Source organism: Vicia villosa, unplaced genomic scaffold, assembly GCF_029867415.1.
Source record: "Vicia villosa cultivar HV-30 ecotype Madison, WI unplaced genomic scaffold, Vvil1.0 ctg.001530F_1_1, whole genome shotgun sequence".
Lineage (NCBI taxonomy): Eukaryota > Viridiplantae > Streptophyta > Magnoliopsida > Fabales > Fabaceae > Vicia > Vicia villosa.
Genome location: NW_026705653.1, coordinates 285,938 through 358,026, shown reverse-complemented (window position 1 = coordinate 358,026; position 72,089 = coordinate 285,938). Strand labels below are relative to the sequence as shown.

At 34.3% G+C, this 72,089-nt stretch overlaps 3 protein-coding genes across 3 annotated transcripts; 1 reads left to right on the top strand and 2 right to left on the bottom strand.

Moving 5' to 3' along the window:
- Nucleotides 1-15,644: 15,644 nt before the first annotated feature.
- LOC131635645 (NAC domain-containing protein 62-like) lies at nt 15,645-19,384 on the bottom strand. Its single transcript, XM_058906282.1, has 5 exons — nt 19,000-19,384; nt 18,011-18,288; nt 17,543-17,887; nt 17,132-17,401; nt 15,645-16,883 (listed from the first exon to the last, which is right to left on the bottom strand). The coding sequence occupies exons 1-5, from the start codon at nt 19,208-19,210 to the stop codon at nt 15,969-15,971; spliced, it is 2,019 nt and encodes a 672-aa protein (XP_058762265.1). The 5' UTR covers nt 19,211-19,384; the 3' UTR covers nt 15,645-15,968.
- An 18,000-nt stretch (nt 19,385-37,384) lies between these two features.
- On the bottom strand, nt 37,385-38,134 carry LOC131635668 (uncharacterized). The gene has a single exon (XM_058906308.1). It carries the CDS (start codon nt 38,132-38,134, stop codon nt 37,385-37,387), a length of 750 nt encoding a protein of 249 aa, XP_058762291.1.
- LOC131635667 (pyrophosphate--fructose 6-phosphate 1-phosphotransferase subunit beta-like) lies at nt 38,133-41,485 on the top strand. Its single transcript, XM_058906307.1, has 7 exons — nt 38,133-38,342; nt 40,186-40,356; nt 40,454-40,565; nt 40,776-40,840; nt 41,038-41,122; nt 41,359-41,403; nt 41,445-41,485. The coding sequence occupies exons 1-7, from the start codon at nt 38,133-38,135 to the stop codon at nt 41,483-41,485; spliced, it is 729 nt and encodes a 242-aa protein (XP_058762290.1).
- The last annotated feature ends 30,604 nt before the right edge of the window (nt 41,486-72,089 follow it).

Here is a 72,089-nt window from a genome sequence, read left to right as displayed (position 1 = left end):
TGGGCCTGGCCTACGATAAACTTACAAGGCCTGAGCCTGGCCTATGGCCTACTATAGGCTTGTTTTTTCAGTCTGGCCTGGCCTTTTTAAAAGCCTGGCCTGGCCTGGCCTGAAAGCCTATTTAAAAGCCTCTTTCTTATTAATATTTTCAATTAATTCATATTACTTAAGAAGCCTAATAGGTCGCATATATATGAACATTTAGATCGACCTACTTATCATTTTTTCTAATATATATATATATATATATATATATATATATATATATATATATATATATATATATATATATATATATATATATATATATATATATATATATATATATATATATATATATATAGGGGACGACTCAAGTGAGAACACTTGGTTATTATGAGAAATGAGAACAATGAATCACGACCATTAAATTTGATTTTAATGGACTGGATTGATTTCTCTTTCTATGTTAATTTAAAATAAATATTAAGGATCATAGAAAGAGAAACCAATCCAGTCCATTAAAATCAAACTTAATGGTCGTGATTCATTGTTCTCATTTCTCATAATAACCAAGTGTTCTCACTTGAGTCGTCCCCTATATATATATATATATATATATATATATATATATATATATATATATATATATATATATATATATATATATATATATATATATATATATATATATATATATATTAAAACAAATCTATTTAACACTTTTTCTAATATATATGCATATATAGGCCAAACTATTTAGACTAATTTTAACATATATGAAAATATAGGCCGACCTACAAGGCTTTATAGGCTTTTTTAATAGCCTAGGCCTGACCTATTTTATTAAATAGGCTTTTAAAAAAGCCCAAGTCTGGTCTTTTTATCAAATAGACCTGGCCTGGCCTGGCCTTAAGTAGGCTAGGCCATAGGCCCCTGTAGGCCGGCCTGGCCTATTCCCACCCCTAATACTTCCTCCGTCCCAAAATAAGTGCCACATTTACTTTTTAGGTTCATTGAATATTTAATGTATCTAGTCTGTATACAGACTAGATACATTAAATATTCAATGAACCTAAAAAGTAAATGTGACACTTATTTTGGGACAGAGGGAGTAAGGCGAATCCCAAAAACAATCATGTAAAAAAAATAAAACAGATTTCATCCCTGTAATTTATAGATTCTCCTGTTTTGTCTCTCGTTGGATTTGACCCACAAAATTGATGTGACACTACTGTGTTACTCCATCCATCTTATAAAAAATGTCCTATTTGAACAATTCATGGTTCTTAAAAAAATGATCAGATCTCTTGGTTTTATTGACAAAACTAATATTATTTACTAGAATACATTTATTAATTGCTTTGAATGAAATGAAAGTTAATAAATAGGGTATAGTAGTGGAAAAATGATATTAAATGTTGCATTGATATTTTAAAGAGACAACTATTTTTTGACAAAGAAAAAATGTAAATGAGACACTTTTTATGAGATGAAGGGAGTAGTTTTATTTATTTATTTTAAGATTACGTGGAAATGACACGTGGACTTTTTTTTTTCTTCTTTTGTGGTTTTTTTATTTTATTTTCTTAAGGTTTAAAATTTTTAAAATTTAGTGAATAATGATAGTTGTACCCATGACTATTTGGTTGGAAGTAGAAGTCCTTACCACTAGCCCATTTGTTTTTCTTTTTTAATAACTTATCAAAACGAATCTTTTACAAAACTACTATTTATTTCCCAAATTGAATTAAAATAAGAATTATTCAACCATATTTCATATATTCCTTATATTTTTTAATATTAATTTATTATTTAAACTGAAATATATTACTAAAATTATTTTAAATAATATAATATTTTAATATACTATTAATTCATATTAATATATATTTTAAAACATCAAAAATTATATTTTGATATTGAACATAAATATAATATTTTAATATATTATTTAAGTTATTAAATAATATAATATTTTAATATATTATTTCAGTTTATTAAATAATATAATATCTTTTTTTTTGGAAATAAAATATTATATATAACAAAAAAACCGTTAATACAAACGACCCTGAGGGTCCAGCATATGGGAATAAACCCCCTCAGCTTACATTAATAAGAAAGCTAGTTTTTCTCTAAGTTTGGAAATAGCCCACACTCTATTCACTATATTCTCTATAATTTGACTCACTATATTACTATCCACATTATGTTTTACGTGCACTTTGCAATTTCTACTATACCAAACAGTATAAACTGTTTTAGCCAAGGCCACCTGAAAAAATTTCCTCCTCCAACTTTTGCTTTTACATAATTTGGTAGCCTATTCCTTTATCTGTGTCCAACCATAATCATGGTGCTCAATGTGTAACCTGTAACACCCCACTTTCCCACACGAATATAATTATAAATACGTAAATAATCAGAGTAATACAAGTAGGATGTCACATCTTCTGAAACAATTCACAAAACATCTCTTTATTCAATAAATTTCATCAAAAAAAATTTAATAACACAGCGGAATTTAAAACAGTTTTTTAGAACTCATGGCACTAAGCCCTCAACAAATAATTCGTCTCCACTAAACAGGAGGTCCGACAGTAAAGTCAAAATCAAGATACGTAACAATTTGACAATTAATTGAAAGGAAAACAAAATATAGCGCATCCCAACGTTCCCGTGTTACGTATCAGAGCGACTCCTAAGACTCGATCAGGTAACACTCGAAATTCCAAACACTACTCTGGTACCTGGTTATCTGTACTCCCGAAGAAGCACAGACACAACAACATAAAAGGGGTGAGAATTACATTCAATAAATATACGGTGAAATATCACATGTTTAAGGAGTAGTATCTACACCACAACACAAACCACAATCACAAACGGATTCTCACACCGTCAACCACACAACAACATCAATACATGACATTACAATCAATTAAATGAAATGAAATGCAACTATCGACACTACATGCATGTGGTACCAACAGAGCATAAGCTCCCAACAGTTGCCATTTTATTAGAGGCAATAACAAGGCATAAGCCTTCAACAACGCCAATTCAGGCCAACAATAGGGCATAAGCCCTCAACGACATATGTATGCAATATGGACATCCAATCAACACAAAACAACAACACAAGGCATCAGCCCTCAACCCATTGCCATTAGGCTATCAACTTGTTCAACAACACGCAACTATAATTTCATCTCTTATAGTTAATATTCACAATAGTCAACATAATCTTATCACAGCATTTTATGTACAAATTATAAATTTTATAATCTTCCTATATCGACTTAAGTTCTACTAATCAAGAGAACTCAGAAAGGTGTTCCTGATACTCAAGAATCGGAAGAAACGTCGCAAAACGGGAAATTCTGCGCACTAACGTAACCATACGCGTACAGCTAGGCCATACGCGTATACCCCCTTGCTCATACGCGTATCATACGCATATCACCAAAATCAGATTTGCACTAAAACTCTCCCATACGCGTATCACATCCTCATACGCGTATGACCCGTCTTCCATACGCGTATCATACGCATTCCACCAGAAGGTTGCACTATGCTGGGACAGGGCCGCGTAACATACGCGTACAACCCCCTGGGTTTGTCCCTCATACGCGTATGGCCCCAACCCATACGCGTATCATACGCAAACTGACAGAAAAACTGTCTTTCCAAGTCTGCACTCGCACCAGTTCGTTCTCACTCGTTTTCATCACTTCCAGTCTGCGGTTTCAGATCCAAAACATCATATTTTCACCTATTAACTCACACCTTTCATCTAGATTCATTAACCTGTTATGCTACATCAATTTTACATGATACTCCCTCCGTCTCATAATAAATGTCTTATTTAAGCAATGCGCGGTTTTTAAGAAAATGATTGGATATGTTGGTTTTAGTAAAAAAGTTAATGTCATTTACTAGAATACCCCTATTAATAGTAGTTGAATAACGTGAAAGTTAATAAATAGGGGTATAATAGTGGAAAAATAATAATGATTGATGCATTGAAATTGTAAATGGACAATTAATTTAAGACAAGAAAAAAATGCAAATGAGACACTTATTATGAGACGGAGGGAGTAATAACTCAATTCCTACTCATCAAATTGGACAATTATACATTCAGATTCAGTTCCTCTTATGAACATAACCGCAACTCATCCAACATCCAAATCTATATAATAATTCATCAATTCAAACCAGAATTTTCGTCCAAAAATCACACAACATTATCAGTCAAGAAGAATTACATACAATGCAAGCCAATTCATACATCAAGGAAGAAATCAAACTCATCAATCATAAAACCTAAAGAGGGGAAGGAACCCTCACTACCCTCTCATGTTGTAATCACCATTTAAAGAACTCATTCTCTCCCCTTACCTTAGAATTGAGCTTTGACCCTTTAACAATAGTGGAAGTCTTCCTTCTCTCTTGCTCTAGCCTCTTTCTCTGTTTCTACGTTCTTCCCAACTTTGCCAAAAGAATTATTCCTTCTAATTTTTCTTTATTTTATTAATCTCTTACTAATCCTTAATTCTGCTAATGGGCTTACTACACACCCTCCCAATTACTAATCACCTACTTGGCCCAAATAATTAATTAACCATTTTACTACACTATAGTTAATTACTAAACTAATATAATAATAATTAAAATAACAGTTTAAGCACCAAATACACCAAATAACTGCGTAATAAAAATAAATATTGAAAACGGGGCGTTACAACTCTCCCCCACTTATGATATTTTCGTCCTCGAAAATCTTACCTCGCTCAAACAACTCGGGATAGGGTTCCCTCATCTTGCTCTCCATTTCCCACGTCATGCTTTCTCCGCTAGTTTCCGTCCAGACTACTTTCACCAACGGAATATCTTTACCCCTCAGGGACTTTACCTCACGATCTATGATCTGAATCGGCATCGTCTCTACCGTAAGATTCTCTCTCACTTGCACATCATCCATATGAATTATGTGAGATGGGTCTGGAACATACTTCCGAAGTTGTGACACATGAAATACATCGTGCAAATTTGACAGGTTAGGCGGTAATGCCACCCTATAAGCAACGGTCCCAACTCTCCGTAATTTGATAAGGACCAATAAATCGTGGAGTCAACTTCTTAGACTTCAGGGCACGACCAACACCAGTCACAGGCGTGACTCTTAGAAACACATGGTCACCCGATTCAAATTCTAACTCCTTCCTTCACTTATCATGATAGCTTTTCTGTCTACTCTGTGAAACCCTCATCTTTTCCCGGATTAACTTTACCTTATCAGTAGTTTCTCGTACAATTTCCGGTCCAAGTACTACGCCTTCGCCAGATTCGTGCCAACATAGCGAAGTTCTACACCTCCGGCCGTACAACGCTTCAAAAGGTGCCATTCCGATACTAGAATGATGACTGTTATTATAAGTAAACTCGATCAACGGAAGATGAGTGCTCCACGAACCTTCTTGTTCGAGAACACATGCTCTCAACAAGTCCTCTAGAGACTGAATAGTTCTTTCAGTTTGACCATCCGTCTGAGGATGATACACCGAGCTCAACCTCAACTTAGAACCTAAACTTTCTTGCAAGCTCTTCCAAAAATCAGAAGTGAATCTCGGATATCTATCCGACACAATGCACAACGGAATACCATGCAACTTCACAATCACCCTGACGTAGATCTCGGCTAACTTTGCTACTGGATACGTGATGTTAATAGGTATGAAATGAGCTGATTTTGTAAGCCTATCAACAATCACCCAAATCGAATCGTGTCCACTCGCGGTATTAGGCAATCCCGTTACGAAATCCATCGAAATGCTATCCCACTTCCATTCTGGAATCTCTAACGGTTGCATCAACCCCGCAGTCTTCTGGTGTTCAATCTTCGATTTTTGACAAGTTAAACAAGCATACACAAACCGTGCCACGTCTTCTTTCATTCTTGGCCACCAAAATATCTTTTTCAAGTCTTGATACATTTTAGTAGCCCCAGGATGAATACTCAAGTTACTCTGATGACCCTCTTCTAAAATCATCCTCTTCATGTTATCGTCATCAGGGATACAGATTCGATCCTGTAATCTCAACACTCCTTGCGCGTCCACCTTAAAATCACTCCTTTCGGATTTGCCACAACCAACGATAATGTCTACTAGTTTCACATCCAATTTCTGAGCCTCTTTGATACTGTTCAGGAAGTCGTTATCAATTTTAAGCATTCCCAACTTAACACTCTGCGGTGTCACTTCACAAATTAAGCTCATATCTCGGAACTGCTCGATCAATTCTAACTCTTTAACCATCATAGCTGACATGTGCAAGGTCTTTCGGCTTAAAGCATCAGCCACGACATTTGCCTTACCGGGATGATAGTTCAACCCGAAATCATAATCCTTCAGCAATTCTAACCATCTCCGTTGTCTCATGTTCATCTCCTTCTGGTCAAACAGGTACTTCAAACTCTTATGGTCACTATAGACTTCAAATCTAGAACCATAGAGGTGATGCCTCCAAATCTTTAGTACGAAAACAACAGCAGCGAGTTCCAAATCATGTGTAGGGTAGTTCTTTTCATGAATTCTCAGTTGCCTCGACGCATAAGCAATCACCTTACCGTTCTGCATAAGTACACCACCTAAGCCCATCAGAGAAGCATCGCAATAAACCACAAAAGGTTCTCCTGGGTTTGGTAGTATCAAAACCGGAGCTGTTGTCAATCTCTTCTTCAATTCTACAAAAATTTCTTCACATTGTGCATCCCATATGAACACTTTACCCTTACATGTCAACTTAGTTAACGGAAGTGCCAACTTAGAAAACCCTTCAATAAATCGCCTGTAGTAACCGGCTAAACCCAAGAAACTTCTGATCTCAGTAGCTGACTTTGGAGTATCCCATTGTAATACAGCATCTACCTTGGATGGATCTACAGCAATGCCACTACCAGATATGACATGTCCCAAAAAACTGACTTCTCGCAACCAAAATTCACACTTGGACAACTTCACATACAACTTCCTTTCTTTCAACACTTGCAATACCGTCCTCAAATGATCGGAATGCTCTTGCTCTGATTTAGAATATATTAAGATGTCGTCTATGAACACCACGACAAACTGATCTAAATACTCATGGAAGATATGGTTCATATACTCCATGAATACTCCTGGCGCGTTCGTAACACCAAAGGGCATCACCGAATATTCATAATGTCCATATCTTGTTCTGAACGTTGTCTTCTGAACATCTTCATCTCTAACTTTAGTCTGATGGTAACCCGACCTCAGATCAATCTTGCTAAAAACACCCGCACCCACCAATTGGTCCATCAAATCATCTATTCTCGGTAGCGGGTATTTATTCTTAATGGTTACTTTATTCAGCTGTCTATAATCTACACAAAGTCTCATGCTTCCATCCTTTTTCTTTACTAACAGCACTGGAGCTCCCCACGGTGATACACTTGGTCTGACAAACTTCTTCTCAAGTAAGTCTTCTAATTGCTTCTTCAGTTCCGTCAATTCAGATGCAGACATCATGTACGGTGCCATAGAGACAGGTCTGGTACCCGGTACAAGATCAATCGTAAACTCAATTCCTCTTTCGGGAGGCACGTCAGGAATTTCATCAGGAAAAACCTCAGGAAATTCACGTACTACCGGTAACTCATCAATGATATTCTAATTTTTGATTGACAATGTTGCCATTAACGAGAACATCTCTACTTCTTCTTTCAACAACTATCGTACCTGCTTAGACGACACTAAACCAGCTTCTTCCTCTTCGGCAGTTGAAAATCTCACTGTCTTGTTATAACAATTTATGTGAGCATAGTTATATTCTAACCAGTTCATTCCCAAAATTACGTCTAGCCCAGCTAATGGTAGACACACTAAATCAACAGCAAAGTCCCTGTCGAAGATCGACAACGGACACTTTAAACAAACAAGAGATGTAGTCACAGACCCTTTAGCTGGAACCTCAACTATCATCTCGCCATTCATCAAAGATAGCACAGGACCCAATCTTTCAACACATTCAGCAGCAATAAAACAATGAGTAGCACCAATATCGATAATAGTAATTAAAGGCACACTATTGATGAAACAAGTACCTCTAATGAGTCTGTCTTTGGTGCTTGTATGAGTACCAGCCAACGCTAACACCTTACCACCAGCTTGTGCTTTCTTTGGTTTCTGACATTGACTTCCAATGTGCCCTTCTTCGCTGCAATTAAAACAAACCACTTCTTTATGTCTACATTCAGACATCATATGACCAGTCTTGCCGCAACGGAAACACTTCTTAACTTCATCAGTGCAGTAAGTACTCTTGTGACCAGCCTTTCCACACTTAAAACACACAATCGGAGCAGGAGCACCTCCCCCACTTGCTCTATGGCCCGGGGCAGCTCTCTGTTTGCCCTTGCCAGCTGGAGCGTCATAAGGCTTGCCACGTTGCTGATTCTGCCTGCCTCTTCTATCACTGACAATCTTATAGTGAGCAGCATTATCTTCCTCAAAAATTCTACAGCTGTCTACCAAGTTAAGAAAAATGCGAATCTGCTGATACCCTATAGCCTTCTTGATCTCAGAGCGTAACCCATTTTCAAACTTAACGCACTTTGAAAACTCTGCACCTTCTCCATCATAGTATGGGTAAATTTTGGCCAATTCAGTGAACTTCGCAGCATAATCGGTCACTGACATGTTCCCTTGTTTCAGTTCGTGGAACTCAATTTCCTTCTTACCACGGACACTCTCAGGGTAGTACTTCCTCAGAAATTCCCTTCGGAACACATCCCAAGTGATCTCTTCACCTGCAGCTTCTAGTCTCTGACGTGTGCTAGCCACCAGTCATCAGCTTCGACTGCTAGCATATGTGTCCCATAGCAAACTTTCTGTGCCTGAGTACAATCCATTACATGGAAGATCCTCTAGATCTCCTTCAACCAGTCTAATGCTCCATCGGGGTCATGCTTTCCCTTAAAGACCGGCGGGTTCTCCCTCTGGAAGGTAGCCAAACTGCGAGACCCAGCATTCTCACAAGCATTAGGTTGATGTTCCAGAGCTTGAGCCATAGCCTCCAAAGCAGCAGCAATCGCAGCATCGTTCCTTCCAGCCATTTCAAATAAACACTGCAACAGAAACACAGTTAGATAACGAGATTAACAATACTCGATTTGTTAGCGATTCAACTACTTGGTCGGACGGACCGACCTGCTCTGATACCAATTGTAACACCCCACTTTCCCATACGAATATATATAATTATAAATACGTAAATAATCAGAGTAATACAAGTAGGATGTCACATCTTCTGAAACAATTCACAAAACATCTCTTTATTCAATAAATTTCATCAAAATAAAATTTAATAACACAGCGGAATTTAAAACAGTTTTTTAGAACTCATGGCACTAAGCCCTCAACAAATAATTTGTCTCCACTAAACAGGAGGTCCGACAGTAAAGTCAAAATCAAGATACGTAACAATTTGACAATTAATTGAAAGGAAAACAAAACATAGCGCATCCCAACGTTCCCGTGTTACGTATCAGAGCGACTCCTAAGACTCAATTAGGTAACACTCGAAATTCCAAGCACTACTCTGGTACCTGGTTATCTGTACTCCCGAAGAAGCACAGACACAACAACAGAAAAGGGGTGAGAATTACATTCAATAAATATACGGTGAAATATCACATGTTTAAGGAGTAGTATCTACACCACAACACAAACCACAATCACAAACGGATTCTCACACCGTCAACCACACAACAACATCAATACATGACATTACAATCAATTAAATGAAATGAAATGCAACTATAGACACTACATGCACGTGGTACCAACAGAGCATAAGCTCCCAACAGTTGCCATTTTATTAGAGGCAATAATAAGGCATAAGCCTTCAACAACGCCAATTCAGGCCAACAACAGGGCATAAGCCCTCAACGACATATGTATGTAATATGGACATCCAATCAACACAAAACAACAACACAAGGCATCAGCCCTCAGCCCATTGCCATTAGGCTATCAACTTGTTCAACAACACGCAACTATAATTTCATCTCTTATAGTTAATATTCACAATAGTTAACATAATCTTATCACAGCATTTTATGTCCAAATTATAAATTTTATAATCTTCCTATATCGACTTAAGTTCTACTAATCAAGAGAACTCAGAAAGGTGTTCCTGATACTCAAGAATCGGAAGAAACGTCGCAAAACGGGAAATTCTGCCCACTAACGTAACCATACGCGTACAACTAGGCCATACGCGTATACCCCCTTGCTCATACGCGTATCATACGTGTATCACCAGAATCAGATTTGCACTAAAACTCTCCCATACGCGTATCACATCCTCATACGCGTATGACCCCTCCTCCATACGCGTATCATACGCATTCCACCAGAAGGTTGCACTATGCTGGGACAGGGCTGCGTATCATACGCGTACAGCCCCCTGGGTTTGTCCCTCATACGCGTATGGCCCCAACCCATACGCGTATCATACGCAAACTGACAGAAAAACTGTCTTTCCAAGTCTGCACTCGCACCAGTTCATTCTCACTCGTTTTCATCACTTCCAGTCTGCGATTTCAGATCCATAACATCATATTTTCACCTATTAACTCACACCTTTCATCTAGATTCATTAACCTGTTATGCTACATCAATTTTACAAGATAATAACTCAATTCCTACTCATCAAATTGGACAGTTATACATTCAGATTCAGTTCCTCTTATGAACATAACCACAACTCATCCAACATCCAAATCTATATCATAATTCATCAATTCAAACCAGAATTTTCGTCCAAAAATCACACAACATTATCAGTCAAAAAGAATTACATAAAATGCAAGCCAATTCATACATCAAGGAAGAAATCAAACTCATCAATCATAAAACCTAAAGAGGGGAAGGAACCCTCACTACCCTCTCATGTTGTAATCACCATTTAAAGAACCCATTCTCCCCCTTACCTTAGAATTGAGCTTTGACCCTTTAACAATGGTGGAAGTCTTCCTTCTCTCTTGCCCTAGCCTCTTTCTCTGTTTTTACGTTCTTCCCAACTTTGTCAAAAGAATTATTCCTTCTAATTTTTCTTTATTTTATTAATCTCTTACTAATCCTTAATTCTGCTAATGGGCTTACTACACACCCTCCCAATTACTAATCACCTACTTGGCCCAAATAATTAATTAACCATTTTACTACACTATAGTTAATTACTAAACTAATATAATAATAATAATTAAAATAACAGTTTAAGCACCAAATACACCAAATAACTGCGTAATAAAAATAAATATCGAAAACGGGGCGTTACATAACCAATCCAGAATTTCCCTCCATATACCTTTAGTACCATTGCATTCAAAAAATAAATGTTGTATATATTCATTCTCATCACAGAATTCGCATTTGACATCCTTAATCATTCCAAATCTTACTAACCTATCCTTGCGGCAAGTCTGCCATGACAGGCCAACCATAGAATAATATTCGCACGAGGTCTTGCATAGTTCCCCATGAGCAATCCCTTCCATTCAACATCAATCGGCTGTGCCAGGAAGTGCGAGTAAAACACCTTCAGCTTACACTCTTTTCTCTGTCCCATAGATTTCCAGTGATCCAACCCTCTCACTTGTTCCCTTACCTGCAAAATTTCTTTAAAAATCTAGGAGAATGAATCTTTGATTTGGATGTCCATGACACTTACCTCTTTGATATAATAAGTGTGGATCCACCTCACCCACATACTATCCTCTTTCTTACAGAGGTTCCAAAGAAGACTCACCATGCATTCCTTGTTCCAAGCTTCCATCTTAATAATGTTTAAGCCTCCTTTTTGCTGAGGAGCACAGACTCTACTCCAAGCAATTGGATATTTTCTAGTTTTTACTTCTTTACATATCCAAAAGAAAGTATGACACATAGCTTCAACCTTTTTTATAACACATTTAGGTAGTGGTATACACTACATCCAGTAATTAGCAATCCCAAATAGATTACTTTGGGTAAGCTGTAATCTGCCAGCATAACTAAGTAGATGGGAGCTCCAATGTCTCATTCTACCTCCAATTTTCTCGCTTAGCTCAAGGCAATGTTGATTGCTAAGCTTCCTACTCATCAAAGGTATTCCCAGGTATCTAAAAGGCAACTGTCCTCTGCTATATCCAGTCATATCCTCAATAATTTTCTGCTCATCATTAGTCATACCACCATAGAATGCTTTACACTTTGCTGGATTTATAGTCAACCCTGTGGCCTTAGAGAAGTTGTTGAATTTATTCATCATCTGCTGAACAAAATTAGCATCTCCCATAGAAAATAATAACAAGTCATCAGCAAAGCTTAAGTGAATTAGCTCAACTTTCTCACACTTACTATGGAACTTAAAATCAGGGCATGTTCTTAATTCATCCATTTTCCTGTGCAAATACTCCATAACAATCACAAAAAGTAAGGGGGATGTTGGATCCCCTTGCCTTAGCCCTTTAACAACCTTCATTTTTCTAGTTCTATGGCCATTTATACTGAACTGATAAGTAACAGTTGTGACAGCCTTCATGATCCATCCTATAAATCTTCTAGGGAATCCAATTTCAGCCATAATTTGTTTGAGAGTCATCCAGTCAACAGAATCATAGGCTTTCTTAATATCCATCAGCAACATGCATCTAGGCACCCCACCTTTCCTACTATAACCTCTGATGAGTTCATATGCTACCAAAACATGATCATGAATCTTATGCCTTCGTATGAATGCAGCCTGGTTCCTGCTAATTACTTTGGTCAACACTTTGCTAATTCTCTCAGCCAATAATATAATATCTTAATATACTATTATTTAATAAAATATTGAATAAAAATATATTTTTTTATAAATTAAAATATTTAATATATATAATATTTAGTATTATATTGTATAAATATTAAAATATAATAAACTAAAAGTAAATAAAATATATTTAATAAACTAAAAGAATAAAACTAATATTAATAAACTAAAAATAAATTAAACGTAAATACATATTAAAATATATAAATATGTATTAGCTATTTTTAAATAACTTTTTTTATGTAAATATGTTTAAACTTATTTTATTTAATAATTTTATCCAATAATTTGATATTTAATTATTTTATTAAAAATAATTAATTTTTAATAAATATTTAATTATTTTATTAAAAATAATTAAATTTTAATAAATATTTAATAATTTCAATAATTTTTTTAGAAATAATAAATATTAAGAGTAAGAGATTCATGATTTTTTTTATAAATACAAAGCTTAATTTTTCTATGTTTAAATTTAAAACATGTTTATTTTATTTTAAATAATAATAATAATGAATTATTTAAAAATATTTAATTAAAATAATGCGAATAAAAATGATAGAAAAGAATCACAAGCTAAAACCTACTTAACATTTGAATAAAAAATTGACAAATTAATAATTAAAAAATATAAGCTCCTGCTAAACTATAGTTATAATTTTTTTTAGGATAATGCTAACGAGTGCCCCAGGGGTATTGGTTAAAAATTTAAAATGGTATATTTTGTTTATTAAATACTTTTATTAATTATAATGAAAATTAAAATAGTTGACTATTGTAAGAAGTATATGTTTTTCTTGAAAACACTTGTATTCAATGCATTGCAAGTTTAAATGATTGGTTTATTTAAAGAATATTTTCTATAATTGGAATCCTTAACCAGTGTCTCTGGGGCACTCGTTAACCTGACTTTATTAATTTTGATTAATTTAACAAATAAAATAAAATAATTTTAAAAAATAAAAATTATCAGTTGTGGATTTTTTTTGCGTTTAGTGGATTTTTCTGTGCGGTTCTTATATTTACTACGTTTTAACCTGCAATTTTTTTTTAAATGTGTCCAAAAGGTTATTTTATAAGAAAGAAAAAAAACAACCAATTTTTATGAAAAGCTTGAAAAATACATGACTTTATTGAGAATCCCATTCTACTATAAAAATCTAAAAATACTTTTTAAATTTCCGAAAATATTTTTTCAAACGCAACTAAGTCTCACCAAAACATTTTTTAATGAAACACTTCAAAAAAAAATTAAAATTGAATTCGAAAATATACATAAATAAATCACACATTTATTTTCTATAAAAAAAATCAAAAATATAATTCCAAAAACATACTCCCGAAATCAGAAACAATAGCAAGAGAAGGTGTATCACATATGTATGGCAAAAGTAATTATTTAAAAGAATTACTACATTAATTTTAAAATTACTCTGAGACTCAAATTCTAAAACATTTTGATCATTTCACAATAATTAAGAAATATTATTTTATAAAAAAATGAAATGATGTATGACTTTACAATAATGTCCTTCAATAATTAATATATTGAAATATAAAATTAAAACAATTAAAAGAAAAAAGAGAAATAAATAATAGATGATAATATATTAGGTAAATACTCATTAATGATGTATTAAAATTGTAAAATGACTTATAATTTGAAACAAATATCTTTAACAAAGTGATTTATAATTTGAGACACAAAACACATGTATTTTCTAAACTTCATTATTCAAATACAGATTTTGAGGAGACATGTACCAGTAAACTCAATGAAAATTCAAAGATAACTATTGAATCAGAATTCAGAATTTAGTAGAATTATTAATTTTAAAAAGTAGTATTTTCTAAACTAATCCAGATTTTGAGGGGACATGTACAAGTAAATTCAAAGATAACTATTCTACAGTAAATCCTCAATTCAAAAATGACTCTACATTTTCTGATAGAATATAAAAATAATAAGTGCATGTTTGAATTGGCTTCTACAAGCCCCAAAAGTACTTCTAGTGCACTTCAACTTGAAAATTGATTTTTTTTCTTGTTTGAATACTTTTTCAAAATCAATTCTCCTACTCCAAAAGCAATTCTAGTAGAAGCTACAATTCCTAGCTTTTGAGGTTAGTAGAATCAATTCTACATATATTATATATTATTTATTACAACTCTTTCAAATTTTTCTTTTTTACCCTCTTTAATTTTTATCAATTACTTCTTTTCTTTTTTATTTGTATTAGAATTTATTACCATTTTGGTAATTATCCAATTCAAAATCACTTTTGTTAAAACTATCCAAACAACATTAATTGATGACAATCACTTCTATATCATTGTATCCAAACATAAATCAATTATTCTAAACTCAATTCTGTTGAAATCAATTCTACTAAACTCAATTATTCCAGAATCAATTCTGTCCACCGCCAATCCAAACACACCCTAAATGTAATAATAGTAGGAGAAAGTAGAAAGGGAGAATCAATTCTGTCCACCGCAAATCCAAACACACCCTAAATGTAATAATAGTAGGAGAAAGTAGAAAGGGGGAGGAATGGGTGGAATTCAAAATTACACCTCCGGAAGTGTATTTTATATCCGGATTAATTTTGAAAATGTCTTTTTGAAAATTTTTAATTTATTTTAATTTTAATTTCTTTTTTAATTGGACTTATGAAATGATTGTGATTACGAAAAAAAATATTAAATTTATTTTTTAATTAATTAAAATTTTATGGTTGATTGTGTACAAAGAATTTTTTATGTTTGTGTCCACCTAAAAATTTTCACTCGATTAGTCGCGAATTTAGTGTCCTTGTTGCTATGAACCTTGTTGTCGGTTCTGAAAGCATGAATAACGAAAGAATATTAAAATAATGCAAATTTTCATATCCAAAATAGCAAGTAGAATGAGTCAAAGGACAAGAGCATCAATAATTGCATTAGTTTTGCTACTACTACTGCGATGACAAGTGCACACTGTTATATTATATGACTGTTTTTATAGACAAATACAGGAAAAGCCAACCCTACACAATGCCCTTCACTGGCACAAAAAAACAATGGAGGCAAATTCTACACAAGGGAATTATCAGCTATTAAGCAGTTTCAAATCTAAGATATCCCCAAATATTCATATACATTACTGACGAGATCAGTACACCTGCAGATACAGCAAGAACAGCAAACCACTTGGACCGATTCGAGGATGGCTTTGATGTGTTATGGGCCCTTTTGCCCATTAAAAAGTCTTTCCACCCCAAGGTGGATTCTGTCGGAGATGTCTTCTCTGGTTCATCCACATAGTTAATGTCGGAAATACTCGCAACAGTAGCAAGGTTTTCTGATGCTTCCCTCTCCTGCAAAATAGATGACTCGCTGGCAATGATGGTTTCTGAGTTATGGTTTTCGGGTGCACAACTCTCATCTTTTCTCGTCTCTTCGGAACCTAGGGAACGCGTCACAAATCCTCCCAATCGTATTCTCCTCGGTGCACTACCTTGTGCTTGCATCACTGGAATCATGTTTGGCTGTTCATTTCTTCCTTGTCGAGACCTTATCCTGATACTAGTGTCCTCATTGACAACAGGATCCAAATTCCTTGATTGCTCATATTCTGATGTACAACTCTCACCTTTTGTCGTCTCTTCAGAACAAGGGGAATGTGTCGTCTCCTCAGAACGAAAGGAATGTGTCGTCTCATCGGAACCAAGGGAATGATTCACAAACCCTCCCAATCGTATTCTCCTTGGGGCACTACCTTGTGCTTGCATCACTGGGTTCATGTTTGGCTGTTCATTTTGTCCTTGTCGACTCCTTATTCGGATTCCAGTGTTGTCGCCATGGACAACGGCATCCAAATTCCCTGATTGCTGATAATCATTGGTCACAGTGGGTGTTTGGCCCATACTAAAATCGGTTGAAAATGTCATCTGGGAATTGTTTTGAAACAATCCTACATCGCTATTGTGCAGAAAAGCCCCCTCGGGATAAGCATGTGATGCTTGCAGATGCTGCAGCATACAATCAGATTAACATTATATATATGGCATTTGCAAACCGAGCTTAATATACTTGTACATATATACATAAACGTTTGAGTTTTCAGGTGTCATTTAGAGAGGGCAATCAGCTTAAGAACATTAACAGGAAACGGGTTAGAATTAGAACTGTCACTAGGTGTTTCGAAAGTAACAAATGTTATTCTGATGACAAAAAACAAAAAACCAAAAATAAAGGGATCAGAGCTGCTGCTACTAACCGTCATATTGGCCATTTCCGCATCTGAAACACTGCATGGCCCACTGTTCTCATCATCAAGATAGATTGAATCACAGAGATCGTCCCAATTAATAGCCGAGTTCAAAAAGTCTGAATCATCTGTCTTATTTGTATCATATTGAAATAATTCATTGTTGTCTTGAAGGTAAAATTCAGGTGGAAAATGTGCATGGGGTGGGGAGAATAATTTATCATCCAATGGCTCCAATAATGGGTCATCAAATATGCCAAAGTTCCACAACGGGTCCTCCTGAAGTAGTTAACATCAAGTATGGTTAGGAAATCAACAAATTCAGTGAATTTAAATCAATAGAGGGGTCATACAAATAAAACATAAAAGAAAAGGAACAAAATAATAGATTAAAACTCAATTACAGTTATCCCATCTAACCTCTGCAGCCGGTACTTCTCCAATTTGATACTGTGCATCAGCAGGATTACATGCTTCGCTATAGCAATCAGATGGGGTTATAACATTAGATATTGCTTCCCCGGAGTTTTCAGGGATATCTGGTAGGTGCTTATCATCCTCTGTGGCCGGTGAGGAAGTTACAGGAACCATATTTGGATCAGACTGTATTTCTTCTGGAGAGTAATGGGCGGTCGCAGGAGTTGAGGTGATCATTGGAGTTGACGTAGTCATAGGAGTTGAGGCAGTCTGCTCGATTTCACCACAGTTTGAATTATTGAGACTCTCATCCTGCTTCTTAAACAAGCGACATAGGACATATGGGTTCTGGCATAAGTCAAATCAACCAAGTTGAAAAGTTAACAACATATGATTGTTTAATTGTTCATAAATTGAGATAGCTCTACATTAACTAGAACACGATAAAGGTTCGTTAGGGTGAAAGTATACCTGTCCAGGGTTAGTACCATCAAGCTCCTTCAAGGTAGGCCTATACTCATGCATAACCCAATGGGTCCTCTGCCCCTTGGGAGCACGACCGGCATAAAAAACAAGAGTCTTCTTCATTCCAATCAATACCGGTCCAGACTTAATCATCCTATCCTTACCCGTCGCCTTCCAATACCCATGCTCCGTCGCTCTGTTCAACCTATTCCCATTCGGATACTTCCGATCCTGCGGACAGAAGAAGAACCACTCCAGATCCTTGTTCCTCACTACAGATAAATCTACAATAAAGGAAAATCCATAAACCCATCCATCAATAAAATCACAAAATTTTCAACCAACAAAATCAAAATCACCCTATCAAATACCATAACATAAACATAACCGCGTGATCTAACTATTCAGAATTAATTTCCCCCAATTTTCACAAAAGTTAAATCTACAACAAAACCTCACCCTATCAAATACCATAACATAAACATAACCGCGTGATCTAACTATTCAGAATTAATTTCCCCCAATTTTCACAAAAGTTAAATCTACAACAAAACCCCCCACAAACTCCATCGCCAACAAAACCATCAAAACCTAGCACGGACAATCCGAACACGACCCCGACACTGTCCCAGCTACACCGGTAATAATACGAAAAAAAATAAATAAGTTAAACAAAATCACAAGTGTCTGGTGTCCGACACCGATCCAGACACGTCTTTTTCAGAGGTGTCAGTGCTACATGCATCAAAACAAACATCACAACTACATCTTAACATTCAAATTAATTTCCCCCAATCTTTCCATACAAAAACTCATTCAGCATGCTCAATTACACAAAAAGAGTAAAAGAAAAACAAAATTAAACTAAAACACTTCTTAATTTACACATCAAACACAAGTAATCACACAATCAAAATGCCGTTGACTAAAATTAGAACTACTCCAAATCTTGAAAACAAGAAACCTAAAATTCAACAAACAGAAATCAATTTTACCAGGCAAATCCCAAGGCTCCCATTTACAAACATCAATCTCCCGGATAACCCAAACTTCATCACCGTTTCCGTTGATCTTAAGCCTGAGATAGTAATCAACTAGCTCCTCGTCGGTGGGACGGAACCGGAAACCTAACGGCAGCTTGTTGAGAGACAGTACGGCCAACTCCTCCTCGCGCGGTGGCGGTAAGTACTCGACGACAGCACCCATTGTACGGAACGTGACGATGAAAAGTGAAAGGGAAAGTGAAAGAGAGAAAAAGGGAAATTGAGGTTTGTATAGTGAAAAAGATTTTAGGGATTTTAAAATGGTGTTGTTAAATTTTTTCTTGTTTTGGGTTTATATATAGATTAAAAAATGAGTAGAAGTTGCTGAGAAAAAGGGAGTACGGTGAAAAAGTAGAAGTTGCTGAGAAATAGTGATTGTGTTAAAATCGAGGGAGAGGATATACTGGCTGACTGACGTGTTATATAGAAAAAATTTAATTATATGCACTTTATTGTATTATTATAAATAAAAAATTTAATACTATATATCATTACAGATTAATTATTATGCACTCTTATGCACTATTAAATTGACAAAATATCTTCGTGTTTTAGTATATGCTTCGTCGGAAAGCATTCTTTTTGTTTAACATGTACACAGAATTTTTCGTAGATATATCTGTAAATAAGTTCATGAAATCTTCCATCAATATATACGGGCTCTAAACTGAAATTATGATGTCAATAATAAAATGTACGCACTAATGAGTTGCCATACTGTATGCCTCAAAGAGGCTCTAAACTACATGTATATACGGTATCTAAATTAAAATAAATTTTTAATTTATAATTTAAAAAACATTAAACGTATGTTTTATGTAGTAATAAACTTAAACAACTTAATAAAATGTATTAAATTGAATACACATTATTCACACGGTATGAAATATTAATTTTTTTTAATATATATACTTTATATTATTAGTAAAATATATAATAATATACTTAATAAATAATTCAACAAAATTTACTAAATTAAATACATTTAATTTACGCAATGTAAAGTATTTAAATTTCTATAACTATTATATATATCAACTTTTTATTTTATATTATTACTATATGGCAATATATTTAATAAAAACTTTAACAAAATATATAAGACTGAATACGCGGGATTCACACGGTGTGAATGTGAAGTATTTAAATTTCCTTAACAAAATATAGTTTTCTAGAATAGTTGTTTTTATAAATCACTGAATTTAGTGTTTTAGTGGTCCCACGTAAAGTTAAAAGTAATTTTTAATTTTAATATTTAAAAATAAAGAGTTTAATTGATAATTAATTAATAATTTCTAAAGTATCTTTTATAAATCAATGATTTAAAAATGAAGAGCCTCTATAGCAAAATTTTATATTTTAATAAGTTAAGTGATTTTTTCAAATTTTAATATTCAATTTTTTTTAATGTTTTAAAAATCGGACCGGACCAGCTGGTCGGACTGATTGAACCCGCCCAGGTAATCGGTCAGGTCCGATTGTTGGATCGGATATGCCATAAAAACGGTGTGAACCGGTCAAAGCCGGTGTAAACTAGTAAAACTAAAAAAACCGGAGGTTTTTCAGAATCGGTGGTTTAAATGCATTTTTAATTTTTTTATTTTAAAAACTTAAAATAACATCATTTTAATAATTTTAATTAAAAACTAAAATTAAAATAAAATAAAAAAATAAAAAATAAAAAATAGAAAACAAAAAAAGAAAATAAAAATAAAAATAAATATTTTCGGATGCGGTTAATTTTGTTGCAGATGATTTTGATATTGAAGAAGAAGATACCAACATTGAAATAATTTTTTCTTCTTTGAAATTAAATTTAGTAGATAATAAAGTTACTTTAATATAATTTATTCAATTAAATTTTTTAGCGATTAAATTTTGTTTGCAAATATATACTTTGTAATTTTGTACTATTTTATTATGTGTGATACTTATGTTTAAAATTTGAATTTAAATTATGAAGTTGTGGATTTATTTAGGATATGATATTTTTAAAAAATTTAAGTGCCGGTTATATTTTGTACAGACTGAATCATCATGTTCGACATGTTTTATACCTATATAATTTTGTTATAATGACCGGTCTGTTCAACCGAGTTATCCGGTTTAATCCGGTTTAGTTATGCGGTTCGACCAGTGACCCAGTGGTTCGACCAATAAACCAGTGACTCAATACCTTCACCAATTTGATGACCGGCCCGATTTTTAAAACATTATTTTTTCAATAAAATATCTAAAATGATATTTTTAAAATAATTATTAAAATTAAATTTTTCGTTTGAAAAATTTATGAAAAGTTCTTTAAATATTGTTTTACACAAACTTTTGTCCTGTTTGTTTTGTATATTTTTTTAAAATATTTTTTTTTTTTAAAAAAATATTTAGAAATATTTTTTTATAAAATTTTTAATTGAAAATTTGACTTGAATAGTTATTTTAGATATTTCATCATTTTATTAAAATTCTTTTTTTATATCAAAATTTAAATAAATCACTTATTTTAAAGTTATTTCAAATAATTTTTCATAAAAATTATTTTTGAGATAAAACTTTTTGAAAAATTTGTGATTTTGACTATCTTTTAATCTTTAATAATGTATGTTTATGTTATAAGATGTCAAAATTAATCTTTCAATTTAGAAAAATTGAATATAAAAAGACTTGTAATATTTTAAAAGACATTTTTGTAAAATCAATTTTTTAAAGTTGAAATAAAAAGGCCCTTTATAACACTATAAAAACTATTTTCTTTCAAAATCAAAACAAACGGGCCCTCACTCGATCTTAGAAAGAAAATCTCAACGCCTAGTCACCTACATAATTTCATAAGTTCAATCTTTAAAGTAAAATTTTAAACATATTTATCATACATAATGAAATAATATAAATTATAAATATAAATAAATTTGAAAAAAATTTAATTACAATATAAACTAGATAACAAACTAAATGTAGGGATGACAAGCAGATCTGCACTGGAGCCCACCCGAATCCGAACCCGAGTCAATGGGTTAAAATTCGAGTTGATTGAGTTTGAGTTCGGGTGTCACCCGATATTTCGGGTGCGAGTTTGGATAGTGTGAAACCCGCACCCAAAACCTGAAATTATATCCGCTTATATATATATATATATATATATATATATATATATATATATATATATATATATATATATATATATATTGTTGTGAAAAACGATACCAATAACAAAGTATAATAGGGAATTATGGAAGAGAATAAGAACACAAGAATTGGTTATAACTGCTATTCTTTTACTTTCTCTTAAAACAAGATTACAAGTTTACAAGAATAACAAATAACCTCTCTCACCCTAAATTAGGATTTGCAGCTTAGCAATGATGAGAGACTAGTATGCTATTTATAATAAAACCTAACATACTAACTAATGGGCTTTTTCAGCAAGGCCCATTACACAAGCCAACTTAATAAACAAGCTAACTTAACAAATTAGGGTTTAAACACTAAAACCTAATTTAACATGCTAACAACCCTAGCATCTTCGACACAAGCATGTGAACAACCTTCGACTTCATGCTTAACCCTGTCGAACCAAGAAGCTACCCTTCGGTCATACTAGAGTTCGATCCAATATCTCACAAATCTCCACCTTGGACCTAACTCTACAACGTCAAGGGAACAAACTAGCTTTCTTCATGCAGCTTTATCAACTGCATACAGTGGAAAAACTTGCAACTCGGCAATGTCTTGGTGATCATATCAGCAGCATTGTCTTCAGTCGAAACCTTCAGCACTTGGACTTCTCCACGCTCGATTACTCCTCTGACGAAATGCAGCCTCACATCAATGTGCTTAGTTCGCTCATGATAGGCTGAATTCTTCGACAGGTGTATTGCACTCTGACTATCACATTTAACAGTGATACTTCGACCTTGAAGTTTCAGCTCCTTTGCAAAACCTTCAAGCCACAATGCTTCTTTCACAGCTTCAGTTAAGGCAATATACTCCGCTTCAGTGGTTGATAGAGCAACAACCTTCTGAAGTGTTGCTTTCCAACTAATTGCTGTGCCAAACATAGTGAAAACATATCCAGAAATAGATTTTCTGGAATCCATACAACCTGCATAATCAGAGTCGACATATCCTTCTATTACTGCTTTACTATCTTCACCCAAGGCTACACCATAAATTAGGACTCTATTCAGAGACCCATTTATGTACCTTAAAATCCACTTCAATGCTTGCCAGTGAGCCTTTCCAGGATTCGCCATGTACCTGCTTACAAGACTTACTGCGTATGCTATGTCGGGTCTAGTACAAACCATAGCATACATCAAAGAACCAACTATATTAGCATACGGAATGCTATTCATATAGGCTCTTTCGACATCAGTACTGGGACACTGATCAATACTCAGCTTGAATTGAGGGTTTGTTGGAGTCACAACTGGCTTCGAATTCGACATACCAAACTTTTCAAGAATCTTCCGTAGATATGCCTCTTGAGATAGACATAACTTCGACTTCTTTCTATCTCTTCGAATGTCAATTCCAAGAATCCTGGAAGCAGCTCCCAGATCCTTCATATCGAACTCCTTATTGAGTTCAGCCTTCACCCTCATCACATCTTCGACACTGTTGCTTGCTATGAGAATATCATCCACATAAAGCAACAAAATAACAAATGAATTACCAGGTCGAAATCTGAAGTAAACGCAGTGGTCGAACTGACTTCTAATGAAACTTATGCGTGCCATGAACTTGTCGAATCTCCTATTCCACTGTCGAGGAGATTGTTTCAGCCCATACAAAGATCTCTTTAACTCGCACACATAATCTTCCTTCCCCTTTTCGACATACCCTTCAGGTTGCCTCATCAGGATCGTTTCATCTAAATCACCATACAAGAACGCAGTCTTCACATCCATTTGTTCCAGTTCAAGATCGAACTGTGCCACCATGGCAAGCAACATTCGAATGGACCTATGCTTCACAACAGGAGAAAACACATCATTGAAGTCGACACCTTCTTTCTGAGTGAAACCCCTTGCAACTAACCTTGCCTTGTATCTTTTCGACGTCACTCCTTCAATTCCTTCCTTAACTTTGAAAATCCATTTACAGCTGACTAACCTTGCCCCAGCAGGTTTCTTGATCAGTTCCCAGGTATGATTATCATGAAGAGATTTTATCTCATCATCCATGGCCTTCAGCCATTCAGTCTTATTTCGACTCTTCATAACTTCCTTATAGTCTCTAGGTTCTTCGTCTAGAACCTCACTTGCAGAGATTAAGGCATAAGCTATAAGATCTGCATATCCAAGTCTCTGAGGTGGCTTGATGACTCTTCTCGACCTATCTCTCGACAATAGGTAGTCATCGTCAGTTTCCTCAACTTCAGCATCTTCTGCTTCTTCTTCGACTTCATCTGGGATATGCAATTCAGCATCAACATGCTCCACCTCAACAGGAATCTCTACCTGTTCCAGCTCTTCGTCAGATGTTTCTGTACTTCGACCAACATCATCAGTTTTCTTAAAAGCCATTTCAGCTTCATTGAAAACTACATCTCGACTGGTGATACACCTCCTGTGACCTGGCTCTAGGCACCATAGCCTATAAGCTTTGACTCCTTCAGGGTATCCCATGAACATGCATTTCAGAGCTCTAGGTTCGACCTTGTCTTGCCTAATGTGAGCATAGGCTACGCAGCCAAATACTCTCAGTTTGTCGAGATCTGGTGGATGTCCCGACCAAACTTCTTCAGGTGTCTTCATATCTAACGCTGTCGAAGGACATCTGTTTATCAGATATGTTGCTGTCGAAACAGCCTCAGCCCAGAACACCTTTGTTAACCCCGCACTAGTCAACATGCATCTGACTCTCTCCAAAATAGTTCGATTAAACCTTTCAGCCAAACCATTTTGCTGTGGAGTACCTGCAGTAGTTCTATGCCTTGCAATACCAGAGGCAGCACAGAAACTGTCGAATGCCTCATTGCAAAATTCAAGGCCATTGTCGGTTCTCAACCTCTTGACCTTTCTGCCAGTCTGATTTTCAACCAGAGTCTTCCAACTTTTGAAATTCTCAAAAGTTTCATCCTTAGTCTTCTGGATGAATACCCATAATTTTCTGGAATAATCATCTACTATGGATAGAAAATACCTTGCTCCTGAATGTGATGGACACCTTGCAGGCCCCCAAAGATCAGCATGGATGTAATCAAGGGATCCATGTGTTCTTTGTTTGCCTTTGTTGAACTTCACTCTGCAAGATTTTCCAAGTACACAGGGTTCACAAAACTTCAGCTTTTCGACTTTGTCTCCACCAAGCAGATTTTGTTTCCCTAATTCGACCAGACCCCTTTCACTGACATGGCCCAATCTCATGTGCCAGATTTCTGTTTTCGACAAAGGTTTCGTGGATGCAACATTTGTCGAACCACTTACAACTTCAGCCTCAAGGGTATACAAGCCTTGTTTCTTCACGCCTCTCAAGACTTCCTTCGAACCCTTCATGACTCTTAGGATACTTTTCTCTCCTTGGAAAACATATCCTTTCTTGTCGAATTCACCAAGAGAAAGCAGATTTCTCTTCAAATCAGGAACATACCTGACTTCAGTCAACAACCTTATTGACTCATCATGGAGCTTGAATCTCACAGATCCAACACCTGCAATCTTGCAAGCCTTGTTGTTTCCCAGCAATACTGATCCACCATCTTGATCACATAATTCCTCGAACAAGTCTTTGTTTGGAGTCATGTGCCAAGTGCAACCTGAATCCATAATCCACTCCTTCTTAGAGTCACTGCTTGAAACCACAAGAACATCAGATGATTCGAAATCATCTTGAACAATGGCAGCGTTGCCATTATCCTTCCCTCCATGATATTTCAGGCGTTCAGGGCACACCTTTCTTGTGTGACCCTCCTTCTTACAATGGTAGCATCGAATGCCAGATGCTTCGCCACTGTAAGACTTCGACTGGCTTTTGCCTTTCTTCTTGTCGAACTTACCATCCTTTCGTAAGAGTTTTCCTTTAGCGGCCAAACCTTCGCCAACAGTCGAAGGTTTATGCTCCTTTCGTTCATTCAAGTCCTTAGAGTACAAGGCTGATTGAACTTCTTCAAACGTCAGGGACTCCCTTCCATACAAGAGAGTTTCTTTGAAGTGAGCATGTGATCGAGGCAAAGAACACAATAGTAACAGCGCTTGATCTTCATCATCGATCTTCACATCAATATTTTCAAGATCAAGAATCAGCTTGTTGAACATATCCAACTGCTCAGCCAATACTTTGTCTTCAATCATCTTGAACGAATACAAAGCTTGCTTCAGGTAGAGTCGATTTACCAGCGATTTGGTCATATACAAACTTTCAAGTTTCACCCATAACCCTGATGCCGTCGTCTCCTTTGATACCTGCCGGAGAACCTTATCACCAAGGCTCAACAAAATTGCGCTGTGTGCTTTCTCGATCATATTTGTTTTCTCCGCTGCCGTCAATTCTGCATTCATGGCTGCCTCTCCCTTCAACGCTTCCAAACAACCCTGCTGAACCAGTAGGGCTTTCATCTTCAAGCGCCACAGACCGAAATCATTCACTCCGGTGAACTTTTCAATCTCATACTTTGTTGAAGGCATCTTCTCCACGCTCACCGCACCAATTTGTTGTGAAAAACGATACCAATAACAAAGTATAATAGGGAATTATGGAAGAGAATAAGAACACAAGAATTGGTTATAACTGCTATTCTTTTACTTTCTCTTAAAACAAGATTACAAGTTTACAAGAATAACAAATAACCTCTCTCACCCTAAATTAGGATTTGCAGCTTAGCAATGATGAGAGACTAGTATGCTATTTATAATAAAACCTAACATACTAACTAATGGGCTTTTTCAGCAAGGCCCATTACACAAGCCAACTTAATAAACAAGCTAACTTAACAAATTAGGGTTTAAACACTAAAACCTAATTTAACATGCTAACAACCCTAGCATCTTCGACACAAGCATGTGAACAACCTTCGACTTCATGCTTAACCCTGTCGAACCAAGAAGCTACCCTTCGGCCATACTAGAGTTCGATCCAATATCTCACATATATATATATATATATAACATATATATATATATATATATATATATATATATATATATATATATATATATATATATATATATATATATATAACATATCATATGAGAATGTGAGAATGTAATAACAACCATTGGATTTATATTTAATGGTTGAAATTAAAAGATATTTTTTAAAATTTGATTAGTAATTTCTCTTTCCTCTTAATGCACATGATTTAGTGAAGATCACAATTTAATCTCAACCATTCCTTTTTAAATCTGATGGTTTTTATTCATTCTCAATATATATATATATATATATATATATATATATATATATATATATATATATATATATATATATATATATATATATATATATATATATATATATATATATATATACATATATATATATATATATATACATATATATATATATACATATATATATATATATATATATATACATATATATATATATATATATATATATATATATATATATATATATATATATATATATATATATATACATATATATATATATATATATATTAAACATTAGTGCATTTATCCATTACATCCTTTTTATAAAACTAAAACAATAATATTGAATTACGGGCCGAGCTGGCCCATCGGGTTGCACGGCCGTTTGAAAAATGAGTTGTGTCATACCCCAAAATTTGCCCGATCAAATCTACGTCCGTTAACCCATCAAGGTTCAAAATTAAGAGTCATGGGGTTTGACATTTCTATTGTCAAACCTGCTCTCTTATAAATCAGGATGAGTTAACACAATGGCATAATTAACAGATGTTTAGGACCCGAACGTTGGGCCCAATTATTACAAGGGTTTTATCATTTGTAGGGGTATTTTGGAGTTTTACTAACATTTATTTCGATTATTATTATTATTTTCATGACTAACTATTAACATCTAACATTATTAATTTTTTATTTCTATTAATATTAGGATTAGTATTAGGTTTTAACTAATTAGATTTATTATTTTTAATTAGATTTTATTAAATACATACTATTAGGATTGTTAGTATTGATTTTAATTTTAATATTATTAGGATTTTATTATTATTATCCTTTTATTATTCTTATTAAATCAATTAGTTGGGCAATAGGCCCATTAGGTATAAAAAAAACCTAACTAGACTAATATAAAAAGGAGAAAGACTTTGTAGACAGAAGAGGGGGGGGGGGGGGAGAGGGATTGGCCGAAAGAAAAAACTCAAGAACCACCAAAATCGGATTCAAAGCTTCGAGAGGATAGAGGCCAAATAAAAAATACCAGTAGGTTCCTTGGAGTTTCCTGGAGCGGTATCGACCATCACCATTAATCAAAACAGTCAGAATTGACTCTCAAAATTCACGGTTTATACTTGTTGCTTTCCAACCCCGATTTCATATATACATACACTTTTAACATGATTCAACTGAATATCTGTGTTTAGAATAATGTTTTGAAGTTATTTGAACGACACAATTGGAGTTTAATCGCAGGAATTGCGACTTGCCATAGTTGGGGTTTTGTAGCTCTTAATTGGGATTATTTGATACAGGTTAAATTGAATGAAATTGAGGCTATTATCTTGCTCAGGGGATCAAACCGAGTGGGTCCATGCCCTTCAATTTAATTTATAATCCGTATTTGACATTTTATGATGTTCAGGTGATATGGCCATACGAGAAATCGTTACTGTGTTTGCTGGAAAAATTCCACGAAGAAGAAGAGCAAGTGCACGCAGCACGCGGTTTTTTAAATTTGTTTTCATCGCGTTTAAATCGTTTATTCACGTTCACGGTGATGCGTATGACAACAAATGTGTATTGGCCTGGTGGAAGCGCATACGCATGTGGTTCATTGCCTCTTAATACGTCAGTTCGATCCCTGGCGAAGGATTCTTTTATTTTATTTGATATTTCTAGTTCTCATAGGATCTGGTGTGCGCGCCTCAGTTTGGTCCACCATACAATCTCGTTCAGCAACCGCTGGATCGTGCACAGGCTAGATCTAACGCGTATAAAGCCTGCAACCTACCATGCTCACTCAAGGATACCTCCGCACAAGATTGGAGCCGGGTTGTTTTTATATTTCTCTATGTATTTATTTATTTACTTAATTGTTATTAGTAAATTGTTATTTTAACTTAATGAATTTATTTTAATTTAGATTAGCATAATAAAATTAGGTTTTAAGATCTATATCCCGATTATTTCGATTATTTTCGATTTAATTTTATTTAATTAATTTAATTAATTTTAACTATAAAAATCACAAAAAACCTAGAAAGGCATAAGTATTAGGGTTTGCCCGGTCCCATTGCTTTTGGCTAAAACATCCATCCTTCATTAATTCTCTCCTCGACCCGACTAAATCTATTAGTCGCATTAGATGAGAGATAAAAATACTAATTCTTGAATAATTCTCTCCTCGACCCGACTAAAGCTATTGGTCGCATTAGACGAGAGATAAAAGAATAAAAATATAAAACTCAAAACATATTTAATTTGCTGCCCGCGACGATCGAATCTATCGATCTGAGTAACCGGCAATGCCCCGTTAATCCGTTAGCTATACTGATCAAACCTATTGATCATCGCATCTAACGGTGACATATCAAATCAGGGTTGTGCGCCCAAACATTCAAAACACACTCCTCCAAAACTACGGATTTTCATCCTCTTCGATCAGGCAATTCAAAATGCCTTGCCAAACACAAATTCAAAACTACGATAGGCCACTCAAAAAGCCTTCAAACCATAGCAAATCAAAATCAATTCTAAGGCGTACAATCCTGTGCCCCGAACTACGTTGACTCTGATCCTCCATAAGGAGGTACGTAGGCACTTGGCAACAAGGCGAGTCTCCCCCCTTCAAATCTCAATTCGGTTCTAAATCTCAATTTTCACCCTATTCACTTCCTTAGCTATTAAACCTCTATAATTTTGCTATAAACCTTTACCTTAGATTCAAAGCCAATAGAAAAGGGTTGAGGGTGCCTAACACCTTCCCTCGGCCTGATTATAATAGCTTACCCCGAATCTCGTATCTATGTAGGGTTTCCTATTCGCCCTTCAGAATAGGTGGCGACTCTAAATTTAATTTTTAGGGCAGGTTGCTACAAGTTGGACTCATTTTTATGTAGTCCATTAAGCAATTAGGCCAAGTCGAGCTAGCCCATTTAAATATATTGGTCCACCGTACTGAAGCGGCCTGGACCGGACCAACCCATTTGACAGCCCGTAGTCATTTTAGAATTTCTAAATTAAAATAAATTAATAATCATATTTATTTTTTAATTAAGATTTTATATAATAATGCATTAAAATAACTTAATAAAATGTATTAAATTGAATACACGTGATTTACAAGTATAAAATATTTAACGTCTTTATATATATATATATATATATATATATATATATATATATATATATATATATATATATATATATATATATATATATATATATTCAATTAATATTTATTATTCAATTAATATTTTAGTTTTATATTTTTCATTTAATTAAGTTACATTAAAAAAAAAAGACTAAAACCACCTCATAAAAAAATTTAAATAAAGGTATGTCTAACCATTTTTTTGCAAAATCACTCTGAATTTCGATACGGATTGAGTCAAAAACTATCTTATAATTGACACTGAGACCTATATTTGTAAAAAAAAAAGTCTGCGCATGAATTTCCTTCTCTATAAATATGCGTAATGAACAAGTTATATATATTATATGGATGTGTGCTAGAGATTCACCTATTTCTAAGATCCCTTGGGCCAAAATCAGGGTTGGAGAAAACTTTAAAAACTAGAGCACAGTCTGTCTCAATCCAAAACTTACACCAACCACGCTCGAGAGCCATACAAATAGTCACAATAACCGTTGAAAATTCTGCAACCAGTGAACAAGCAGAGGATAGCTTTTCTGCAAAAGCTAAAAGGAAATTACCTTGCTCATTTATGAAAATACCACCGCAACCACTTGCATTCATGTCTATATTATACGCGCCGTCACAATTGCATTTTTTCCAACCCAATGACGGAGGGGACCAGAGAACTTCTTTTAAAATGGGCGCTCTCGGAGGAAAGATAAACACGCCAAAATCCTTTAAGGTCACAAAGTCAGAAACATAGACATGGAAGAAAGATTAATAATGTTATTTCCAACCAATCTAATTTGAGTAGAGATCCAATTGATAGCATTTCTAAAAGTTAGGTTAAGATTCTCATGCTTCAGCTTATTTCTAGCAAACCATTATGTGATTGAGGATGAAAATGAGAGAAAATTTCAGAATCATACCAGCTTGTGTTGAGCTACCTATATTGTATAAAGAAATCCAGTCTGATATTGATCGAGAGATGGACGAAAAACCAAGCTTTCTTTTGATCCACTGCCAAAGAGAGGTAGCAAAACTACAATGAAAGAACATTTGGAAAGTTGTCTCAATGTTAGAGTTACACATGACACACTTCAAAGCTAAGTTAATGTCTCTAGATAGGAGCAGGTGATTCGTGGGAATTTTATCGTGAATTAATCTTCACAGCAATATGGATTTATTAGGCGGGATATCACCATTCCAGATAAGGCCCGCCCAAGGAAGTTTAGGGAGAATACCTTAATTGAAGACATAAGTATCTTAGGTAGAAAGATCTCTAGAAATATTATGCTTTCAAATAAGAGTGTCATGAATATTAGCTTGCAGAATAGTGTTCATAGGAATCCTGATAACCATAAACAAAAACCACAAATTCCAACAAGGAGAAAAATACCAATGACCCTTAAAGAAAAATTCAGAGACAATAGAATTACTACTGATACTTAAGATCGAAGGAACTCCAAAGAAGTGAATTGAATTAGAGGATCACCTGCCCAAGCATCAGTAATGTATTGACAAAAATATATGTTTGAATGTTAAAAGAAATAATAAAAATATATAATTTATCAAAAAATAATTTAATCGAGTAGTTTAGTGGCTGAAAATTTCACCCCTTAAAAGAGAATAAGTAAAATGTCGCAAGTTCAAACTTACGTCTCTGCAGTCGGATATCCTTGGTAACCAATCAAATTGGTTTTAGGGATATATCAGTTAAATAAAAAAAATCACGATAGTATCTACTATTAGAACTTTTGTATCATTAAATCAATTTAGTTGATAATTACATAGAGACATTATATAGATATATAAGTGATTTCCAACCTGGTGTATTTCATTTATTTTAAAAGTGAAATATCTACCACTATACTACTTTAAAAAAATTGGGTATAATCTCACATGAGTGTGCTTCTTTTTCTATTGGCGGCTTCTACTAAACAAAAATGCTAAAAAATCATTTTGACAACTATGATGTTGGTTTAGAAACTTAATAGACCTATCTTATTTATGGTAAAAGTGTGATAAAGCACATGGATATGAACGGATGCGCAATAATCACTATAAACATCTTAATCTAATATGTACAAGTACACTGCTTTTTAATCAAAACTCAAATACAAGCTATAAAAAGAAATATGAACTATTTTGGCACTAATACGTATAGTTAATTACTTCCAATATGACAATGATAAATAATGCAAAGTGGTAAACTGCTAAACTAAGATATGAACATGAAATGATGTCGTGCAATATTTGTTAACAACTTTTGAGTCTCGTTTTTATAATTAATGCTTTAACCAACTATCTTAAAAGTTTTGGTAGAATGAGAGCATTATTAAAAGTGATGTAGCATATATAGAAAAATCAAAGCATTTTTATAAAAACAAAACGCTTTTGATTGGTTTAAAAATGAGAGCACTTTTGAAGAAAAATGCTCTAGTTGATTTTTTAGTTTATCATGTTTATATTTAAATAAAAATAATTGTTAAACATTCAAATTTTAGTTAATCTTTTTTAAATAATGCTTCAGAGTATTCTAAACATATATGAAAAAATTATTTAAAAATTTAAAAATTAAAAGATAAATAAACAATTTTTTGAAATTTTACAAAATAAAATAGATTAAAACTGAAAACATAAAATTCTATAAAAACTAAAATGTTGTTTTTCTAATAAAAATTAAAAATTAAAATTTAACATATTTATAATGTAAAAGCATATTTAACCAATTAAAAAAGATAAATTCTTTGGTACCTATGAGTTTTAGTTGAGTATTGGTACTTTTAGTATAAATTGATTTTAATATTTTTTAAAGATAAAATAAAACAAAAAAATGTTGTGATATTAAATACTATTATTTAATTGAATAAAAGTACCGGTACTCAACTAACCTCAAAGATACTGGTACCTTAAAAAAATAACATTCTCCAAACATCATTTTCCAATTGAAAAATGAGGTTAAAATAACATTCTCCAAACATCAACATCATTTTCCAATTGAAAAATGGGGTTGTTACAAAATAGAGTCCAAAGAATTTCAGACACGTGGCAAGATCAAATTTCTCATTTTTAGCTTTATTTGAGAGAAAAATCACTAGTTATCTTAGATGTGTGAACGTAAGAGCAAGTGGTATTAAAATATTCCTTTTTATTTACTAAAATTGAAATATAATTAAAAGGCAGTTTAACTGTACCATGTCCGACTGCTTTTTATAATTATAATTAATTATCAACTATGATAGAATCCATACAACTGACTAACAGAAAGTTGTTATGGTGTAGAGAAGAAGAGAATGAACGATAGTGGTGAAGTTTGTTATTCATTCAATGTGATAGAATAATACAAGATAGTGTTATATATACATAGATGAAGTAAGCCAGTGGTATATTGCCACCTGTGTATGTAATCTAAACTAATTACATAAAAGGAAGAAATTAATCAAATACTACAATACTACAATATACTCCAATATGCCCCCTCAAGTTGGACTGTGCAAACTGCATAGGCCTAACTTGGACATGATAGAGGAGAAAGCTAGATAGTGTAGAGGCTTGGTAAAGGCATCTGCCAGCTGAGCTGTAGTAGAAATGGGAAGCAAGTGAATGAGGTTGGATTTTATCTTCTCTCTTACCACATGACAATCCAATTCAATATGTTTGCTCCTTTCATGAAAAGTCGGGTTATGAGCTAGGTAAATAGCAGACTTGCTATCACAGTACACAGAAGCAGGTTGAGGAAAAATAATATTGAGATCTTTAAACAAGTAGTGCAACCACTGGACTTCACTAGTGAGAGAGGCTAAAGCTCTATATTCAGCCTCAGTGGAGGATCTAGATACTGTGTTTTGTTTCTTGGACTTCCAGCAAATGAGAGAGGAACCAAGAATCACACAGAAACCTCTGACAGATCTTCTAGTAGTAGGGCATCTGGCCCAGTCAGAATCAGCAAAAGCAAACAATTTTAAAGGGCTAGAGGCTGAGAACATGATACCTTTAGCAGGGCAAGTCTTGAGAAACTTCAACACCCTAGTTGCAGCCTGATAGTGAGACTCAAGAGGATTGGCAACAAATTGACTCAAATGCTGAACAACAAATGAAATATTAGGGCGTGTGTTAGTCAAGTAAAGTAATCTCCCAATCAGCCTTCTAAACAAGGTTGTGTCTGCCAGAGGAATCCCATCAGTAGGGGACAATTTAAGATTAGGATCAATAGGAGTAGAGGATGGTTTACAAGCAAGAAAACCTGTATCCTCGAGCAACTCAAGAGTGTATTTCCTCTGATTCATGAAGATGCCTGTAGAAGATCTGGAAATTTCAAATCCCAAGAAAAACCTGAGGGTGCCTAAATCTTTGATTCTAAATTGCTGATCCAAAGTAAGTTTGACTTGATGAATCTCAGTTAGAGAACTACCAGCAATAACTATGTCATCTACATAAACAAGGATAGCAGTGAAACAGTCTTTTTGAGATTTCACATACAAGGATTGATCAGCTTGGGATTGGGAGTAGCCTAAAGATATATGGAAAGAGGAGAGTTTAGAGTACCACTGCCTGCTAGCCTGTTTAAGACCATACAGGGATTTTTGTAGCTTGCATACCTTAGATGGAGAAGCAGAGGAAATGCCAGGAGGTAGAGTCATATATACCTCTTCATGAAGATCACCATGAAGAAATGCATTGTTGACATCCAACTGTTCAATGTGCCATCCCTTAATTGCAACAACAGATAAGAGGACTCTAACAGTTGTAATCTTGGCTACAGGTGAAAAAGTGTCAAAAAAATTAATACCCCCCATTTGTGTGTAACCTTTTGCTACTAGCCTAGCCTTATATCTCTCAATAGAGCCATCAGCCTTGTATTTCACCTTATACACCCATCTACATCAAATGGGAACCTTTCCTGCAGGAAGATCAACCACACTCCATGTATGGTTTTCTTCAAGAGCAAGTATTTCAGCAGCCATAAGTGAGGAAAGAAGAAAGAGGATAAAGGACCTTAGGGGATGAGGGATATGTAGTGGAATAACAATGATAGTCCTTTAAGTATTGGGGAGGTTGAGAAGCTCTAGAAGATTGTCTAGTGGGAACAATAGGATGCTCTACAGATTGAGAGGAAATTTGTTGAGTAGGAACAGGTAGAGAGGTAGAGGTAGGCTGAGTATTAGCATAAGGAACATAACTGAGGGAGATAACAGACTGGATAAGAGGAGAGCTAAGAGTCTGGTTAATAGGAGAGCTAGGAGACTGTGTCACTGACTCAGACTGGATAATAGGAGGAGGAGAGAGAGTCATGTCACTGTCACTAGAGGAATTGGAAATAGGAGAAAGAGTCATATCAGTTGCACTCTGCTGCTGATTAGGAAAGAGGTTGGTTGTACCAGCAGTAGGAGAGATGTCATCCAAGTTTTGGAGACTTTGAGAAGTGACAACAGGATCAGAGGAGGGAGCTAGAGGTTTCTTAAAAGGAAAAGTTGTTTCATAAAAAATGACATTTCTTGAAATGAAGATGTCATGTGTGTCTAGGTCATAAAGGATGAAACCCTTTGTACCTTCCTTGTAGCCAAGGAACACAGCTTTTCTAGCTCTAGGTTTGAACTTTGTCCTATGAGCTTGAAGAGAAGTAGCATAAGACAGACAACCAAAGACTTTTAGGTGGATCATGGATGGAGGTTGGTTGAATAGAAGTTCATAAGGACACTTATTGTGTAGAAGAGGACTAGGGAGTCTATTAATAATATGAACAACCTGCTGTATGCAAAATGTCCAAAGGTTTAAAGGCACATTAGAATGAAAAAAATTGATCTGGCTGTGTTAAGAATATGCTGATGCTTTCTCTCTACTACCCCATTCTGTTGAGGGGTTTCAACACAAGTTCTTTGATGGAGGATGCCATTTGACTGGAGGAAATCAGATACGGCAATGAATTCTGTGCCATTATCTGATCTTAAACACATAAGGGTGGTGTGGAATTGATTTTCTATAAAGGCAATAAAATTGATAAGGGATTGTTTTGTGTGATCTTTGGTTTTCAAAAAAATAACCCAAGTGAGTCTTGTGTAATCATCCACAAGAGTTAGAAAATATTTATGGCCAAGAATAGAAATGGTGGAAAAAGGACCCCATAGGTCAGTATGTAAGATATTAAAAGGAATCAAAGACTGAGATGTACTATTAGGAAATGTAAGCCTTCTTTGTTTAGCAAAGTGACAAGAGTCACAAGGTACATTATCAGTATTACATGTAATGAAAGGAAAGAACTTAGAAATAGTATGTAAACCTATCTTGAAAATGTGGCCTAACCTAAGATGCCACAGATTACAATTGTTTAGGGAAGTGAAATTACAAGAGGTATTAACAGAGGTATCACAAGACTTATTAGAAGAGGAAATACAAGTTGATGTGTCAAGAATATAGAGCCCCCTGTGCAGATTAGCTATACCAATCACAGTCTTTGAGTGACTCTGCACAATGTGACAAGTATTAGCATTGAATTGAACTGAGCAATGGTTGTGACTAACAAGTTTAGCAACAGAAATTAGGTTAACATGAAAAGTAGGAACATAGAGGACATTGTATAGAGTGAGGGATGAGGAAATCACAATAGTGCCAGAGATAGATGTTATAACTTGTGTGCCATCAGGGAGACTAACAAGAATGGGAACAATGGTATGATGAGTAGTAAAAGAAGATAAATCAAAATTAAAGTGACCAGTGGCTCCTGTGTCAAGGATCCAGAGATGAGAATGATTACCATTAACATTGGTTGAATGAGAATTCATAACCAACGGAGTGGTGGAAACAGAGTTAGTTGTGGAGGTAGGTTTGGATTGTTGGAGCAGGTAAAGCCAAATGAAGGTGTGCTTGAACCCTAAGGAGAGGCATCAGATGCATTGTTGGCACTAGCTTGAGATGATGAATTCCCTTGAGACTTAGCCTTGTTTCTATAACTAGGGGGATATCCATGCTTGATGAAGCATGTATCAACTGTGTGATTGGTGCGGCCACAGTGTGTACAAACACGATTTCCCCCTCTTGCAGCACTAGAACCTTGATTCCTACCACGAGAAGGATGTGTACCCGGTTTGGCAGCATAGTTTCCCTCATGTGATTGAACCTGTAGTGCAGAAACAGTCTCAGACGAACCTGCAGAAGGAATAACACTAGCTACCACACTATCCATCTCACGTTCTTGCTGAATCACAAGGGAGAAAGCCTTATCAATGTTAGGTAATGGATTCATCATCATAATCTGAGATTTAGAATGGGCAAATTTCTCTGTAAGGCCTTTGAGAAATCTAATAACGTAATCTTGTTCCCTATACATCTTAATGGAAGCAATAGCACCACACAAGCAAGGTATGGCACAAGAACAGAACGGAATCGGTCGATAATTCTCTAACTCATCCCACATTACTTTCAACTGAGTAAAATAGTTAGAGACATCGAGATTACCTTGACGAAACTTGTATAAATCCTCTTGAATGTCAGATATGCGGAAGATGTCGCTGTGAGAAAACCTAATCTGCAAGTTCTTCCAAGCATTGGATGCATTCTCAATCCACATAATCGATTTGGCAATAGATTCGGAAGTTGAGTGTTGTATCCAAGCAAGAACCATGTTATTGCAGCAAATCCATGGAGCATACATAGGATCCGAGACTGGTGGCTTGACAAAGGGTTCCATCGATGAATCTTTCATTGTTCTTGGAGATGAGTGCAATGTGCATCGAACGCGCTCAAGTATGGTAGTTTTTATCGGTGAGAGGTGGAGTAACAAGAATGAGTGCCGGATTCTCGTTGGGATGAAGATAAAACAGATTTGCAGAGTTTGTGGTGAAATCGGCGTAGCTCTGTGTCGCCATTGAAGAGAGCACAATCGGAAGAGGAAGCGATCAAGAAGGAGAAAGAAAACAAGAGAGGATCGCAGCAAAAAAATCAATGGCTACCAGAGCTAATGTAGCTCTGATACCATATCAACTATGATAGAATCCATACAACTGAATAACAAAAAGTTGTTATGGTGTAGAGAAGAAGAGAATGAACGATAGTGGTGAAGTTTGTTATTCATTCAATGTGATAGAATAATACAAGATAGTGTTATATATACATAGATGAAGTAAGCCAGTGGTATATTGCCACCTGTGTATGTAATCTAAACTAATTACATAAAAGGAAGAAATTAATCAACTACTACAATACTACAATATACTCCAATATTAATTTATTCATATATTAAAAAAATATATATGGTAGTCATTTAACTCATTTTAGAATTACTTAATTAAAATAATATTTTATTTTATTTTTTTAAATTTAAACATATATTTTATGAATTTAATTGATATATATTAAAAGTGTAAAACAGTTTTACACCATGGTATACCATAACAATCAAATTTTTATAATTATTTAAATTTTGTCTTAATCAACTACCTAATCAACTACCTAACTAAGAATATAACATGCCTATTAACACCCTTAATTACCCTTTTGTGGATTTTAATTTTGCACTAAGATATGCCCATTTTGGTAACTTGCTAAATCAAAGTTCACTTACACCAATCATATTTCACCATTAGTCCAAGTGGCACCCTTTCTTCATTTTTCCTATTGATTCTTTCCATACACCAAATTAATCATTGTGTAATAATATTATTTGAAATTTGGCCTGACCCGATAGACATTACCATGCACACTTTCAATATACGATTTCATTCCTATTTCCATCTCATTCTCACTTTTACATTCATTCTGCTTCCTCCCTTCTCTCTCCACACAAAGCCTGCGACTGATTATTCGAGCTCCTCTGCGTTCCACTGGTAACACAAAAACGTTTCTCCCTTCTCTCTTCTTCATCATGTTTTCTTTTCATTTTGATTTTTATAACAACTCATGTTTCTTCATGTTGCGATTCTTGGGTTTTTCGTCATTCTGTTTTTCATTTTTATTGCGATTTGGGGGTTCTTCACACCATTTTAGGGTTCTTCATGGGTTATTCGTTGATGTTTCAAATCTGGTTATATTGAGTTTCTTCATGAGATTTGGTTATTCGTTGATGATTTTAATCTGTAATGTTGTAAAGTTGTGGTTTTTAGAGTGATATCTTTAGTGATTTTGATAAAGTTTCATAAAGTTCTTTTTTTATATAGTTGTGAAGTTGTGATTTTTATACTGATTTGAATATTTACTTTTCATGGATACTGATTTTGTAAAGCACATTTATGAATATGTTTATAAATATTCATAAACTTGTCATTTTTATAAAGTAGTTATTTGGAAAAAGTTGTGATTATCATCTGTAAAGTTGTGATTTTTATAGTGATATCTTTAGTGATTTTGATAAAGTTTCATAAAGCTGTGACTTTTATAAAGTTGTGAAGTTGTGATTTTTATACTGATTTTAATATTTACTTTTCAGGGATACTAATTTTTAAAGCACATTTATACATATGATTGAACCAGAGCTTGCATTTGCTGATCTAAATGATGACATAGCTTGTGCAAATGCCCATCTCCAATGTATTGTATTTGAACCGAGGTGCCTATCTCTCTGCATCACAATTTTCACTCATAAGGACTTGCAATCATGTATTGTTGGTTCCCTATTGTACAATCATTATGAAAATTTATTTATAAACTCATTTGTACATGCTATTGTTCTATTTGCAGGTCCAGCATCTGATTGCAGCACTCAATGAAATTCTTGCTAATGATACAGTAGATGAGGCTGGTTTGTGGAAGAAGAAACTCACTTATCAGTCATTGGAGCTTTTTGACTTTTTACCTCAAGCAATCCAAGAACAATTGTTGCTTGAAAGAGATCCACATGGAAATGTTCAGGTACCTAAAATTGCATAGCACTATATTTTGTGCTTATTTGTCTCCTTTATGCAATCTGAATCAGTATCATTGTTAACGTCGGTATGTTCACATTTAGGTTGCCAAAATTGAAACAAAGAAAATGGTTATCGAAATGGCTGAAACTGAGTTGGGAAAGAGAAAGCAAGAAGGAAAGTATACAGGAGAATTCAAAGGCCAGACTCTTTTGGGTAATTTATCTAATTTAATATTATTCCATGTTGTAAATTGTATTAAACCTTTATATGATTTAAACAGAGGTTATAAATACCTAACTTTTTATAACACCATTAACTTGTATTACATTTTCTTCTGCTCTCATGCATGGTATGTATGTTCTTTGCCCGTTTAACTTCATTTGTTAGAACTTGCAGTTACCCGGATTTGTTAAAAATGTGCAGTTATGAAGGTAGATGTGGGTTGCCAACAAATTTTGATGCTAATTATTGCTATGCTCTTGGTTATGGTGCTGGAACCCTCCTTCATAATAGTGGCAAGACTGGACTAATATCATAAGTTTGTGCTCTTATTTATGCCTTTATCTTTTCTTTATCAACTTAAAAATTTCTTATAGATATTTATAATTAATTGCAATTTCAAATTGTTATTTTCATGTATAATGAACTCATAATTTGATTGGTTTTTCTATGATACTTTGATTAGGTTGGAAATTTATGTGCTCCAGTAAAAGACTTGACAGTTGGTGGAACTGCACTCACCTCACTCATGGATGTAGAGAGGAGACATGGTACACATTTTTATCTACATGAACTTTGTTTTGCATCACTTCTTTTTCATTAAATTAGAAACCATGCAATAGTATTTTGTTACAAAATTACAATGTTGTTGCAACTTCGATCCGCTATTATAAAACTCGGATTGTTAAGAAAAAATTGTAGAAAGTTTTAGCATGTCGCAGTATAATTTTGTATGAATGCATTTTTCATTGTTTTGTTGTAAAAGAATATGTAATTTTCTTTGCAGGTAAATTTAAGCCTGTTATTAAGAAGGCGGTGGTGGAGCTTGAAGGTATATATATTCCATAAACCCTTATGGTGTGTTTGTTTTAGATGATTTTGTGAAGAGAGAGTTTAGTGAGAGAGAAGTATAAGAGAAATGGTCTATTTCTCTTGCTTGGTTGTAGGGATGGCAAAGAGACCCAAACCCGTGGGGCCCATCCGCACCCGAACCCGAGTCAACGGGTGAAAACCCGAGTTGACTGGGTTTGGGTTCGGGTTCGGGTGCCACCCGATATTTCGGGTGTGGGTTTGGGTAGTGTGAAACCCACGCCCGAAACCCGAAATCACACCCGATTATATATATATATAATATATTATATATAATATATATAATATATATATATTATATATAATATATATAATATATATAATTTATATATTATATATAATATTATATATATATATATATATATATATATATATATATATATATATATATATATATATATATATATTTGTGGAAAGTTGTAAGAAAATTGTAGGAAAAATATATTATGTATTTTGTTGCGGGTATGGGTTTGGGTGAAAAAATCCAAACCCAACGGGTATGGGTGTGAGTGTTATTTTATCACCCGAATAGTTTTTGGGTTTGGGTTCGGGTTCAGGTGGTAATTTCGGGTTTGGGTAGTATGAAACCCGGACCCGCGGGCACCCGTTGCCATCCCTACTTGGTTGAGAGATGAAATAGAGAAGAGAGATCAATTTTTGTGGGCCCATGCACTTTTTCATTTCTCTCCTGAGATGAGAAGAAAACAACTTTTAACTACTGAGTTCTTGTTTTTCCCCAATTACCCTTAACCTTATGTTCTTAGTTAAACTAGTACTATTTAATTTCATTAACATTTCATTCACAAATATTGCCTACAAGATACTACTTTACGTTGTATTATTATCAAAATGTTATTATCATAAATTATTTTAAGATAAAAATTAACAATTTTTATTTTAATTAAATTAAAAATGAATTAATTAATTAACTCATTGAGTTTAACTGCAAAATTAAATTAATTTTGAAAAAAGTATTATTTAGTTTAGGGACATTATTGTACTTTTAAAAAAATTTACACTTCTCTCTTCTCTATTTCTCCTTTCATTCTCTTATACCAATCACTATTTCAAATCTACTTCATTTCTTATTCTTTTCTCTCTTCTCACACCCTCTCTTATCTATTTCTCTCTTCACAACTTCTCTTCTAAACCAAACACACCCTTAATGTTTCAGGCTTGACGCCCCGCTGAAGCAGTGACTTGTAACTTTCTCCCATACTGGCTGACTATATTCCATGTTGGATTGTTCAGGAGAACCTTTCAATCTATTTCATGTTGTAATGCTGGCATTTAATTAATAATTTAGAGGATTTCCCCAAGAATTTTGTATGTACTCTCTATGTAGTAGGATGAAAGTTGGGCACACAACTCGGTGACAAGCTGTAGTTTGTGTAATTTTTGTATTTTGTTGCACTTGCTTTTCTATTTTATAAGAAGATAGTACAATTTTTAAACTACACAATAGGAACTGTACACGCTAGATATTAGGTAAAAGATATCACATTATCCTGAAAATAAACTGTATGACTGGTTGACAAAGAACTTGTATTTTTCTGCTCCAACTTTTTTATGGTCATGCTCATTAAATCATAGAAAATTTATCTGCTATAACTATTCTGGCTGTATAGCCTGCACTTAAATATTCTTTCATTTTCGATTCTAGCTTCTAATGTGTATCAAAACAGCTGTCATTTTCAAATGTTTCTTTTTTGTAATTTTGTAGGTATGAATATATGTATTTTTGTGTTTGAACTGTGTTTCATTTCTTCAATGCATTTCATACCCCATTCATTTTTTACCCAATTTTATGCCTTAACATATTTGTTGTTAACAAATGACTAGGTTACTTGACAATAAAGTGGTTTCTATAAATATGCTTTAAGATGGTCTATGTCATAGTTTTTCAAATGTTTCATCTACTAATATAAACTCTGATATACATCTGTATGCTATGATTTTCTAATTTTTAGGCTTTTATACATCTCTTTCTTTTGTCGAATGGTTTAACATTTACACTGTCGTGTTTTTGTAGTACTGTCGGCACCTGTTTTTTTAAAGCTTGTGTAATACTTAAATACTTTTTTATTCTCTCAAACTCAACATGACAGCAGGAAAATTTCACATTTAAATCGTTTCACACATTTGTTCTTTCTTTGTAATGGTTTCTCTAAATAGGTTTGTCTAATGCTATGTGTAATCATTTGTCTGATTTTTCTCTTTTCATACAAACCCTTTAATGATTATATCTTTGCATGTCAGTAAAATGGCTTAATTGTTACATGGTTTCAGACATCTGCCATTTTATGTGTTTTCCCTGGTCTAAATAGGTTTGCGTATTGGTCTGTGTAATAGGGTGTGTAATGGTTTTTCAATTGATATAACTTTGTTTATTATCTATAATTTTTTATTGCTTCTTGAGATTGGTTTTTTAGAATGTAGTCTGTATGTTTAGTAAACAAAGATAATTGTTTTTTAATTGGAAACATAAGCTCATGAAGTGGAACAAATGAAATTTGTGGAGCAATGTTTTCTTCGATTTATGTATTTCTACGTGCTTTTTTGAAGTTTATATAAAAGATCACTAATTTTCTATTTGACATGTGATTTTCTTTTGTCATCAAGTCATGCCATAACTTTTAAATTTAAGTCTAAATTGATTATTTTTGTGTAAATGAAAGATATGTGTTAATGGCTATGGTGGTGTCACCAACATTGCAAAAAAATATTTAATACAAAATTATTTTATTAATATTTTACATATTTTCATGACAATTGCATTTGAATCAAGTACCTAACTAAGAATAAAGCATACTACTAATCACTCTAATTTACCCTTAATGAAAATAATAATTACCTTTACAAAAACCCTTAATTGTAATTTGTTAAGCCCTGTCATATCCCAGTTAAAGCCACGCTGAGACCTTTGGCCATTAAATTAATTTAATTCTACTAGTTACATTTAAAATATTAGATATGAGTGATTGTGATGCACGTATAACAAAATTTACATTAAAATGCATATCAATTAATCTCACATTTTATATGACAATATAATTAAATAATTTAACAAGATTTATTAAAATGAGTACAGTGATTTATGTCGCATAAAATATTTAAATTTTTATAACCAATATATATATATATAATAATTTTTATTTTATATTATAACTATATAATATATAAAAATATATCAAATAAAAAATTTTAAAAAATATAAATTGAATACGCGAGACTCACTGTTAAGAAATATGGTTGTCCTTAACTCAACCCTACAAAATCGACTAGTAGGGTGCGAATTGCCCCCCACTTATAAGCATTATATGATGGAGACTCTTAACACACCCCATCACACCCAGTACTAAACCACCGAATCTTACCATATTAAAAACTATGGTTGGACCTAACTCAACCCTAAAAAACCGTCTACCCTCACTTATAAACACATGTTTAGGTCATATATTGTCTGATGTGAGACTCTAAACACTCACATGTTGTGTGAAGTATTTAAATTTCCATAACAAAAATAATTTTCTAGAATGGTTAAAAAAATTACTTTAATAGTTGTTTTTATAAATCACTTTTTAGTGCTCTAGTGGTCCCATGTATAATTAAAAATAATTTTTAATATCTAAAAATAGAGAATTTATATGTTTGATTTAACGTTTGAGACATTTAAAATTGATTCTGGACGTATAGAATTGATTTTGACGTGTTTGGTTGATCTCGAGCAGAATTGATTAAGCTTTCTAGAATTGATTCTAGTTGAAGCTAGGATTTGTAGCTTTTGATCAAACGTGTTTTTTACACTAGAATTTATTATTAAACTCACTTTTCCAAAAATTTCTCCCAACATAAATCATTTTACCGTGAACTCACTTTTATCCAGAATCAATTTTAAATAATCAATTCACTCAAAATCAATTTTTTTACCGCATAACCAAACACATGCTTAATTGCAACAAACGGTTTTACAATTTCACACTTCCAGTTAATTATAACATGTATTTGACTTTAAAGGGATCACTACTTTTCAGCCAACTTTCACGTGTTTTGTAGAGAGAAGCTAGAGCTTCTCTCTCTAAAAACTTAATGTGGTTCCCCTCCCATACCTCGTGGTGTGTGGTGGGTTTGTCTCCCGAGATTCAGGTTTTCTTCCCCAAACACGGTTTTGGTTCTCACAGAGTGTTTTTCTATTCTCTTTCCTAGTTTCTCTCTCTTCATCCTCTTGGTTGCATGCAAACCAGTCCCAGGAGTTTCAATCTGTGAACCCTCTAGATCTAGTTTTAGTAGATTCTTTAAGTGTCTTTAATCTCTCCTCTTGCAGTGGCCTTAAGATTAGTATGGAGTGCTGGAAAAATATTACCCTCTCTGTCATACCCCAAAATTTGCCCTCATATATTTACAAACGTCATTTATTTCGAATAAATAAATTGACACAGTTGGTAAGAATTTGAGCGTGAATGGTACATTAGCGCGAGGTCCCGTGTTCGAGTCCCACTACTAACATTTTTTTATTTTATTTGTTACTAATTTAATCTTCGTTTTAAATTACTTTTTCTAAAAATCACAAAAAGTTGTTCTTTATTTGCAATTAATTTTCATAGTTTTTTTACTTTAGAAAGATTTTAAATTCTACACTTTTTTTACATTTTAGGTTAGTTTTTTTTGATTAAATATAATCATAAGAACTCAATTAAAACAATTCCTTTTATTTGGGCTTTTGGTTATTTTTAATTAATTTTGGTCCATTAAATTTAACCTAATTTTGTATATTATAAAAAGGAACTAATCCTGATTACATAGACCATACATTCACGTACAACAAATCCTAACCTATTCTCTCCCACTTTTCACACAGAAAGTTCTAACCATTAACTCTGATTCTCACTACATGTAAAACAGGAAAAATTGAATCACAAAAGAGAAAATCCAAGAAACCGTGGCATTGAAGGAAAAATCGCAGACCAAGTTCCAGCATAATTTGAGTCACACAAAGCGTCCCAATACATTCCTTGGTGCACATCGATCGACCCCAGACATTCACATCCAAGCATGGCCTCCTGAATCGTAAAGCTCATAATCCGGTTTCATGGCTTTTTCTTTAATTTTCGATCTCGCATATTCACGCATGTTTAACACGATTTGATGGTATATTTATGATTGTGATGATGTTTAGAAATTTCCTGTGCCATTGATTTTATGTTTAGTTACAGGTATGGTGATTCACCATAATCAGGGTTTATATTCATGAATTTGGGGATTCATAGTTAGAGAAAGAATTAGCCAAAATTGATGGAACCATTGGGTTCAGCGGACGATTTTTAGTCAACATATATCCTTGGTTTCGATTTTAGGATTGGTTTTGTTGGGTTTTAATTTTGCAGGGGTGAAGCTTCATCTGTATCGTACGAAGAGGAGAATGCAGCGAAGAAGAAAAGCCAAGGGAGGGGGCGCGCGATCCCTTTACGTTTTAATTTTTAATTCGATTTCATTCCAAATATATATTAATCAATTGATTAACATTACCAGCGAATGACTGTGGCCAAGTGGTGGAGCGTGTGCCTCCAATCCCTTCATCCCTCAACACGCGGGTTCGATCCCTGGGGGATTATCTTTTGTTGTTTAATTTCTCATCATAGATTGCTCACTAATCCAGTGCTATACGCCCACGTTGGACCATGGAACATCCCACGCGTCAACCATCAGATCCCTCTCTCCTAAGATCCAACGCACGTGGATACGCCAGTGCACTATGGACACTCAGTCATGCACCACACTTGAACAGAGCTAAGCTCCTCTAACTTTTTTTATTTTATTTTTAATTGCATAAAGCTTTCTTTATTACATTTATTTGTTTATCCTCTTTTTCTTTCTTTTATTTCTCTTTTAAACAAATTATCTTTATAATAATCATTTATTTTATTTAATCGAAATTTGATTTTTTTCGTAAATATCAAAATTTCCTTTACAATAATAATTAAACCACTAACGCATACCTTCTTGGGTCACAATAAGTTTTCTTAAAAAAACTTTTAGGGTTTGTAAACCTTTAGGGTTTGTGATCAACTAGGGTTTAGATCAGTCAATGCACTAACCTTTTTCTGTTTTTTTTCAAATTTTCAGGATTAATCAGGATTCTCCGACTACGCGCCACGCCCTTCACAAAGCTAAGTCTTTAAATTATTTCATTTTAAAAGTCCGTTTCGTTTCCTTTTGATTTTAGGGTTTGCCCTTATATCTCTGAACTGTGCATACATTCACCTTTCTCTATTACTTGCTTTGCCATTTTTCAGGGTTAACCCCTAAAGGCGCCCTATCAACCATATCAGATCAAATCAAAGCTAAGTACCGTAGCCTATATTATTGTTTTAAATTTATTTATTCTTTTATTTTAGGGTTAACCTCATTCGCCTTTGAATTAGCCATACACTCACCCTATTTATTTATTGGTTTGCATTTTCAGGGTTGTTGATCGCCAAAGCTACGAGTTTGGTAACCCTAAACCCTAACTCTAATATTTTCTGTTTTAATTTTTAATTATATCCCGCTGGTTTCAATTCCCCTCTCCTCCGCTGGTTACAATTTCCCTTCCCCATTATTATTGTTATATTATTGTGTGGTTAGTAATCTTAGGGAGTGCAAGCCTTAAATCAATGTAGATAATTAATTATAAGATAATTTTCTGAATATAATCACGTGATTGTTGCACACACGCACGCTTTTGGGGTAACCTCTCTGTTGCCTTGTTGCCTGTTGCCTTTGTGTTTTTGCAGAATAAGCCACGTCCCTCGAATTCGAAGATACCTCAGCCATGTTGCCTCGAATACTAAAGGTCATACGACCCTAAATGATGCTGCCTTCGATACACAATATGACCTCGACCCTCGGAAGTTGCCCACAAAAAAAAGGGCCGAGGTATCTTCTGGCTGCCTACGAAATGGCTTATTCTGATCCTTGCCTTAGACTACCTGCCCTTCTATGGCATGGGACAGTCTTATGGCAAAGGATGCTTCGATGACCCTTCAACCTCCAAACGAAAGGCTTCCTGCCCTCTTATGGCAAGGATAGACCCTTTCATTTTGAAAGGCTAAATAGAGACCTATCATCTGAGTTTAAGGTAATTGCCCTTAATTGCCTTGCAATGCTCAAACTTTCATTATATTCTTTCTCATAATTTTTCAAAAGGGCAACGCTCATTTACGAGCTAAAGTCCCTATCTCTTTCATCTACATTTTCTAAACAAACGAGCAAGCAAAGCAATTAAGAGCCCATGGAAAACCATGGATGCAAAGGGTGCCTTACACCTTCCCTTTGCATAAATTACCCCCCGAACTTAGATTTCTTAAAAGGTTTTTTTCTGTTTCTTTTAGCCTTTCCGAATTTGTTTAGATAAAATAAAAGTCGGTGGCGACTCATGCTTAACCGCGACATTTCGATCGATAAAAAAGTCAGTTCACCGTATTACAGAACTGGCGACTCTGCTGGGGAGAATTTTCTTATAAAAGAGGGGTTACCTTAAAAGTTTAGGATCACTTAATTGTATTCTATTGTTTGCTTTGCTTGCTTTACTTTTCAGGGCTGTTTTGGGAAATAACTGAAGGACGAATCCTACACCCGGATTCAAGTACATCTAAGATAGGAAGTGGCATAGTCATGGCAACCTCCTTCATGTATGTGGAGGAGTGGTCAATATGAGAGTTCACGCTTAAGTTAGGCCTCTATGGGTGTTTGCATGCTTCTCTTGTATGAGGGAGGTTCGTGCGGATGTCTGTGGGTGAGTCGGAGCTTAAGGACCTTTAGTTACCTTTAACCCATCTTGACTTTTAGGAACGTAGTGGGGGGACTACTCTTGATGTATGTTGAGAGCATAGTCGCTACCCGATACTACAACTCAGATAGGTTCTTTCTCAAAGTATCATTGCATGGTATGTATGTATCATGTTCGAGGGTGCTTTAGGAGGGCTGACAATTCTGGGTCACTTGGTAGAACCCGTTGCTGAAATCTCCTTATCCATAGAAATACCCTTGGGAAGGACACCTGATCAGACTCCATGCAAGCCTTAAGCCAAAAATTGTGTGACTTGTGTGACTTGCTTGTGCTTGCTACTAACCTTCGTTTCCTCGCAGGTTTTGTTAAAAGGACTTGTTTGTCCTTACCATCTCACACTAAGTCTAATGAACTGCATTCGCATAACATCATGGCATCATGACATCATAAGCATAACATGATTTAACTAACCCTTTCAAGGATCTTAGGGATTTAGGGCGCACAATTTCAGGTGCCCTTATCAAAGGTTGATCTCCTAATCAAGGGGCAAGAGGATTTACTTTCCTCTGGCCACATACCTTCCAATTCAGAGATCCAGTACCTATCAAGGGGCAAGAGGATTTATTTTCTTCTGGCCACGTATCTTCAAATTCAGAAGTATCCTGAATCAGAGGCGATGACCCACTCGATATGGTGAGCTTGATTCTTAAAGAAGGACGCTTAAAAATGAAAGCCAAGGTTCTTCAGACGAAGCTGTGACTGATTAAATTCCTAAAGTTGCTAACTAAATTCCTTAAAGATCCTTGAAAACATTTCATTTGCATTCATAACATTGCATAACAGGTTTCCTATGATGGGTTTCTCATCCTTCCTCGCTGTTTATTTCAGCATCATGAATCTCGAACAATCAGTTAAGGATCTTCAAGCTCAAAATACCGAGTTCCAAGCCTTGATTCTGAATTTGTCCAAAGGGCAAGAAGAGCTGAAAGCCATGTTGACTAAAAAGAAGAAGAAAAAGGGTAAGAAGACTCGAGTAAAAAAGCTTAGACCAATCTTGCAACTCAGGGATGCTGAAACCTCTGAAGACAGTGATGAGGATGAGCAAGATGATAATGCTAGTATCAAAACCGATGCAAAAAGTAACCACGATTCTGCCAAACTCTCTGAAGAAGAAGAGGACTATTACCATGAGGGCGAACATCCCGATGACAAATACAAGATGTTAGAAGAGCGTCTGAGAAGTGTGGAAATTCAGAAGGTACCTGGGCTGGATTTTGAAGAGCTTGGACTTGTGCCTGGGGTCGTTATTCCCCCAAAATTCAAAACTCCCGCCTTTGCTAAGTATGATGGAGTCTCTTGTCCTAAACTACACTTGAGGTCTTATGTAAGGAAGATTCAGCCTCACACTACTGATAAGAGGCTCTGGATCCATTTCTTTCAGGAAAGCTTATCTGGAACTCAACTCGAATGGTATTATCAACTGGAAAGTACCAACATCCATACCTGGGAAGATTTAGTTGTTGCTTTCTATAAGCAATACCAATATAATTCCGATCTCGCACCAACTCGCATGCAACTACAAAGCATGTCCATGGGACCTAAAGAAAGTTTCAAGGAGTATGCTCAAAAGTGGAGAGATCTAGCTGGAAGAGTCAAACCCTCCTTAGCTGACAGAGAATTGGTCGATATATTTATGAGTACACTGACTGGTCCTTTCTATAGTCATTTATTGGGGAGTTCATCATCTGGATTCACTGAACTCATACTGATTGGGGAACGTGTCGAGAGTGGTATTCGAAGTGGTAAGATTCAAATGGCTATATCCTTAGGTACTACAAAGAAGCATTCTAATGGGAGGTCAGATTCCAATGTTGTGTATGGGCAGAAAAGTATAAGCCATGATCAATCTATTGGGGCAGTTCTGAGCTCCACACCGGCGCCTCAACAGGGTCGTCAAAACAAACAAGATAAACCCAGACGTCAATTCACAAAGATCAATATGTCGCTAGCTCAAGCCTTACAACACCTGCAAAAGGCAAATTTGATCACTCTGAGGGATCCTCCTAAAAATCCTAACACTTCTGCTCCTAGTTACAAACCCAACGCGAGGTGCGCATATCATTCTAACAGTCCTGGACATGACACGGAGAATTGTTGGCCGTTGAAGAATAAGATCCAAGATATGATCGACGCTGGTGAAATTGAATTCGACCATCCTGCAACTCCTAATGTGATCACTGCTCCCATGCCTAATCACAACAAGATTGCTAATACTATGGATGGCTAGAAGGATGAACTTTTTAGATCATTAGATTTACTTTTGTTTGCGATTTCTATTCTGTTTATTTAAACATTCGACTTATGATAGACATTATCTGTTTTAATAATTATCATCAGTGCATTGCATATGTTTGTCTTGAATACATTATTTCGTTATCATTCATTTCAAATCACGTATTTACTTTGCATATGTTTTGTGATATTCGACTCCTGCTAAAATTGTAAACCTTTTGAGGGAGGATGACGAAAGCGATACCACAACCTCATACAATATGCTTTTGAACGGACTATGTTGACGATGTACAGGCATTGTTTCAATTCCTAAACAGTGGAGATATAAGGATGTTAATCCCTCGTCAACCCATTTGAGCCTAAGAAGTAGAAGTTTCTTTTTATACTAATTAAAACCCTTGATCATAACCTGGGGCAGGGTAGTTCTCAGTTAATTTGGTTGTGCATTCTATTTCAAGAGAATCACTCAGTACACCTTTCAACAGAGGTTTCAATCACAAGTGCTCATCCGCACACATTAAAGAAGTGTTGGAGATGTCAATCAAAAACCAATAAGGGTTCTTCAAGGCAGTCAATATCTTTCAGAAAGAAAAAAAATGATATACAAAGAAAAGCCTGCTAAGTCAACAACCAAAAGACGACTTAGGCAAAAATTAAGGCATCCCGCTGACTGTAATCTCAAAAATAAACAGGTCAGGCAAAAGTTAGGGATATTAAAAAGATGAAAAAAGACAAGTCAATAAATTCCTGAACAACACAAAGTTGTGACTACCAAAAGGAAGAAATGACTGCCGTCTCAAAAAGTTCTCTCTGTTTGTGAACCATCATCATTATCAAAGATGCAAACCCAAAAATTCTCTTGGAACCTGAATGCGTGAGTTGAATTAACTGAGTTTAGGACCGAAGATCATCACGAAGAGGGGTGGGTACAATCAAATTTTGAGCCTTATCCTTTGTTTCTTAAACCGTGAACCAAGCCACGTTACAACCCTTGAAAGTCCTAACTGAAGCATGGTTAGTTCGAAAGCATACTGTCACTAAAAAGGTATCCCGACTCCTTAAGGTTTACTAAAACGCTAAGTGGATATTTCGCTTCTACAAAAAATAGCATGTTTTTACAAATATCACGCTCCTACATCTTCGGTTTTAATGTTTTTTCAAAAACTCGAGACAAACGTATGCATTGCATCTCACGAATACATTATTAAACATATCCTGCTACATAATTTCAAATGTTAGCATCAGAAAGAACTTGCACAGAGTACAACTAATGACTGAAAGTTATCCCGACAAAACAAAATTACTCCAAGAAGCCATGTCTCTTACGTATACAAGGGGCATGACGCGTTTGGCCCAATCAATCTGAGGCAATCAAGTCGAGATTCCGAGACTCTCTCATGGATGGTCGAACAATCAGGGGCATGCATCCAAGCATATCTAAAGCTACTCCCCAATCAACGCGAGACATTGTCATGAGCCTATGATTACTGGGAGCATATTGCCCATAGTGTACATCTCACAAAGACCTCGTGAGGCGAATCTTTCCAAAGTTCCTGTTAACTGGGGCAAATCTATGCAAGTCCAGTTCAACATTTCGATCAATACTCAGTAGCGTGTCCTGAATCGAGTAGTAAATAACTATGATACTGGGGGCAACTTTCAAGACACCCACATCTCCCCACAAAGCCAGAAGATCATATCCCCTCAGAGTGATCATTAAGAAGATATCTTCAAATGTGCTCGTCCCGACAAAGACATGACTCCCCAACAGAGTTTACATCTTCGACACTATTATTTCTCCAACAAGTTGCTCCTCTTCAACATGGTCCATTTATATCTCTAAATCAGGGTACATCAAATTACTGATCATCCCCAAGAAGAAACCGTAAATCCCCAGCTGAACATCTTCAAAGATTTATTTTCTCAATCAAGACAACATGAATCATATCCACATATCACATGTCATAAACATATTCATACAATTGCATACACGTTCATACATAATACATAAAACAACGCGACAATTGCATACATAACATACGAGGTCCTCATTTATTTTGAGAATCCCGTCACACAAACACATTGCATGCATCATGACATGGCGTAAAGAAAACTAACCTCTACTTTTCAGGATACCGCTATCTCCATTTACAAGAGTTAAGTCGACACCTTTGACGGTTCCTTAACAATCTATTTTCAAATATTAAGTCGATACCTTTGACGGTTCCTTAATATGTCAAGAGTTAAGTCGACACCTTTGACGGTTCCTTAACGACATACTTCAGATATAAGTCGACACCTTTGACGGTTCCTTATACAATCTATCTACATATCTGAGTCGATACCTTTGACGGTGCCTCAATGATATGCTTCAAAGTTAAGTCGACACCTTTGACGGTTCCTTAACAACCCACGTCAAGAGTTAAGTCGACACCTTGGACGGTTCCTTAACAACGTATTTCAAATTTAAGTCGATACCTTTGACGGTTCCTTAAATAACCCAACACAGATTTGAGTCGATACCTTTGACGGTTCCTCAACATTCAAAAAAAGGAAGACAACAAAAGCAGAAATTTTGCAACAATCCATACTCTCAAACACCTGGATGGCATCTTCAAGCCCATCTCCGACAAAAGTCCCTACTTCAGCGAGGGCAAATTTCTTGGTATTCTAGTGTTCAATCATCTTCCACCTTCAGATACCGACTGACATACAAACCACTCTACATCTTCAGGTTTAAGATAATTGAACAGGGGCAGCTGTCATACCCCAAAATTTGCCCTCATATATTTACAAACGTCATTTATTTCGAATAAATAAATTGACACAGTTGGTAAGAATTTGAGCGTGAATGGTACATTAGCGCGAGGTCCCGTGTTCGAGTCCCACTACTAACATTTTTTTATTTTATTTGTTACTAATTTAATCTTCGTTTTAAATTACTTTTTCTAAAAATCACAAAAAGTTGTTCTTTATTTGCAATTAATTTTCATAGTTTTTTACTTTAGAAAGATTTTAAATTCTACACTTTTTTTACATTTTAGGTTAGGTTTTTTTGATTAAATATAATCATAAGAACTCAATTAAAACAATTCCTTTTATTTGGGCTTTTGGTTATTTTTAATTAATTTTGGTCCATTAAATTTAACCTAATTTTGTATATTATAAAAAGGAACTAATCCTGATTACATAGACCATACATTCACGTACAACAAATCCTAACCTATTCTCTCCCACTTTTCACACAGAAAGTTCTAACCATTAACTCTGATTCTCACTACATGTAAAACAGGAAAAATTGAATCACAAAAGAGAAAATCCAAGAAACCGTGGCATTGAAGGAAAAATCGCAGACCAAGTTCCAGCATAATTTGAGTCACACAAAGCGTCCCAATACATTCCTTGGTGCACATCGATCGACCCCAGACATTCACATCCAAGCATGGCCTCCTGAATCGTAAAGCTCATAATCCGGTTTCATGGCTTTTTCTTTAATTTTCGATCTCGCATATTCACGCATGTTTAACACGATTTGATGGTATATTTATGATTGTGATGATGTTTAGAAATTTCCTGTGCCATTGATTTTATGTTTAGTTACAGGTATGGTGATTCACCATAATCAGGGTTTATATTCATGAATTTGGGGATTCATAGTTAGAGAAAGAATTAGCCAAAATTGATGGAACCATTGGGTTCAGCGGACGATTTTTAGTCAACATATATCCTTGGTTTCGATTTTAGGATTGGTTTTGTTGGGTTTTAATTTTGCAGGGGTGAAGCTTCATCTGTATCGTACGAAGAGGAGAATGCAGCGAAGAAGAAAAGCCAAGGGAGGGGGCGCGCGATCCCTTTACGTTTTAATTTTTAATTCGATTTCATTCCAAATATATATTAATCAATTGATTAACATTACCAGCGAATGACTGTGGCCAAGTGGTGGAGCGTGTGCCTCCAATCCCTTCATCCCTCAACACGCGGGTTCGATCCCTGGGGGATTATCTTTTGTTGTTTAATTTCTCATCATAGATTGCTCACTAATCCAGTGCTATACGCCCACGTTGGACCATGGAACATCCCACGCGTCAACCATCAGATCCCTCTCTCCTAAGATCCAACGCACGTGGATACGCCAGTGCACTATGGACACTCAGTCATGCACCACACTTGAACAGAGCTAAGCTCCTCTAACTTTTTTTATTTTATTTTTAATTGCATAAAGCTTTCTTTATTACATTTATTTGTTTATCCTCTTTTTCTTTCTTTTATTTCTCTTTTAAACAAATTATCTTTATAATAATCATTTATTTTATTTAATCGAAATTTGATTTTTTTCGTAAATATCAAAATTTCCTTTACAATAATAATTAAACCACTAACGCATACCTTCTTGGGTCACAATAAGTTTTCTTAAAAAAACTTTTAGGGTTTGTAAACCTTTAGGGTTTGTGATCAACTAGGGTTTAGATCAGTCAATGCACTAACCTTTTTCTGTTTTTTTTTCAAATTTTCAGGATTAATCAGGATTCTCCGACTACGCGCCACGCCCTTCACAAAGCTAAGTCTTTAAATTATTTCATTTTAAAAGTCCGTTTCGTTTCCTTTTGATTTTAGGGTTTGCCCTTATATCTCTGAACTGTGCATACATTCACCTTTCTCTATTACTTGCTTTGCCATTTTTCAGGGTTAACCCCTAAAGGCGCCCTATCAACCATATCAGATCAAATCAAAGCTAAGTACCGTAGCCTATATTATTGTTTTAAATTTATTTATTCTTTTATTTTAGGGTTAACCTCATTCGCCTTTGAATTAGCCATACACTCACCCTATTTATTTATTGGTTTGCATTTTCAGGGTTGTTGATCGCCAAAGCTACGAGTTTGGTAACCCTAAACCCTAACTCTAATATTTTCTGTTTTAATTTTTAATTATATCCCGCTGGTTTCAATTCCCCTCTCCTCCGCTGGTTACAATTTCCCTTCCCCATTATTATTGTTATATTATTGTGTGGTTAGTAATCTTAGGGAGTGCAAGCCTTAAATCAATGTAGATAATTAATTATAAGATAATTTTCTGAATATAATCACGTGATTGTTGCACACACGCACGCTTTTGGGGTAACCTCTCTGTTGCCTTGTTGCCTGTTGCCTTTGTGTTTTTGCAGAATAAGCCACGTCCCTCGAATTCGAAGATACCTCAGCCATGTTGCCTCGAATACTAAAGGTCATACGACCCTAAATGATGCTGCCTTCGATACACAATATGACCTCGACCCTCGGAAGTTGCCCACAAAAAAAAGGGCTGAGGTATCTTCTGGCTGCCTACGAAATGGCTTATTCTGATCCTTGCCTTAGACTACCTGCCCTTCTATGGCATGGGACAGTCTTATGGCAAAGGATGCTTCGATGACCCTTCAACCTCCAAACAAAAGGCTTCCTGCCCTCTTATGGCAAGGATAGACCCTTTCATTTTGAAAGGCTAAATAGAGACCTATCATCTGAGTTTAAGGTAATTGCCCTTAATTGCCTTGCAATGCTCAAACTTTCATTATATTCTTTCTCATAATTTTTCAAAAGGGCAACGCTCATTTACGAGCTAAAGTCCCTATCTCTTTCATCTACATTTTCTAAACAAACGAGCAAGCAAAGCAATTAAGAGCCCATGGAAAACCATGGATGCAAAGGGTGCCTTACACCTTCCCTTTGCATAAATTACCCCCCGAACTTAGATTTCTTAAAAGGTTTTTTTCTGTTTCTTTTAGCCTTTCCGAATTTGTTTAGATAAAATAAAAGTCGGTGGCGACTCATGCTTAACCGCGACATTTCGATCGATAAAAAAGTCAGTTCACCGTATTACACTCTCTAAGGAGGAAGAGGAGGGTATAGAAGCGGCGGCAGACAAAGCTAGTAGTGAAGACACATTTTAAAGATCCCTAGCCGGGAAGCTGTGGACAGACAGTAGTTTCAACAATCGCGCCTTCAAGAGCAAAATGATATCTGCTTGGATGCTCAAGAACCAAGTCGAGATCCAAGAGTTGAGCAAAAACCTTTTCATCTTCAAGTTCTCTACCAAGAGGGATATTGAGTTTGTCTTGAAGAATGACCCCTGGAGTTTCGATAGGGCGCTACTGGTCCTATATAGAATTTCCGGAGAAGAACAACCGGCAGACCTCAATCTTCACACTGGAATGTTTTGGGTTAGAGTTTACGAGCTGCCTCTTGTCCTTAGAATTGAATCCATGGCAAGGAAACTAGGGAACATACTGGGAGATTATGTTGAGATGGATTCGAAGGAAGCTTATCGTATCGGAAGATTCCTGCGGTTAAAAGTCTCGATGGATCTGCAGAAACCTCTTAAGCGAGGGGCCATAGTGTAGTTTAAGGAAAAGAACTTGAGGGTTCACTTCAAATACGAAAGGCTCCCTACTTTCTGTTACATTTATGGCAAGATTGGGCATCAACTGAAAGATTGTGAGACGTTGGAGGATATGAATAAGAAAGGTTATGAAGATATGGATAAGCAGGAATTATCTTTTGGTCATTGGTTGAGAGCTTCCCCTCTGCCTAAGCTGGGAGAGGATCAAAAAACTAAAGACTCGAGTTCTGGGACCTGCAGTAAAAGTCTATTCAATGCCTCCTCCAGCCGTAGCAAATGTGGACTAAAGGATAAGGATAAAATAGAGGAAAATGAAGTTGAGCAGTTACAGTGGAAGTCAAAGGGAGAGGATGCAACAAGGAACTTGGAAGTTGACAAGGGCGTAAAAAGGGAAGTAGCGGATGTGGAAGACGTTGCGAAGTCTCTAAGTGCAGTAGCGCTTTCCATGATTGTGAAACCTAACCATCCAAGGGCGGAGTTGCTTCCTGCAAAACAGAAAAGGTGGACTAGAAAGAAGGGTGTGAGGAAGGCAGAAGAACTGCAAAAAATAGTTAAAGATCTTGAAGGGGACAACGGCACCTGGTCGATGTTCAAATCACTAAGGGTTCTCTTTTGGAAGTGGGGAATGGGGGTGAAAAGAAACATAGACAGTCCGGGAGTGTGGAATTAAATCAACAAAATGTACCAGAGGTGTTGTTGGAAACCCAACACCGCCTAGAACAATGAAAATGATAAGTTGGAACTGCAGGGGTTTGGGGAGTACCCGTGCAGTTCGAGCCTTGCGGAGGCTAATCCGCATCGAGAATCCCTCTCTGGTTTTTCTTATGGAGACTCGCCTTAAGGAGGAAGAAGTGACAGCTATCAAATCCAAAACTTCCTTCACTAATTGCTGGTCTGTTAATTGTTTGGGGAATGGTAGGAATCAAGCAGGAGGTATGCTGTTGATGTGGAAGGAGAATCTCAACATCTCGATCTCCTGTAGTGCAGCTCCAGTTCACAGCTATGTGGAGAATTTAGAAGGCCCGAAACAATCTGATTTTCATAAATAGTTTGGAGGAACCGGTGAAGCTGGCTGAGGACATTCTTGCACTATTTTCTGAATACAATAAGGTTTTCCCTCAAGCTACACCAAAACAGATTTCGGGGACGATTCAGTTGGATTCTACTCTGGGGCCTGGAGTTCATATTGTTTCTACTGACGCAGGTTGTTTCGAAGACGGATATGCTGCGATGGGGTGTGTAATAAAAAAAGGAGAGGAAGTTATCTTGTTGGCAGCCTGTAACCACGTTAACTACCAGGGTCCGGTCTCGGTTGCAGAGGCTATGGCGTTGAGATGGTCTCTTCAATTGACTAAAGATCTCTCTATTGACAATGTTGTGTTTTTATCAGATGCACTTCTTGTTGTAGACTGTATTAATGGTTGTAATTATTCGGCGGAGCTAGAACTAGTAGTTGCGGATTGTAGATTCCTACTTAATAGTTTCAAATTTGCTTCTGTTTTGTTTTGGAGTAAAGAGTGCAATGCTGATGCCCACCATATGGTGCGTATAGGTAAAAGTCTAGGAAGTAAAACTTGGTCTGGCCACATTCTGTCGTTGAGTGATGGCTCTTTCTGTAATCGCCTTTTATCGGCTCTGGTTATCTAATATATCTATCCAGTTATAAAAAAAAACATGTATTTGACTTTATCTTTAATCACTTCTAAAGTATCTTTATAATCAATATTTTAAAAATTGGGTTGGTAATTAAATCGTCAAGGGTATTATGTCATTAATTTATTGATCAAATTAATGAGTCAATTGTTAAACCGTATAAATAAATTGGATTAAATTCGATAATTCAATTAAATAAAAGGGTTAATACCTATTTTACCCCCTGCCATATGGGGCGTAGTTGAAAAACCCCCCTGCCAAAAAAAAAGTTTCAAAACATGCCTCATAAAATTTCAAAAGTTTGCATTTGAACCTTTATCACGCCACCTCACTAAAAAGTCTGATGTGGCAATTTTTTTTTAATTTTTTTAATGACATGGTTGGGCTTAGGTGGCATTTTTATTATTTTTTATTTTTTTTAATTCCACGTGGCATTTTTATTATTATTTTATTGTTTAGTTTTAGGAATGTTTAATATGAATGCTCAAAAAATTGGTCCTAGTGGGTGTTAAACCCAGGACCCAAAGCAAACATGCCCAGCAGCTTTCCCACTAGGCTGCATGTTCCTTTTTGTTATTCATTTGCCTTAGCTAGCTTATAATAATACTGTGTTTACGTTAATAGCTTAGTTAATATTTTCATAATTAATTATTGTAAATATTATTAGTTTATAATTACTGTATTAGTTATTAGTTAATGTTATTAATTAATATTACTTAAATTATAAAATAATAATTAATATTTATTATAAACTATTAATTAAGAAATTCATTATAAAATAATAAAATAATATTTGTTTACTAATTAGCGTTAATATTTATATATTTATATAAAATAAAATATATAAATATTAGTTAAATTAGTATAATAATATTTTTTTACTAATTAACGCTAATTCTTATGCCCACGCATTTTCTCAATTAATTAAACTATATTTTACAATTAGTTAAATTATAAAATAATATTTATATTTAATTTAAATTATCAACAAATATTTAATTTACAATATTTTTATTATTTAATTAATATTTGTTTAATTAATATTAAATTAGAATTATTAATGCTAATATAAATATTAATACTAATAACTTAAATTATAATTTACAATAATATTAATTGTTAATAGTTAAATTATGAAGACTTATTTTTACAATAACAGTAACTATTTGTAAAACAATATCAATTAGTAACTATTAGTAATAATATTTGTTTACAGTTAATTAATAATGCTAATTATTATGAAAACAATATCAATTAGTTAAATTATAAAATAATAATTACTTATTTTTACAATAACAGTAACTATTTGTAAAACAATATCAATTAGTAACTATTAGAAATAATATTTGTTTACAGTTAATTAATAATGCTAATTATTATGAAAACAATATCAATTAGTTAAATTATAAAATAATAATTACTTATTTTTACAATAACAGTAACTATTTGTAAAACAATATCAATTAGTAACTATTAGTAATAATATTTGTTTACAGTTAATTAATAATGCTAATTATTATGAAAACAATATCAATTAGTCAAATTATAAAATAATAATTAATATTTATATTAATTTAGTTTAATTTAGTTTATATTTTATAATTTAATTAACATTAGAAATTTAGTTTAATGTTAGAAATTAACTATTAAAGTTATTAACGTTAAAGAGTAATACTATAACTCTGCTAAGGTAAATATTGAACAAAGAGACACACGCAGCCTAGTGGTAAAGCTGCTGGGGATGTTAACTTTGGGTCCTGGGTTCAACACCCACTAGGATCAATTTTTTGAGCATCCATATTAAACATTCCTAAAACCAAACAATAAAATAATAATAAAAATGCCACGTGGAATTAAAAAAAATAAAAAATAATAAAAATGCCACCTAAGCCCAACCATGTCATTAAAAATAATTAAAAAAATTAAAAAAAAATTGCCACATCAGACTTTTTAGTGAGGTGGCGTGATAAAGGTTCAAATGCAAACTTTTGAAATTTTATGAGGCATGTTTTGAAACTTTTTTTTTGGCAGGGGGGTTTTTCAACTACGCCCCATATGGCAGGGGGTAAAATAGGTATTAACCCTAAATAAAATGATTTCTATGATAAAATATTGTAATTATTAAATCGATCAAATTGAATGACCAAATGTGTAAAATAGTATTGGACAATACTTAAGTACAATTCTTTAGGTATGGCTCTTACTATTTTCCAATGAAAACATGACAAATATACTAAAATAGGTAAAATTTGCATACGTGTAAAAAAAGTTATACACTTATCATATTTTCATTGAAAAATAGTAAAAACCACACCTAAAAAATTGTACCTATGTTTGTCCTAAAAAAAATCACAATACCTATAAAATTTTAAAATATCATAATTTCACATCTTCATTCTTTAAATTCAAATTTTAAACATATTTATCAAAATATAAATCCAAATAAATTTTGAAACAAAAAATCTAATTATAATATAAACTGAATAACAAAATGTATTGTGTAATAAATTTAATTCTATGTAGGAAAAATTGTTTCAAATCATTTTTAAACAAAGTCAACTTATATTTTTATTTTATTTAGAAAAATAAAAAATGCGTCGTTTTGTTGAAGAAAAAAAAGCAAGTATTTAATCTCGATTCTCAAAATTGTTGATTCGTCGATTTTGATCGATTTTGATTAATTTTCACTAGTTAAATAACTTTTATCTGCTCCAACAATAAAACCAAATCAATTACTCTTTCAATTCTCGATTCGACTAGTGCAATGAGCCCATCCGATCTAATTTTTAAAACATTATTATAAATATTTGTGACATTGCAATAGTATAAAAAATTTTACACTTAAATTACGTGTCAATTAATCTCAAAAAGAAATAGATCAACTTACATAATATTTATTTGTGGTCACAAATTTCCTACACAATCATGCAATTAAAAGATTTGTATTTTAAATTATTATATAATTTAGGTTTAATGAGTGGTGAAGTTCTTTAATTTTAGTCTTTTATCTCATAAACAATACATTTTAATTCTTTAAAAACTCTTTCCTTAATCTAATTAGTCGCTTAAATTTAGGAATGAATTTTCAATGACACAAATGCTAGCAACGATTAAGAGTGATACTTTAAAGTTTAATCTTTAATAAAAACTAGACGTTCTACCCGTGCAATGTACGGGTTAGTTTTATAGAATTTTTATATTATATATTATTGTTTTAAAAAAGAATATGTTGATATAATTTTGTTTTATATTGATTGCATTATTTTATAAAAAAATAGCAATGATTTAATAATTTGTATTTTTAATATAATTTGAAAACGGAAAAGTTAAAGTATTTTTAATATAATTTGAAAACGGGAAAATTAAAGAATAAAAAATATTAAAATTTAAATAAATTAAAAAAAAACTAATTCACATATTAATCTATGCTTTATAAATAAACTAATTCACATATTAGTGGGTAAATGAATTTTATTATTATTATTATTATTATTATTATTATTATTATTAATTTAAGATTATTATTATTATCATTAATTTTAATTTAACATCATTATTATTATTATTATTATTATTATTATTATTATTATTATTTTTAATAAATTTAAGAAATTTTAAAATTAGGAAGTGGATAATGGGTTATTTTGGTTAATAGTTAGTGGGTAAATGAATTTTATTATTATTAATATATATATATATTTTTTTTTTGAATCAGAAAGGAATTTTCATTAATCCAAAAAAACATATACAAGCATAGCGATCAAAAGATCCAGCTAAAAATCCAACAGGACTAGGCCCAAACTAACAAGCCAAGATAAGCTTACATTAAAATACTACCTATATGGTTTCTAAGTTTATGATCTATCCAGCCTCTATGAGTAATACAACCTATAATATTCTGAACTGTATTACTCTCAGTGTGTATACCAAACACTTCATTGTTGCGATGTTGCCAGATCCCATATATAGTCTCAGTAAAAGCAAGTTTAATCAACTTGGCTCTCCACCCTTTCTTTTTAGTTACAGCCATAAGCGAACTCAATTCTGCAGCCCATGTTTGAGGAGTATGAACAACACCTATCCACTGCAATATGGAACACCACACAGTCATAGACACATTACACTCAAAGAAGACATGATGCATAGTTTCAGGATCTCTTCTGCACATGCTACAGATAGTTTCCTGGCAGAACCCAAAGCGATACATTCTATCTTTGGTAGGCAATCTTCCATGGCATTGCATCCAAAGACAAAAGATGGCACGAGGCCTAGCCGGATTAAATCTCATTAAGTGACTCCACTCAACTCTACTAGTATCCAGCAGTCTATCGTATATGATTCTCATAGGAAACTTCACATTGCTAGCCAAGTTATCCCACACAGTTTGTATGAGAGGAATGGTCTCTCTTTGCTTCATAATGTTACTGAACATCCATGACCAGCTGGGGTTATGCATCACAGTTTGCACAGGCCTATCTTTCAGGTAGTAAGCATGTATCCAATGGACCCATAAGCTGTCAGCTTTCTTCTGAATATTCCACAGGCATTTCAAGAGTGCAGCTTTGTTCCAAAAGGTGAGATTTGTAATATTAAGGCCACCACAACTTTTAGGTTTGCAGACTGTACTCCAAGCTATAGGACTCTTCCTACTAGTCTCACTTTTCCCTGTCCACAGAAAACTTCTACATATAGCATCAATTTTATGTAGGACAAACTTAGGAATGGGGAAGCAATGTAACCAATATTGGGCTATAGCACAAGAGACACTTTGGATGAGTTGAATCCTCCCAGCATAACTGAGGAGTCTAGAGGTCCAGTGTCTTACCCTCTCAAGAATTCTCTCCACCAGAGGCAAATAGTGAGTGATGTTCAGCTTTTTACTAGTCAATGGCACACCCAGATATTTCACTGGTAATTGACCATCTTCAAAACCTGTGATCTCTCTAATGGCAGCTCTGGTTTCATCCTGGATCCCTCCACAAAATAGCTTACATTTTTGTGGATTGATTATAAGGCCTGTTGTGTTTGAAAACAATCGAATAGTTTGCATCATCAGACTCACAGAATCCACATCACCCCTGCAAAACATTAAGATGTCATCAGCAAAAATAAGGTTGGTCAGGCCTATCTTCTTGCATTTTGAATGGAAGTGGAACTTAGGGTTGTTCTGCATATTTGCTAGTAGTCTTGTGAGATATTCCATCATCAAAACAAACAGTAGAGGGGACAGGGGATCTCCCTGTCTGATACCTCTGCAAGCCTTCATACTACTAGTCATGTGCCCATTGATGTTAAAAACATATGACACTGAGGTGACTGTTGCCATAGTCCAGTTAATGAATCTATCAGGGAAACCCATTTCTATCATTATGCATTTGAGAGCCTTCCAATCAACCATGTCATAGGCCTTTTGGAGGTCCAGTTGCATCATACATCTAGGAGTACCATGTCTTCTACCATACCCTTTGATAACTTCATAGGCAAGCATAATGTGATTGTGTATTTGTTGGCCAGGAATAAATGCAGCTTGACAAAGGCTAACAGTGCTTTGGAGGACAGTTCCAAGCCTAGCAGTTAAGATTCTAGCTATGATCTTATAAAAGATGGTACATCCTGCAATGGGCCTGTATTCTTTTATGGAGCTAGCAGAAGAAGACTTAGGGATAAGAGTTACCACTGTTTGGTTAAACTTGCTGTGCATAACTCCCCTATCAAAAAATTCATGAATAACTGCCACTACATCAGTTTTGATAATCTTCCAACTTGTCGTGTAGAACTTAGCACCATAGCCATCATAACCTGGACTCTTAAGGTCACCAATACCCTTTAGAGCAGTTTCAATTTCCTGTATGGATATTTCCCCTTGAAGGAAGGACCTCTGCTCCCAAGTAAGTTGTTTTCCTGCTCTCATAGCTTGAATATCTATATGAGTATGAATGTGGCTGTCAGACCCCATTAAACCTCCATAGAAATCCATAACTTCCCTTTCAATATCCTCTTGCTTAGTGATCACAGTCCCATCAGCCTTTTTAAGCATAGCAATACTTTTCCTCTTTTGTTTAGATTTCAGCATAGCATAGAAAAAAGCACTATTTTCATCACCTTTTCTCAACCAGTCTACCTTAGTTTGTTGTCTCAATCTGGATTCCTCCATATTGTTCCATTTAATCAAGTCTTCAGTAATCCTCTTTATTTTCTCAATCAAAAAACCATCCTGTCTGTTGTCCCTGAGACTGTTTTGAGCATCCAGTAAGTCCCCTCTGAATTTTTCTATGTTCCTTCTGATGTCATTCTTAGGCTTGTGCAGACATCTAAGATCTCTTTGAAGCCTTTGCAGTTTATACCATACGATACACATAGGCCTACCCCTTGCAGGTTTAAGCCAGCTATTCCTCACAGTAGAGTCATACTCATCAAGTTCAGTCAGATGGTTGCTGAATCTAAACACCCTAGGAATGGCTCTAACCTTAGGGATAGTTATGTGGAGTAGAGCATGGTCAGAGATACTAGGAGGGTGGATATGTAACACAACATTATCATTCTCTTGAAACCAGTTGACATTAGCTAACACCCTATCTATTCTTGAGTAAATGGGATTATGGCTCTGCTTATTAGACCAAGTAAAGAATTCCCCAATACTGTCCATTTCCCCTAGCCCAGTCTTATCCAACAACTTATGAAGATCTTCATATTCCTTTTCAGTGACAGGATTACCTCCTTCTCTATCTCTAGAGGTTAAGACATTGTTAAAGTCTCCTAGTACACACCAAGCACCCTGTTGAGAGTTGGATAGCATGTCTAAGTTATTCCAAAGGCCTCTTCTATTCTCCAACTGATTATGAGCATAGACTGCAGTCAACCAGTATTTAAAAACACCATCAGTACCATACACACCACAGTGGATATATTGACTATTGCTACTAATGACTCTGAGATCAATGTTATTGTCATTCCAGTTAATCCATATCCTGCCATTGCTATGAGATGAATAGTTGTCAACATAACTACCAGGGAGGTTAAGTTGATTTCTAATCTTCTCAGCATTGTTTCCTTTTATTCTAGTTTCAACAAGAATACTAATGTCTGGCTTTAGCTCATGGAGACGGGAGCTAATCTCCTTCAACTTGCCAGAATTATTCATCCCCCTTGTGTTCCAAGATACAATCATAATGTGCTGTCTATGGTGACTAGGGGCTCATTCAATCTCCCTAGAACACCAAAACCATTATCACATGTTATATCAATATTGGAGTCAGGATAGGTGATCTTTTTCTTACCTCTATCTCCATTAGACTTAGCCACAATTGTCCATTTCTGCTCCTCAACCTGTGTGCTCTCCACATTAGTAGGAGTAGAAGTAACCTGTTCTTGTTCCTTAGTCTCCACATTATTATTAATATTAATTTAAGATAATTACTATTATTAATTTTATTTTAATTATTAATTAATTAATAAGTGAATTAATTTTGGTGAGAGTTTTGGAGGGAAGAAATTATAGGATTATAATTTAGTATGATTTATTTTAAATAATTTATTCTTCAATAAATATTTTAGTTTTACATTTCTCATTTAAACATTTTTCTTAAAAAACAAAATCATTCAAAGATGAGAATTATTTAGTTAAATATAAGTGGCAAATATATAAAAAGGTCCATAACATATCAAAACAAATTTTTATCGAAGAATATATTTTTTTCTCTAAAATGTATTGTCTCTTTTCAAAATTTATTGAGAGAAAAAAAATTCAGTGGATAAAATTTCTAAATTCGAATTTATGTCTCTACGATTTAATATCTTTGCATAAATATCAACTAAATTGATTTAACGAAATATCTCACTTAAAAAAAATTATGGAGAAAATAGGATCTACTATTAGAACTTTTGTCTTGTTAAAACAACTTAATCGATAATTTTGCACCATAACAAATAAAGGTGCATGAATTCAAATCTATATTATTTATAGTAAAAGTGTGATAAAGCGGAAATATATTTTAACACTAATACGTATTAATTTAAGACCATCTCCAATGATAGTTTTTTCTATTGAGTTCTTTATCTGTACCATTAATTTAATAATTAAATATTTAAAAAATTTGCCATGTCATAATAGAGTTGCATTGCAATGCAACAATTAAAAGATTATAGTACCCAATCAAATCAAGTTATGAGGTAAAGTTGTGGGATCCATATCAAATTTTTATTAAAGTTAAAATTAAATAAATTCTTTTAATATAATGTGACTTAATGGATCTCATAAAAAACTGAAATGTAAGTTGCACCATTGGAGATGTTGTAAGGGACACAAATTGTGAAACGTTAATCAATTCCAATATTACATTGATAAAATGCTAAACTAAGATATGAAAATGAAATGATGTGCAATATTTGTATAATTGATTGATATCGTAAAAGACTTTACACACAAAACTTAAACTCTAATAATTTATAATAGTTTTTGGTCTTCCAAGTGTTTTAAAACACTTTTGAAGTTGATACTTTTACATATCTCAATAAAACGAAAACATTTTTAATTTTTAAAAGCTGTAGTATGCAGGAATAATTAAAAAAAATGCTTTTGAATGACTGAAAAATGAGAGTGCTGTTGTAAAAAAAAAAAACTTTCTTTTAGTTTATTGTTGCTTTTAGAGAATTAAATTTCTCTTAGATGCACATTCATCATATATTTAAAAAATAATGCCCAACATCTCCATAAATATTTTGAATTGTCTCACTTTCATCTTTTTCTTTTTTAAGTTTTATTTTAAGAATCGAATAAGGTGATTTGATGTAATAAAAAAGTTCTGGGTTGAGTTCATTCAAAATTTGTTTATTGTTTTTCTAAAGGTTAATTTTTATTTATGAATTGATCAATGGTGTATCCTTTAAATTCACCCTCACTAGTTACCTTTGTTTTTTCTCCCTCTAAATTTTTCTCAACATCCAACTCAACTACCATCTTCTTTCTACTTTTCTTCTCAACCTCACTCGATTCTTTCTTTTCTTCATTATACACTTGGTTTGAGTGTATCACTTTATTTCCCAACTCAATGGCTTTGTAACTTTCATTTTTCGGGTTGTCGACAGTGTTTCATACAAACCCTCACTAGAACTAGCTTGAGCTTCCATTTGTCGAGACAATTGACCGATTTGCATTTCCAAATTTTTTATAGAGGCTAGTGTTTTTGCTCATGGTATGTTGACTTTGTGCCATCTTCCATTGGGTCTTAAAACATTTCTTTTTGCATTTTGCTAACTTGTTCAAAATTTGTCTGAGTAACTTTCATGGAATTGGACAAGGGTTGCTTTAGAGGTGATGTTTTTGTTAAGGTGCTTGAGTAACCTGTTGAACTCCTTGATTAGCATTCAAAGTCTGATTGTTGCTCACTTAAAATTTGGATGATCTCTCCAACCAGGATTGTAAGTGTTGGAATAGATATTATTATTTTAAATTTTTTTATATTGAGCATCAACATTGTCAACTTCTGGTACATATTTCCCGTTTGCATGTCTTTCCACACAAAAATCACACTTGAGTGTCTGAACCTGACTCAAAATTTCCAGGCTAATTGGGATGCAACTAACTATTTTTAAATTGTCTCAAGTTGAGCCAATGGTGTTGTGTTCGAATCAATTGCATTGCATGGATACCCTTTTCTTTGACTGCAAGTCACTTGAGCGGTAGTCATTCTGGAACATGTTTTCAATCAACTCTTTTACCTTATATTCACTCTTATTTCTTAATGTACCTTCAGTTAAGGTATCCAAAAGCATTCTTGTTGGAGTTCTTAGGCCACTGATGAAGTGTGTCATCTGTTACATATCACTCATATTATGACTGTGACACCTTCGAAGTAACAATTTGAACCTCTCCCATGTATTAGATAACGACTAAGATTCACCTTGATCAAATTTTGAGATTCCAGCTTTCCTTTCTACGAACTGGGCATTATAGTAGTGCCTCTCCAAAAATTTGTCTTCTAATTCTTTCCAAGTCTAAATAGTACAGTTCTGAATACTTTGCAGCCAATCCTTAGCTCGACCTATCAAAGAAAATCCAAACAAATATAATTTTACCTGATCGTCAGTCACATCAGTTGGTTTGCACATTGAGCAAGTTTCGTAGAATTTATCCCGGTGGTCCCACAAATTTTTGATAGCCTGCCTGTCGAACGGGTTTTCTCTAAAACTTGAAAGCACATAATTTTTTAATATCAAAATACACAAGGTTGGATGGTTAAAAATTTAAGGATAAATGTCCAACATCAATCCTCCTGCAATAATATTCCATCGTTTATCGTGGTGGATTTTCCATTTATTATCTTCCTTCTTTAAGTTTTTATGTATCTTGCAGTGCTTCTCATTTTTTTCTTCCGGTGTGCGCATGTTGTTCTTTCAATCTCTAAATCTAATGGTATTATCATCGAACTCAAATCTGACATACACAAACAAACAATACCTCAGTTGTATTGCACCAAATAGAATAGAATAAGAGTAGAAAATAAAATTAAAAATTAAAATAAAACTAACTAAGAAAATAAAAATAAAATAAAACTTAAAAATTAAAATAAAACTAACTAAGAAAATAAAAATAAAATAAAACTTAAAAATTAAAATAAAACTAACTAAGAAAATAAAAATAAAATAAAACTTAAAAATTAAAAATGCCACACAAATATTGCCTTGCTATTATCAACAGTCCTTGACAACAGTTCTAAAAAATTCATGAATATCTTAGCAAATACACTAATGAGGTCGCAGTAATAAATTAACTTCGTCTCAACAAGGATTGCAAATTTAAACAAGATTATAATTGTGCGATTTGAATAAGATACAGGGGTTTTTCAAGTTGGTTCGTAGAAAATAAATTACGCGAATAGAAGTGATCAAAGATACGGTAATGCGAAGATGATTAGATCTTATTCGAATCCCCTAATTGTCCCCTATTGATGAAAGTGCACTACTTGAAAGAAATTTACTCTATCATATTACAACAAATTAACAATACCACAATACCCAATTCCTTTGTATATGGGTCACTAATTTAACTACAACTCCCTAATTCCTTAGGCGAATTCAAAGTAAAACTAGGAGCTATACGTGCATTAATTATCTAGCCCAACTTATAATTACCTATCCCTAGTTAATTACTAAATTCAACAATTATCCTAGTTCATATCATTGGACTTACGGTCAATAATGTCTACTCATCTAATTTCATTTGCACAATCATCAACACACAAAAAGCATTACGAACAAGAATAATTGAATAATAATGATAAAATAAAAACATTCAAAAAGCATCAAATGATGCAATATAGTACAATTATTTAATCTTCATGACCTAATCAAAAGGATTTAGCTACTCATAGTGTTACAAAGAAATACCATGAGTTTATATGAAGAATAATGAACATCCAAGAAGAAATTTGTCTCGAATGGCTTCCAAGCTCTCCAAATTCATACTCTATTTCTCCTGGTAGTCACTTTCTCGTATCCAAAAATCAGAACCCCTATAAAGTCTCTTTATTCCTTTTTTTAACAATGAAAACATGGGCAAAAAGTCACCCATCATGCACATGATGCTCCAGATCATGCACACGATGCCTTGCCAATTCACCATCGTGCACGCGATGCATTATATCATGCACATGATGCTTTTCAATCCTCTCGTCGTGTGCACCATTCCCACACGAATTTTTTAGTAGCTAATTGAATTTTGGCTTGAAACGTTTGTACTTTTTCCTCTCTTTGCCTCTACTATTCACTTGGTCAATTGTTCTCTAATTTCTCTAATTTAACTAAAAAAAACTTCAAATAAATAACAAATATTTATAAAATTTACGTAATGTCAGAGTGTCATCAGTTGTCTCATAATGATTGATTATAACTAAATATCAAAACCTTCCATTTGCGGCTTGAACAGTCAATTATTAAAGGTCAATATTGATTAGCCTAATTGATTATGGCATTAATTTGGTCCATGGACTGTTTCAAAATTTAAGCCGTAACTTGACCTATAAATTAAGAGATTCCCTATCACTTTCCACATCTAGAAAATGAGGTTTGATCTCACTTTTATCTCTTTAATCCCTTTCTTTTAATATCTCATTTTTCTCGCATATATTTTTCCTTAGTTTTTCAAGAGTATTCTTAAGTCTAAGTGAGGATCTTTGTTCTGGGTGAGGGCTTAATTGCAATTTACCAAGAGTGTATTCTTGAGTAAATAATTCTTCTGTAAGAGGTTCTATATTAATAGGAGACTGTCTTAGGAAGTCTTTGTTTGGTTTGTGAGTTTTACCAAGGAGAAAATTTTTCATTTGGTTCATGAATATCTTCCATTAAAATCTCCACAACGGTTCTTGAGCTTAATATGGTTTAAAACTCTATCGGTTCGAAATTATCCTAGTTAAAACCTCATTTGGTTCCTGAATTTAGCCTGGTATAAAAGCTCAGTTGGTTTGAGATTAGTCCGTACGAAATCTCAACATGGTTCGTGGTCAGCCTATGTAAAATCCCGATTTGATTTGGAGGATAGCCAACTTAAAGCTCCATCTTCGTTT

Coding starts and splice junctions, on each gene's coding strand:
- LOC131635645 (XM_058906282.1), bottom strand. CDS start 19,210: ATGGGTGCTGTCGTCGAGTACTTACCGCCACCGCGCGAGGAGGAGTTG. Junction 18,289..18,999: donor GGAGCCTTGGGATTTGCCTG/GTAAAATTGATT, acceptor CCTTTATTGTAG/ATTTATCTGTAGTGAGGAAC. Junction 16,884..17,131: donor CGGAAATGGCCAATATGACG/GTTAGTAGCAGC, acceptor TGTATGCTGCAG/CATCTGCAAGCATCACATGC.
- LOC131635667 (XM_058906307.1), top strand. CDS start 38,133: ATGTTATTGCAGCAAATCCATGGAGCATACATAGGATCCGAGACTGGT. Junction 40,566..40,775: donor CAAAGGCCAGACTCTTTTGG/GTAATTTATCTA, acceptor AAAAATGTGCAG/TTATGAAGGTAGATGTGGGT. Junction 41,404..41,444: donor GGCGGTGGTGGAGCTTGAAG/GTATATATATTC, acceptor TGTTTGTTTTAG/ATGATTTTGTGAAGAGAGAG.
- LOC131635668 (XM_058906308.1), bottom strand. CDS start 38,134: ATGGTTCTTGCTTGGATACAACACTCAACTTCCGAATCTATTGCCAAA.